Below are 72,089 nucleotides of genomic sequence, written 5' to 3' on the forward strand. Positions count from 1 at the left end.
ACATGTAATATAATACAAGCACTTATATATAGGAAGTACCAGCGGCGTATCCACCATGCTTGTATCACATTACACACGTCTCGTTACTTAAGTCACTTACCCAAACAAACCACCAATGTAAATTGCCCATATCTAAACCAATTGTCAAATGTCATTGTGAAAACCATGTCAAAATGTCTATGTCAAATGTCAATCATGTAATGTGTAAACAAAATGTCATGTATGGCAAGTGAAATATGTATCCACTAAACCATGTGTAAAAATGCACAAAACAATGTATTGAAGAAAAACGTGGTTTAAATCAATGTTATGTGTTGTGGAAATGCATGCTATACTGAATACAAACATTTATGCGGTATTGTGAAAATGCATACATTCAAGCCTTGCGACTGTGGTGATAAACCCCTAAACGAATTTAAAGGTCTATCTGTCTAAATGTTTTAATCGAATTCGGTCATTCCTTCCATCCAAACATACCCAGGATGTCAGGAACGGGAGTTGTCAATTCCTATGGTACCATTATCTACTAACGAGCGGCGTGATCAAAGTTAATGAATGTATATGGTCCCACTTAAACAAACCAAATGTCATACCCAAAATGTAAGCATGTGATCTAAAACAAATGCACAAAGTATGATGAACATACATAGCGTGAAAAGGTAATATAAAACAATGTACTAAGTATGCGCTAAATGAACATACGTAGCATAAAATGTCATGTAAAACGATGTACTAAGTATGCACACAATGGGCATACATAGCAAAAACATAATGAAATCATGTACTAATAGTGTACTAATGAACATAGCAATTATATGATATGAAAACATGGAAAGCACGAAAGTAACAAGTAGGCACATGTGTTTCACCCCAAAATGTTTGAAAAACAGTAAAAGAGGGGTACTATGTACTCACTTGAGGGTGCTTAGAAGTCTTGAACAACAACCAAGCATAGCTAGAGGGATCACGGAATCAAACGACACCCTATATAGATAACTACATAAATAACCGGACCTAAATCGGGGGATTGGATAGTATGAGGTTTCGTAAACCAAATGAGTATTGGAACTCATATGATATGGTTTAATAAAGCCTACATACTAAAATGAAACCTAACCTAAGTGCTCATGACCCATTACGACCCGTTTAGGTAGCTTATGCTACTTTAACGCGTCGTTCGCGTAAAACGCGTTCGGAACGCCTAACTAGTCCTATGACAAGTAAAATATGCCTTAACATGTCTATCATAGTTGCTAAATCAGTTTAGATGTCAAAAGTTATGTTGCATAGGCTTAAAATGAATTTTGGCGCAAAAAGGGTATTTTGGTAATTTACCTAAGGCATATAAACTACCTATCATACAACTACTTAAACGACGTGACCATAAGGTATAACCTTGGAAGGTTATTTCCTATAAAACTATGGTCACCTAAAGCGTTTGGTCGGATCCTAAAGATCGACCAAATGGGTCGGGTTCGAAAGTATAAGCGATTGATTAGATCGCTTACCTTTACGACCCTAAACAAGCACAAATCTAAAAGTGACGAGCTAAACATGCTAAAACATGTTTAGTTAAGTTAGAAAACAGGTTTGGTATTAAAACAAACGGTTTTAATGCCCTAGAATAGTTTGGTTACAAAATACGCGAGAAAACGCATTTTGGCCGAAACTACGACTCGTCACTGAACCTAGATAACGTGGTAATCAGTAGGTATAGTCACTAGGGACTATAACCATCGTGATTACACTCAGGTTATGAAGTTCAAACGAACTTCGTGTTGACCATAAACTGGTCAATGAAGAAAGTCAAACACAGTTTGACTTTAACGCTAAAACGAACGAACTTCGTGTTGACCATAAACTGGTCATACGGTTGCGTTGTTTGGTTAATTACGACGGAAGTCGTAACGAACGCAAAAACGATCCAAATTACGTGACGAATGGAATTTTATCAAGCCAATCACTAAAATAAAATATTTTAATGATTACATAAATTTTTGGATGTCCGGATGTATTCAGAACATAAGTTATGCGCGAAAATGCAAACTTATGCACTTTTTGACGCTTTTAGTCCCTGAATGAGCATGAAGTTTATTTTAGCACACCGAACCCCTCAAAGCCTATTTCTAAGCTATGTAAAGGATATTTAGGGTGTGTTTAACTTATAGCCATGTTCCGGAATGTTTGTTACAGTTCAGATTGACATACTTTCCCAGATTGTCGAATTTAGTCCCTGTAAGCGAATAAACTTGATTTCGGCACACCAAACCTTCCAAAACTTATTTCTAAGTTATGTAAAGGTTATTTAAGGTATGTTAAGCCTATATCACTGTTCCGGAGTGTTTGTTGCATTAAACTGGTTATATTTACGCATTAGTGCGCGTATAACCTTCCAGAAAGCGATTTGAAGCCCGAAATCGAACAAGAGTTGATATGTGCAAAAGATACACATGTTTATATAAATCCAAAGTATGAAATACAATATTTCATTGGTTTGGTATTTGTTTGATGGTTGAAGTGACAAAGGTGTCACAGTCTCCCCTACTTCCGGGAATTTCGTCCCGAAATTTATCTTAGAGGAAACTTGTGAGAGCTTGAGATATCAAGTTGAAAAGATCGAATAACTCTTGTTTGAGTCCTGAACTTCTAGTAACTTTAAATAACATCATGCTTGAAATGTGAGAGGGACACTTATATACAAGTATATAAAGTGTTATTGGTGCGTCCACCGTACCTCTATTACATTGTTCACATTTTGTTATGGTTGTCACTATCGGTTCTTACACATAATTCTTACCGTGGTTTCTGTGCACTGAATTTCATAATTATGTACGCGTCCATAATTACGTAATTCCTTGCATAGTTTGCACAATGTATTTTATAATGTGTAGGGGAAACCAAATGAACAAACCTATGATGAGTGTGACTAGACCATACTGGGGTCCTTTTTAATTGAGTCAATAAATGATCTCTAGACCACCAAGGAGTCTTTTTCAGCTTATATCATCATATGTCATTCTTAACCAGATTCTGAATCAATCTTTTGACTAGACCACTCAAAGGGTCTCTTTTGAATCATGGAATGGTACTATAAAATCCAAGGGTCTTGACTATCACGTAGAAGCCCAATAAGGATTTAAGGTAGTACCTTTTTGAATATCCTACTACGAATCCCTCATATAAAGATATGAAAGGTTCTTCGAGGATTTGGATAACGAATTATCCAGAGTTTACAAAAACACAAAATGCATAAAAGAAAACACAAAATGCATAAACACATAATCACATAATTGTTTAACTTGATTTTAAATTTGTTATCATTTTGCTAATTGCGCACAAGTATTTAAAGCACACTAGGAATCCATTCCGTGGATTTCATTTGGTACTTTAAACATTATCAAGAATCTAACTATGAAGATAGAAAGATCCTAAAGAGGAAATTCGATTTCGATTGTAAGGAACCGAAATGTTCGAATTAAGGTACACAAGGAATCCAATTAAGGATTCTAATTTGAATGACAATTATCCACAAGGATCTAATTGTTAAGATAAAAAGATCCCATATGGATTTTGGGAATTGAAGATGTTTTGAAACCTTGCACTGGATGTGCTTAAGTCAAAACATGAAGTAAAAATGCTTATGAAGTTGAGGTGCTAGATATGCCAAGGCGACATATGAAGCAGATTTTGAAGATTAAGTCAATGCATGAAGAAAATATTTTTGAAAACTATGCATGGGGTTTAAAAAAAATGTGTTCAATGTTTTTTTTGGAAACCTTATATATAATACTTTTTGAAATCATAAAGTAGGTGTATTAGGTAGGTATATTTATGAAAATGTTTTAAAATCATGCGAGATGAATTTTGAAATTATGTATAAGGTTTTTGAAAACATGAATGATGCTTTGGAAATCATGCACTTGATATAAGTAATTATACTGTATTAATAACATTTTGAAATCATGAAGGTTGTTTTTGAAAATATAGACAATGCTTTTGAAATCATGCATTTGATATGTTAGGTAAATATGCTATATTAAAAATGTTTTTGAACTATATACAAAATGTTTTTGAAATCATAAAGGTTGTTTTGAAAACTTATGTTATGCATGTTGAAAAATCAAAATGTAATGGGTATGAGATTTGAAAATACCCTTAGTTATCTAACCAAGGATTCAAAGGCACAGATGCGCAAAAAGCACGATTACTCAAAATTTCGCTTTATTTCTTGTACATTGTCTCCTAGAATGAAACGAGTACTTAAAATTTTCGAGGAAATCATGAGCGATCACTTGAAAGGGAGAATCACAAGAGTAGTTTGTAAAAAGCATAGTTCCTTGATGTAGGTATCATAGGGAAATGCCATATACACATGTAACCACATTTGTATATCAGAATTGCGAACAACGACGAATTGCGAACAACGACTTTTATTTATGAATAAAACAGATTGTTTCACAATACAAGAAAACAAAAAAAACAAAGGCATAAGACAGCAACATCTTTTGCTCGGCCAAATGCTTATCCAAGGGTTGGATTTGCATTGACAATCTTCGGGCATTTGTTCCTGAAATGGCTCGTCTCACCACAGTTGTAGCAAGTACCAGACGGGAAACGAGCTTGAGTAGGGTTGACTTGGAGTTGGGTAGCAGCAAGGTTTGCAACAGCTTTGTTTTGGATAGCAAAGCGGAATATGTTAATCAAATGTCCCAACCGTCCACAGTAGGTACATTTGGAGCAGGGTATGAGGTTTAAATGATGATGGTTGCATCGCTTGCACCATGGGGCAGCTCCCAAGTACGGCTTCCTAGCTGGTGGCGTCACTACCTGGCTAGGTCCCACTTGATTAGGTGTAACTGCTGCGGGTTTCTTTGAGGCCTTACGCTTTCTTGATTTTGGTGCAGGCCTGACTTCTGCTTCCTTCGGTGACTCTTGAGTGGCTCCATTTTTTAGACGAGACATGGCAATGCCTAGATTCACAGACTTCAGTATCACTTCGCCTATTTGTTGGGCAAATTTGGCTGTTTGCTCGGACATTTAACCGTTGTTGAGATAAAGAGACATTCTAGAAGAAAATGGAAGACATAGGGAGTAACAAATGAAATGTTATCGGATAAGCAAAACAGAAAGGCAATGCATACGAATTGCGATCATTTGTTTGTTACCTAAGGCAAACAAATGAGATGGTGACAAATCAAAGCAAGCGGGTCATAATAATGTATCGCTGAAGACATACTCGCCTATAAGTGAACACTCACCCCAAGAGTTGCCAGGTAAGAGTGACTGGTCTGATACTGCGGATTTGTACGAACACTCTAGCCTTAGACAGAAAACTCAGAGTACAGGCATTCACTCTTCCGGTTTGCACGTGTTCACATTATTTAGAACCCAAAACCTTGACGAGATTTTGAAAACTTAGAAGGCACTAGGCCAACAATCAAACTGGAAGGGTTCAAAACCATATAATAAATCATCCTAGGATAGATGATTAGTTTTCAAAGCGGTTTTGAAATTTATGTTCTTGTTGTGGTTCTCGCCTAAGGATAGGTGACGGTATTGTTTTTATGACTAAACGCAAGTAAACTCGCGTTAGGGTCCTAGGAAGGTTATAGACTAGGTCAAAGCATTACTAATAACCTAATTCCCTATAACCATGAGCTCTAATACCAACTTTTCTGTCACACCCCGACCACGTAAAACAACAAAACGTGGCGGAATCGTCGGGGAGTGTTGTAACAGAATCATTGTTTCATAACACATGGAAAATTGAAATTTTGTTTTATTGATTAAAAGAGTTACAATGTCTTAACAAACAAAGAAGTATAACAAAATTAACTAGTCTTGCATCTTTTATTGTCACTAAGGCCCAAGTCCGCCTATGTGTATCTTGATCAATCCTATGCATCATCTCCTGAAACACATGTGAAAATAGGTACGTCAGCATAAAAATGCCGGCGAGTACATAGGTTTTATTGATTTAGGATTCATGACTTATAAGTTTACAAAAAGTTGTTTAACAAAAATCAGTCATGATCCTTGTAAAATGTTTTGTTTTATAAATCGTTTGAAAAGCGATGATAGATATGTATAGTTAAAAGAATGATTGTAAGGTTAAATGAATAATCAAGTAAAATGAATTTGTATAAAACAAACTGTTTTGTAAAACAATGTCTTGTGAAAAATATGTTATTTGTGTAAAAATGTGTAAATCCAAATTGAATGATTTAAATAACGCTACAACATGTAATATAATACAAGCACTTATATATAGGAAGTACCAGCGGCGTATCCACCATGCTTGTATCACATTACACACGTCTCGTTACTTAAGTCACTTACCCAAACAAACCACCAATGTAAATTGCCCATGTCTAAACTAATTGTCAAATGTCATTGTGAAAACCATGTCAAAATGTCTATGTCAAATATCAATCATGTAATGTGTAAACAAAATGTCATGTATGGCAAGTGAAATATGTATCCACTAAACCATGTGTAAAAATGCACAAAACAATGTATTGAAGTAAAACGTGGTTTAAATCAATGTTATGTGTTGTGGAAATGCATGCTATACTGAATACAAACATTTATGCGGTATTGTGAAAATGCAAACATTCAAGCCTTGCGACTATGGTGATAAACCCCTAAACGAATTTAATGGTCTATCTGTCTAAATGTTTATAATCGAATACGGTCATTCCTTCCATCCAAACATACCCAGGATGTCAGGAACGGGAGTTGTCAATTCCTATGGTACCATTACCTACTAACGAGCGGCGTGATCAAAATTAATGAATGTATATGGTCCCACGTAAACAAACCAAATGTCATACCCAAAATGTAAGCATGTGATGTAAAACAAATGCACTAAGTATGATGAACATACATAGCGTGTGATGTAAAACAAATGCACTAAGTATGATGAACATACATAGCGTGAAAAGGTAATGTAAAACAATGTACTAAGTATGCGCTAAATGAACATACGTAGCATAAAATGTCATGTAAAACAATGTACTATGTATGCACACAATGGACATACATAGCAAAAACATAATGAAATCATGTACTAATAGTGTACTAATGAACATAGCAATTATATGATATGAAAACATGGAAAGCACGAAAGTAACAAGTAGGCACATGTGTTTCACCCCAAAATGTTTGAAAAACAGTAAAGGAGGGGTACTATGTACTCACTTGAGGGTGCTTAGAAGTCTTGAACAACAACCAAGCAAAGCTAGAGGGATCACGGAATCAAACGGCACCCTATATAGATAACTACATAAATAACAGGACCTAAATCGGGGGATTGGATAGTATGAGGTTTCGTAAACCAAATGAGTATTGGAACTCATATGATATGGTTTAATAAAGCCTACATACTAAAATGAAACCTAACCTAGGTGCTCATGACCCATTACGGCCCGTTTAGGTAGCTTATGCTACTTTAACGCGTCGTTCGCGTAAAACGCGTTCGGAATGCCTAACTAGTCCTATGACAAGTAAAATATGCATTAACATGTCTATCATAGTTGCTAAATCAGTTTAGATGTCAAAAGTTATGTTGCATAGGCTTAAAATGAATTTTGGCGCAAAAAAGGGTATTTTGGTAATTTACCTAAGGCATATAAACTACCTATCATACAACTACTTAAACGACGTGACCATAAGGTATAACCTTGGAAGGTTATTTCCTATAAAACTATGGTCACCTAAAGCGTTTGGTCGGATCCTAAAGATCGACCAAATGGGTCGGGTTCGAAAGTATAAGCGATTGATTAGATCGCTTACCTTTACGACCCTAAACAAGCATAAATCTAAAAGTGACGAGCTAAACATGCTAGAACATGTTTAGTTAAGTTAGAAAACAGGTTTGGTATTAAAACAAACGGTTTTAATGCCCTAGAGTAGTTTGGTTACAAAATACGCGAGAAAACGCATTTTGGCCGAAACTACGACTCGTCACTGAACCTAGATAACGTGGTAATCAGTAGGTATAGTCACTAGGGACTATAACCATCGTGATTACGCTCACGTTATGAAGTTCAAACGAACTTCGTGTTGACCATAAACTGGTCAATGCAGAAAGTCAAACAGAGTTTGACTTTAACGCTAAAACGAACGAAAAACGAGAAAGAATACTTACAGAAGATCCCCACAAGATTGATTTTTCCAAGTATTCTCAGGTATGAAGTGGTTAGCACTTCAACTTAGAGAAATCTCAGAAAATCATGTGGGTTTTGCAAGTAAAATGGTGGGGGTATTTATAGATTTGGCACAACCGTTAAGATCGTTCATCGAATAACGAGCTTCAATCTGGATCGTACACATGTGGCCCATGGTTTTGGGATACTAGGGGTGCCCCAAAACCAGCTAATGGTATTGAAAATGTTACAAAATAGACCCCCAAGTTCGACCCCATTGCTGAAAAATGCAAGAAATCATGTTTCTGTCCAGATCAGGTGCTGGCACTACGCCACGGGAAAGACAGTTGGTGCTCGCGTAGCGCCACCAAGTGCCAGATTGAGAAAAGTTTCAAAAATGGCAGAAATGGTCCCTGCACATGTTTAAGGCCTTTTTTGATGCGTTTAAACCCCGTTAACCTCATTTCAAGGCTCTAAAATGAAGTTAGAGTATAGGGAACTCAAAACATGCTCAAAAGCATCTCGGATGTCAGCTCGTTTGGTCGTACGGTTGGTTGTTTGGTTAACTACGACGGAAGTCGTAACGAACGCAAAAACGATCCAAATTACGCGACAAATGGAATTTTATCAAGCCAATCACTAAAATAAAATATTTTAATGATTACATAAATTTTTGGATGTCCGGATGTATTCAGAACGTAAGTTATGCGCGAAAATGCAAACTTATGCACTTTTTTGACGCTTTTAGTCCCTGAATGAGCATGAAGTTTATTTTAGCACACCGAACCCCTCAAAGCCTATTTCTAAGCTATGTAAAGGATATTTAGGGTGTGTTTAACTTACGGCCATGTTCCGGAATGTTTGTTACAGTTCAGATTGACATACTTTCGCAGTTTGTCGAATTTAGTCCCTGTAAGCGAATAAACTTGATTTCAGCACACCAAACCTTCCAAAACTTATTTCTAAGTTATGTAAAGGTTATTTAAGGTATGTTAAGCCTATGTCACTATTCCGGAGTGTTTGTTGCATTAAACTGGTTATATTTACGCATTAGTGCGCGTATAACCTTCCAGAAAGCGATTTGAAGCCCGAAATCGAACAAGAGTTGATATGTGCAAAAGTTACACATGTTTATACAAATCCCAAGTATGAAATAAAATATTTCATTGGTTTGGTATTTGTTTGATGGTTGAAGTGACAAAGGTGTCACACTACGCGTAGATTAACCAAATAGTTTCACATAGATTAGCGTTCAACATCCACCCCACAGTCCACAAAAACAAGGAATTCCCACATGGAACGTGTTACAAAAGTTCGGAAACATGATAGAAGCACTTATATATAGGAAGTACCAGCGGCGTATCCACCATGCTTCGATCATGCCACGTCCATCTCGTCGTCGGTATCATGTTTCGCCAACCATAACATTAGACTCCTTCATTCTCAAAAAATTTTCACATAGATTAACCAAGTAGTTTCAACAACTCCACCACGAGTCTGAAAAACTACGGATTTCACTTAGCACGTTGTACGAAAGTTCAGTAACATGCTAGAAACACTTATATATAGGAAGTACCAGTGGCGTATCCACCAGGTTTCGGACATGTCACGTTCATCTCGTCTTTGGTGCTAGGCTACGTTTCGCATTTTGCTACTCACAACAACGTGTACACATAGATTACACATAGATTACGCAAGTAGTTTCCCATAGCTTAGTATTCAACATTTTCATCACCGGTCCGCTAGACACTAAGTTTCGCATGGCACGTGGTACGAAAGTTGGTAACATGTCGGAAACACTTATATATAGGAAGTACCAGCAGCGTATCCACCATGTTTCGTCCATGTTACTTCTGTCTCGTCTTTTTGTGCCATGTTACGTTTAGTGTTTTGCTACCACCATAACGCATAGATTCACCAGATAGTTTCACATAGTATCATAGTCAATCAAGATCCTCACATAGATTAGCACGATGAACAAGGCTTCGTATATTTAGTTTGATCCTGAGAGATTACGATTATGGTTTTAGATTGCGATCATACGTGCGATTTGCGTAAAAAGTCTCAAAATAAACGAAGAACAAAGTTTAAAAACCACACATACAAATCGAGATAACATAAAAGATAGGCTTATAAAACATAGGATTGTTCCGGGTAGAGGAACGGTGACTAACCAAACTGAATCGAACCCCTCTCGAATTGAGGCAATGATGACTGTCGTTAGAGTCAATCAAAAACCTAATTAAACTACGTAGATAGCGTAAGTAGGGTATCGCATCCACGGGGAATTTGTGGTTAGTGTTTAGCTAAATTAATTAATTAACTACTACTAATCTAAAATTGGAGTCTTGATTAATTCGAAGAATACTTTAAATTAATTAAAAGAAAAGATATCAGATTTATAGAACGTAACTTCCTCCAAACTTCAGGTTCTAGGTTTCACAAAACTCAGTCTACTCAGTTAATTGGCCATCACATAGACATGATGTTGGAAAGTTGGTTAATTTAATATGGTAATCAAAAATAGGTCTTTGTTATCAGATCTTTTATAATTTGATTAACCCTATTTACTAGCGTGAGTCAACCTACTCTATGTCACCCAACAAGTTACTAGGTTTTGTCATCAACCGAACAAGTTGTAAAGCAAGAACTCAAAACACAAGCAAATAGTTCAAAGAAACCAACACATCAATGTATTCATACAACGTTGTCAAGGTCAAAATACATCCAAACCAGAGTATAAACTAAATAAAGTAAAAACCTAACTGAACCGTCCGCCTGAGGAAGCCACGAGAGAGCCTAGCTGCTCATGATGATCTTCACCGCATCAGTTGTCATCCCGAGTTGGTTGGACACCATCGATAAAGTAGCTTCAAAGATGTGAAAATAATACTGAAATTCGTCCCTATTTGTGACTCTCGTATCACGGCTGCCGATGATGATTCCCCCCTCTCTATTTTTCGTTGAATATGGCCTAGTAATTTTTCAATTGTGGGCCTGGCCTTCTTTTAATTCCCGTTTCCAACGACCACATGCTTTCAAGTTGAAGCCCAAATACCATATTAATCCCACTAGCCTCTAATTGCTTCCTGTAACTGCACAGCAACGAAAACATATAATACTTTCATCTTACCTACCTTCCTATATTCTCATGACTATTTTATTTCAAACCACTTATGTTGCAAATGTATGCACGAGATTTTATATAACAACCATTATTGTTTTTATTTTAATCTTATATTGTAAATTAATTACATCGTTTTAGCATGTTTTCATCGTAGCCCGTATGATAATAAAACCACATCAAAAGACCGTATTTTATATAATGTAATCGATGCATTTATAACATAATTAATATAGAATATAGTGTACCTAAATGCACCGATCAGGCAACATATCTTGACTTACTTAGACAAATACGTCATCGATGTTAGGCCTACGATATTCGTCCATTTGGTCATTTCACGTTCCTAATTGATTGGGAATTTCGAGACTTTGGCGAGACAGAAAAATCAAAGAGTGGGACTAGTTATCAAGATGCGAGTGTCACCTCTAACTTGACAACATCGTACCCTAATAGCGTCGGTTCTTATCAAAAGATAAGACCTACTAGAATATAATATGGAAATTTTCCATCAAGGTTCGGATATCACTCCTGACTTGAGCGCAAATCTCGTGCAAAATATAAATACTGCATAGCAGCGTTTTCAAAGTATCCAAGTGTATATTGTGTCAGCCTTAGGAAAGGCAAGTAAGTTTATCAAGGAAATGTGCTGCTAGGAAGCAGATACGGTAGAATGCATAAGTCTTAAACAACAGATAAGAGTCAAGATTCCTAGAAATATAGACTAGGCAAAGTATTCCTACTTTTCCTAAATCCATATAGTTATGGCTCTGATACCAATCTGTCACACTCCAACTTGATGGCGGGAACATCGGGGTGCAGCACTAAGCGTCCAGATTGCTCAAAAGTTTCCATAACACTATAGTTTCAATATAGATTAGATAAATTCAATCATTTTCTAAATCCAACCAAAATCAACCATCACAACAAGTATCACGAATTACATCAAGTTTCAAATATTGTTCATAACTTCTTTAACTTAACTAGGTGAGTTTCTAAGCATCATCCTAGCTTGATTCCAGAATCCAGCATCCTATCAGCCTGTAACATGTATTAAAATAATGTCAATACAATGATGTACTGGCGAGTATACAAGTTTGAGTATGTAGAGTAATAGTTTAAAAGACTCATATCCATCATGTAAACATGTAAAATAGTTTCAGCGATGCTAGTGTACGTAGTCCAAGTGATAGCCCAAGTGTCCCAATGCATTTACCACTTTCCCAAGTCTCAAGGAAAGCAAATAGAATCCTCCTAACAATACCCCTGAGAATAATGGGGATGTGCATTCTCCTATAGCGCTACTATTGTTAATGCGGAACTACACACAAGGATTAAACGTTCATGATGTGTGTAAAATGCAACATATAAATTACATCAAATGAGGCATAAAACTAACCCTTTTTAAGTACTAATGTTGGAAAAAGAGTGTTTTTGTCTTCCTTTTGTATTTTCAGGATGAAATGAGCTCAAATTCACAAAAGAAGCAAAAAGACAGCTAAATCTAACATAAATACAAGAAAAGGAATAAAAGTGGATTGCCCGACCCCTCACGGCATCCTCCCAAGCAGAAAAGAGAAGTCAGAAGACTGAACACGCCCCGTGCTCAGCCAGCACGGGGCCATGCCCAAGAAGCAGCAGAAAAGACAAACCTATAGAAGCTTCTATTGCCCACCACGGGGCCGTGTCCAGTGAGCACGGGGGCGTGGCGAAAGTACAGCAGGCGCATTAATTGTAATTGCGAATTACAATTAATGAAGAGAGATAGTGTCAGACGGGCACGGGGGCGTGTCCAGCGGACACGGGGCCGTGCCCAGCCTTCTATTCAGCCTATAAATAGGAGTGCTTGGCTTCATTTCAACTCATCCCTTGGCACACCACCTCTCTCACACTTCATCCACCACCCACCACCATCACAACACCATCATCCACCACCATCATCCATTGTCCATCATAGAGTGTGTGAGTCGTCTCGGGATCCAAGATTGATCGAAAGAGTTCTTGACAATCAAGGCCATGTTTGCCTAAGTCTCTTACATCACTTGGTGAAGACAAGTGTTTAGTATGATACTTTTTATTTTTAGTATTTTGCACTTTTTATTTGGTTTTGTATTAATGACTTTAATAACTAGTTACTCATGTTGAAGGTGATCTTTCCTTATCGTTTGTCCGTGGTGTCTTGGCATTATTTTACTGTCTATATAAAATAAAAGATTTTCACCATTCATATCTCCACGGTCTATATGGAGGTATGTTGGCTACCTGGTCGGGGGTTAAGGGAACGGTTTGGTAAGGGTCTTGCCCTTGTTCAGCGTTTAGAGGTCCTGCAAGGGACCTGGGTCAAATTTAGTAGGATCTCCTTCAATGCCCATAGGTATTGGATGGCGGGGATCCAAACTCTTTGACCCCCTCATAAGTTAACTACTATTAATACTATAACCCGGCTATTTAGGACTGTATCCCTGCTGACTCAGACTACTTAGCCGAGGGTAACGTCACCGCCAAAAGCGGGGCCTACCATAATTTGCATTAATAACTTAATTCATTATCTTTCAATAATCCGACCCTTTAGGATTGTATCCTTGCTGACTCAAACTACTGGGTTGAGGGTAACGTCGCCTTCAAAAGAGGGGCCTACTACAATAACTAAGATAATCTCTTAAACAAGTGCAAAAGTGCGAAAATAATCAAAGGTTATACTAATACACGAGTCGGATCCAAGTGATTCATCTTGTCTATCTGTTTTTATTTTTATTTTATTTTTCAGCATTTAGTTAGTTTTTATTTTCTTAGTTTAAAAACCTTTTCTAACTTTTTGATTTGATTAGACGTTGAGGATAAACCGGTACTAAAAGCTCTTGTGTCCTTGGACGACCTCGGTATCTTACCAACACTATACTACGTCCACGATGGGTGCACTTGCCCATATGTGTGTTTAGTGTTAGTAAATATCGTGTTTTATAAATTTAAAACTTGGCTAAAAGTGTAAAAAGGGCTTAAATATATATCTAAAATTATATTACACTACACACGCATCAAGTTTTTGGCGCCGTTGCCGGGGACACAAGGATTTTAAGAAAGCTTAAAATCAACGGCCTAATCAGTTTTTCAAAACCTTTTTAAAACGCGCGCACATTTTTCTGCATTTTAGATTAGTTTGCATTCACAGTAGCCTGAACACGGGGCCGTGCTCACTGAACACGCCCCCGTGTTGCATATTTTTAGTTAGATACCCAAATACAGAGTCTGAACACGGGGCCGTGCTCACTGAACACGCCCCCGTGTCCAACGTGACCAGTAACTTTAATTAAAAACGCCCAGATACAGACCCTGAACACGGGGCCGTGTCCACCCAACACGGGGCCGTGTCCAGCTTCTGTCTCCGTCTTTGTTTTTGTTTTCTGGTCCCGAGACTCAGTTGTGGTCTGTTGAGTGGTTCTTATGGATCCATACTCAAGAGGTTACAACTACACCTGTGATGAGGATGATTATAGGGGTAATTATTGCACTAATTGTCGTAACACACACTCGGTTCAATATAGTAACTCATATCAACCATCCAATTCATACAACCATTATGAGGAGCCCAGGTACGAGCCATCAACTTCATACACATCATATGAAGACCAAAGGTATGAACCTCCTCCCTCATACTCATATTTTGATGAACCAAGGTATGAACCTTCATACTCATACTTTGAAGACTCAAGATATGAGCCACCACCTTCATACACTTACTATGAGGAACCATGGCGTGAACAACCCACCTCATATGAGTACTATGAAGAACAAAGTTTTGACCCTTATCCATCATATGCTTACAATGAAGAACAATGGTGTGAACCATCTACTTCATATGAGTACTATGAGGAGCCAAGGATCGAACAACCGGATTCAAGCTTTGAGGATCCCAATTCTTTTTCTCTCACCGAAGTGACCAATAGGATATTAGAACACATTAAAACTATCGAACGTTGCATAAAAGAATCTCGCGCAAGGGAAGAGGAATCCTGCGCAAGAGAAGAACTAAATTGTAACAATAACGTAGAGATAGTTGAAAATGTAAAAATGGAAGAACAAGAAAGTGAAAAACCGACACAAGAGTTAAACAACGAAAAAGTGAGGTCGCTAATGTTAAAATACAAGAAGAGTCTAATTTTGAAGAAATTAATCTCTTGTCACCTACTTTCGAAAATCATTGTTTAGTAACCCCTCATGCCAAGTTTTTAAAAGAGTTAAACACTAATGCTAAAATCAAAGAAATGGTAAGTGTTAAGTTAACTAATGATCAAACCTCGCTAATAAAAGAAGATCCTTTTGAAATTAACATTACACGAGTTCCATGTTTCTTTCAAAATTCATTTATTAGTAATATCACCATTGATAAAGATCTTTGTGTTAACATATGCCTAACTACATTTTTGAAAAGTTAAGTATTAGTGATTTTTCTCCACTTCAAATACCCATTTTTCTATCCGATCGAAAAGTGATAAAATCAATCGGTGTAGTTGAGGATGTTTTGGTTCAAACAAATCAAATGGTAATCCCAACCGACTTTGTCATCCTTGATGACGCCCCTCTAGTCTTGGGAAAACCTTTTGTACAAACTCATAAAGCTTTGAAAAACCGGAAAATCAACAATCTACCTCTTCAATTAGGGGCATTCAAAAGGGGCATAGATCTTGAGCGTTCAATGAAATATCCTTTTGGCAATAATGACCCCCTAATTGAAGATGAAGATGAACCACCCGATACGATTGAAGAAGATGACCACTTTGTTGAAGAAGAGATCACCATAGAACAAACCTTTAAGGTTCTTGATCTAAACGAGCCACAAAATAAGGTGTCTTCTAAAGACCCACCCATTCAGCTCAAAGAACTTCCTAAAGGTTTGGAATATGCTTTTCTAGACAAAGATGGTAGTTTACCTGTAATTATTTCTTCTAAATTAAGTAGCGTAGAAAAAGAGAAATTAGTTAGTCTCCTTAAAAAACACAAAAACGCGATCGCTTGGAAGCTTGTAGATATTAAGGGAATAAGTCCTTCCATGTGCACGCACAAAATTTTAATGAACGATGATTACAAAACAGTAATTCAACCACAACGAAGAGTAAATCCCAATGTACAAGAAGTGGTTAAAAAAGAAGTCATCAAACTACTTGACGCCGGACTAATCTATCCTATCTCTGATAGCCCATGGGTAAGTCCCGTCCAAGTAGTCCCAAAGAAAGGAGGTATGACGGTAATAACTAACGAGAAAAATGAATTAATACCAACAAGAACCGTCACAGGATGGAGAGTTTGTATAGACTATAGGCGATTAAATAAAGCAACAAGGAAAGACCACTTTCCTTTGCCCTTCATTGATCAAATGTTAGAACGACTATCTGGTCATAAATTTTATTGTTTCTTGGATGGTTTTTCAGGTTACTTTCAAATACCAATAGCACCAGAAGACCAAGAGAAAACAACTTTCACATGCCCCTACGGAACTTTCGCATATCGACGCATGCCATTCGGTCTATGTAATGCACTGCAACATTCCAACGTTGTATGGTAGCCATTTTCCATGACATGATAGAAAAGACAATGGAAGTCTTCATGGACGACTTTTCTATCTTTGGAGACTCATATGACCAATGCCTCGATAACCTCGAACGAATGCTATCCCGATGTGAGGAAACTAACCTCGCCCTTAACTGGGAAAAATGCCATTTCATGGTAACGGAGGGAATAGTACTCGGTCACAAAATCTCAAGCGAAGGTATGGAAGTTGATCGAGCAAAAATAGAAACTATTTCTCGATTACCTCCACCATCCTCCGTTAGAGCAATCAGAAGTTTCTTAGGGCATGCCGGATTTTATAGAAGGTTTATCAAAGACTTTTCAAAAATTTCAAGACCTCTAACAAAATTACTTGAAAAAGATGCGCCTTTCATCTTTGACAAGGAATGCAATCAAGCATTTCTAACCCTCAAGGAAATGCTAGTCAATGCACCTATCATGATAGCGCCCGATTGGAGATTTCCTTTCGAAATCATGTGTGATGCAAGTGACTTTGCCGTTGGAGCAGTCTTGGGACAAAGAAAAGAAAAGCATTTCCACCCAATTTATTACGCTAGTAAAACGCTTAACGATGCACAAGAAAATTACACAACTACAGAAAAAGAATTACTAGCTGTGGTATTTGCTTTTGATAAATTCCGTTCTTACCTTGTTCTTTCTAAAACTGTAGTCTATACAGATCATGCAGCTATCAGATACCTCTTCAAGAAACAAGACGCAAAACCCCGTTTGATCAGATGGATTCTACTCCTCCAAGAATTCGACATCGAAATCAAGGATAAACGAGGAGCAGAAAACACTGCTGCAGATCACCTTTCACGCCTAGAAGACCCAGCTTTGGAGGCGACCAGGGACGAGCAAATCAACGAAAAATTTCCCACAGAGTCCTTGGAAATGATGGAGAGTAGACAAGAACCATGGTATGCCGACTACGCTAATTATCTAGCTAGCGGTATAGTCACCAAAGGATGGCCGCATCACCAAAGAAAGAAATTCTTTGCTGATGTAAAGCATTAGTTTTGGGAAGACCCTTATCTTTTCAAAATGTGTGCCGACCAGCTCATCCGAAGGTGCGTCCATGGTAATGAAGCACGAAGGATTCTCCGTCATTGTCATGAAGTTCCATACGGAGGACATCATGGTGCCGCTAGTACCGCACGAAAGGTATTTATTCAGGATTTTATTGGCCAACCATTTACAAGGATGCACAAAACCTTGTAAAGGCATGTGATGCTTGCCAAAGATCAAGTAATATTTCTTCCAAAAACGAAATGCCTCAAAACGGCATTCTCGTTTGTGAAATTTTTGATGTGTGGGGACTCGATTTTATGGGACCTTTCCCACCATCAAAAGGAAACAAATATATACTTGTGGCAGTCGATTACTTGTCTAAATGGGCGGAGGCCGAAGCTCTTCCAACAAATGATGGAAGAGTAGTGGTAAAATTTCTGAAAAAATTATTTTCTCGTTTTGGAACACCAAAAGCTTTGATAAGTGATAGAGGTACCCATTTTTGCAATCATCAACTCGAAAAAATATTAACAAGGTATGGGGTCTATCACCGGGTCTCAACAGCGTATCACCCTCAAACAACTGGGCAAGCCGAAGTGACTAACCGAGGTTTAAAACGAATACTTGAAAAAACCGTAGGATTAAATAAAAAGGAATGGGCTGACAAATTGGACGATGCTTTATGGGTCTTTCGAACTGCTTATAAAACCACTATAGGCACAACCCCGTATAAGCTCGTCTATGGAAAAAGCTGTTACTTGCCGGTGGAAATAGCTCACAGAGCCTACTGGGCAATGAAAAATGTAAACTTAGACTTAGAAACTGCGGGTAAAAATCGATTTTTTCAAATAAATGAATTAGACGAATTAAGGAACTATGCATATTCTAACTCCGAAATTTATAAAGAAAGAATGAAAAATTTACATGATAAATATATTAAGTCTAATGAATTTCAGGTGGGAGATCAAGTTCTATTGTTTAATTCACGACTTCGATTATTTCCTGGTAAACTAAAATCTAGGTGGTCAGGACCTTTTTCCGTCACCCATGTTTTTCCTCACGGTGCGGTAGAAATTAAAGCTCGAAATGGGATTCCATTTAAAGTCAATGGCCAACGGCTGAAACTCTACCGAGGATCCATTGAGGATGAAGAAGAGGAGATCTCGCTTCAAACGGTTAACGAATGAAAAGCATCCACATCATACCCGACATGTTACAAACAAGCGAGTGTACATCAAAAACCGGTAAGTCTTCTAACCATTTTTCGGAAAAAAAGGGGCATGCACACGAGCACGAAAAAAAAATATTTTTAAAATTTGCTCAGCACGAGGCCGTGTCCGCTGGACACGGGGCCGTGTCGAGGCAACTGTCGGGATAAAACCCCTTTTTCATAACAGTTACCTCATTCCACACGCCCCGTTTTGCCGAAAACGCTCTGGTTCCAGGCGATTTTCCGCATATTTTCGACGTTACCTCCACGTTTAACAACATCAAGGTATGATTCTATCATCATTAGTAGTTAGATTAGTTACTTGCATGTAGTTAAACATCAAAAATTTGGGAAAAATCTAGGGTTCTTCAAGTTCATCCGGATCGAACTTCAAATTTTTGATGCAATCTGTTAGTAGTAGTTTAGATTAGTGTAATAGGAAGTAAATACACTTGAATTCTTGATAGATTTGTCCGATTTCTCGCTAAAACCTTAAACCCTTGTTTTTGAACCGAAAAAGATGAAATTGGAAGGGTAAACGGGTTGTTTTGGGAAAAACGACACTTAGGGTTTCATTTTCGGGGGAAACCGCAACTACTTGGCTAAAAATTTTCAGATTTTCGGGACCGGGACGAAAAATGAAGTTTTTGGGTTACAGATGCCTAGACACGGGGCCGTGCCCAATGAACACGGGGCCGTGTCCAGCCTACTGTTTGCAGTTTCTTTAAAAATCTCATTGTTTCGTGCTAATTCTTTTGGTGTATTCTTTCAGATGGCAAAGTTCACAAGGTTCAATACAAGCGAACTCGATGCTCGGGCAAGATACGAAGTACTTCAAACAAGACCCGAGGAGTACCCCAGGCGAGCATGCACGGACCTGTTAACCATGGTGAACCAGCTGGACCGATTCAACAACATCGTTACAGGACCACTAGCAGTTGCATTGAACACTCGGCTTCGGTCGGTGCATCAATGCACCATGGAGTTCTACAGTACTTTCACTTTCACCTCGAGGTGTGACCCGTTTGACAATGAAGGGGTTGCATTTCGGTGTGGCGGGACAAGGTACTCGATCTCCATGGCACAGTTTGGAGCTATAATAGGACTGTACGGGGAAGAGGAATCGGGGAATGAGGAAAATACCGTGGGATTACGAGACTTGGATGAAAATGAACGTCAAGCCGCATGGGCTCAAATCGGTGAAGGAATCTACAACCCTAGCAGCACCAAGAGTACTAAGCTGAGGGACCCGCTATACCGCTACATTCACAGGCTCCTCTCCTACTCTCTTAACCAACGTCACGACAGTAGTGGCGTTGTAGGGTTGAAAGATTTGGTTGTCTTTCACTGTATCCACAACCAGAAGCCTCTCGATGTTCCGTATCTCCTGTTACGAAACATGCATCTCAATCGCCTTGCTCGCGCTCTGACACCTATCTTCTTCGGGGGGTGGGTGTACCGTCTTTTCAAGCATTTCACGAGAATTCCGAGGTCCTTTGAAAGAAGTCCATGGTCGGGACGAGTTGACTACCACATTTGCCGAGCCATGAACTTACTTTATGAGGCGGAAGACGGAACGGTGACCTTCCAAAGGGCACAAGGCTATGCATGGAACCCACAGGAGGCCCTAGTTCTTCACGCACCACCTCCCCACTACCAATACCAACCCCATGGTGATTCGGGTCAATCCTCCTCACAAGGAGGCAGTTTTCCTAACTTCCAAAGCTTACATGATCTTTTGCAGGAAAACCTCATGTGTACCAGGAACACCTACAACCTCGCCAACAACACATACCACCGGGTTGGAGCTATTGAACGCAACATCAACGATATAAAAGACGATATCGGTAGCATCCGGGAGTATATGGCGGGGCATGGGGATGGAGGTGATGATAGCGATGAAGACATGGAGTAGGAGGTTTGAAGGAACAGAAGCGGGTTGATGGCAAGCCCACAGGTTTAAGTCCCTTTTTCTATCGAACAGTTTATGGCCTGCGTGCCAAATGTTGAACAAGTTACTTTCCTTGACTACTTTTATTTTCCGACTTATTTTTCTTTTACTTTATGTTTGAGACAATTAACTATGGTAATGTAGGATGTTTATGTTGTTTGGTGTGGTATTAAGTGATGAAACAGGTACAAACCGAGGCTTGGAGTGCTAAACCTTAGCACTTATAGTCCCAGAATGGAGAAACCGGGGGAAGAAACCTGTTTTTCAGGCTTACAGACTGTCCACACGGGGACGTGTCCAGCCGACACGCCCCCGTGCTCACCTCCTAGACCTGCTGATTGGTTACTGTCCTGAAAATTTTCGCCAGACACGGGGCCGTGTCTAACCAACACGCCCCCGTGTTCACCTTCTATAAGTTTTCGTTACTGGCAGTTCACCACGGGGTCGTGTCCAGTGGACACGGGGCCGTGTCCAGACTGCCAGTAACATAAATCTTTGCTTTTTAACACCTTATTACACATCCAATCAACCTAAAAATTTATTTTTGGGACACATTGAGGACAATGTGTAATTTAAGTGTGGGGGGGAAGCTAAAACCTTGAAATTTTGCAAGTCCTATTAACAAGCCTTACACAAAACTCTATTGGAACCGCTAAACACCCCAAATTTTTCAAAAAAAAAATTCATTTTTTTTATTTGTCTAAAGTTTAAGTTGGAATCCTAAGATTAATAAGGTTATATTTTTACAAATTTACAACTGAGAGCGTCGTGATAACAAGAACCAACATAAGAAAATTATGAAACGGCATGACAAGCTTAGTTAAAATTTGATTATATATACTTGATCACATAAAAATCCATTCCCACAAAAGTGAGTTTTGAGCCTTTATTGAGCATACAAAATTTATATCTTTTGACTAAATGCTCATTTTTCGTTTCTTGTGTGAATAGCCGCTTGGTTCTTACGACTCTAGAACTTGCCACGACGATTCATTCCCGGTCCTTACCAACTTAAACCCAAGTAAGTAAATGATGGAGGCATTAGGACTAACCCATTTTTTTTCTACACCGTTATTTTTCAATTTTTTTACCACCTACCCAAAATCCCCCTAGCTAACCCCCTTTGAGCCTAAACCTTTCATTTCTTTACCCTAAAAACCCTTTTTACCCACCAAAAACCCTTTTTATTTTCACCCTTTATTTTAGTAACAAGCTCGATCTTTCCTTAAAAAAAATGATGATGAAGTTAGAAATACACAAACAAAGCTATCAAAACAAAAAGCTTGTTTGGAGAAATACTTCGAAATAAAAAGTCAATAAAACAAAGTGTTTTACGAAAACCGACGCTTTTTACGCCTTTTCGCCCTTTTACTAACCACTAACCCAACCACCCACCCACCTTTAGCCCAAGCCTAACCCTTCACCCAAAAAGCCCTCTTGATATTTACAAAAGTATAAAGTTAAAAAGGAGGAGGATTGATTGCTAGGCAAGCTTATGGTAGGAATAAGTTCCATACCGCTCTCGAGTGATTCACTAAAAATACACCTTCGGCCGAGTGTTGAGTGATTCCCCGTGAGGTATGTGAACTTGTATATAAATGAAATTTTAAAAAGGCATGCTATGCCCAAATAAGTAATTTCTCTTATGAAACGTTCTAAATAAATCATAACGCGTAGGATTGTAAATAAATAAAATAAAACCCAAAAAGATCTTGGATTCCCGACACTCTATGACAAGCCAAAAACCTTCTCTTCTAGCCATTCCATTTGGGAGTGTAAGCCACATATTAAAGAGTTTTGCTTGAGGACAAGCAAAAGTTTAAGTGTGGGGGTATTTGATGTGTGTAAAATGCAACATATAAATTACATCAAATGAGGCATAAAACTAACCCTTTTTAAGTACTAATGTTGGAAAAAGAGTGTTTTTGTCTTCCTTTTGTATTTTCAGGATGAAATGAGCTCAAGTTCACAAAAGAAGCAAAAAGACAGCTAAATCTAACATAAATACAAGAAAAGGAATAAAAGTGGATTGCCCGACCCCTCACGGCATCCTCCCAAGCAGAAAAGAGAAGTCAGAAGACTGAACACGCCCCGTGCTCAGCCAGCACGGGGCCGTGCCCAAGAAGCAGCAGAAAAGACAAACCTATAGAAGCTTCTATTGCCCACCACGGGGCCGTGTCCAGTGAGCACGGGGGCGTGGCGAAAGTACAGCAGGCGCATTAATTGTAATTGCGAATTACAGTTAATGAAGAGAGATAGTGTCAGACGGGCACGGGGGCGTGTCCAGCGGACACGGGGCCGTGCCCAGCCTTCTGTTCAGCCTATAAATAGGAATGCTTGGCTTCATTTCAACTCATCCCTTGGCACACCACCTCTCTCACACTTCATCCACCACCCACCACCATCACAACACCATCATCCACCACCATCATCCATTGTCCATCATAGAGTGTGTGAGTCATCTCGGGATCCAAGATTGATCGTAAGATTTCTTGACAATCAAGGCCATGTTTGCCTAAGTCTCTTACATCACTTGGTGAAGACAAGTGTTTAGTATAATACTTTTTATTTTTAATCTTTTTCACTTTTTATTTGGTTTTGTATTAATGACTTTAATAACTAGTTACTCATGTTGAAGGTGATCTTTCCTTATCGTTTGTCCGTGGTGTCTTGGCATTATTTTATTGTCTATATAAAATAAAAGATTTTCACCATTCATATCTCCACGGTCTATATGGAGGTATGTTGGCTACCTGGTCGGGGGTTAAGGGAACGGTTTGGTAAGGGTCTTGCCCTTGTTCAGCGTTTAGAGGTCCTGCAAGGGACCTGGGTCAAATTTAGTAGGATCTCCTTCAATGCCCATAGGTATTGGATGGCGGGGATCCAAACTCTTTGACCCCCTCATAAGTTAACTACTATTAATACTATAACCCGACTATTTAGGACTGTATCCCTGCTGACTCAGACTACTTAGCCGAGGGTAACGTCACCGCCAAAAGCGGGGCCTACCATAATTTGCATTAATAACTTAATTCATTATCTTTCAATAATCCGACCCTTTAGGATTGTATCCTTGCTGACTCAAACTACTGGGTTGAGGGTAACGGGCCTACTACAATAACTAAGATAATCTCTTAAACAAGTGCAAAAGTGAGAAAATAATCAAAGGTTATACTAATACACGAGTCGGATCCAAGTGATTCATCTTGTCTATCTGTTTTTATTTTTATTTTATTTTTCAGCATTTAGTTAGTTTTTATTTTCTTAGTTTAAAAACCTTTTCTAACTTTTTGATTTGATTAGACGTTGAGGATAAACCGGTACTAAAAGCTCTTGTGTCCTTGGACGACCTTGGTATCTTACCAACACTATACTACGTCCACGATGGGTGCACTTGCCCATATGTGTGTTTAGTGTTAGTAAATATCGTGTTTTATAAATTTAAAACTTGGCTAAAAGTGTAAAAAGGGCTTAAATATATATCTAACATTATATTATACTACACACGCATCAGTTCACATAGCATAAGAATCAAGAATCCAAAAGTATCAAGTTTCACATTTACAGAGGATAGAGTTAGATTCCAAATAGGTTTCAAGTTTCAAGTTTCATAGAATACATGTTGCAACCCAAAAGTTTAAAACAAAAAGGGATCGAGTATACTCACAGCGGGTGCTAAGTATCGATACCTACTGCTTGGATTAAAAGGAGCTCTGAGATTAGCCTGATTATAGTTTAACATATAAGCATCGGACAGAATAACGAGAATCATGCAAAGTGTCGAAAAAGTCACCTACTCGAACGGCCATCCGGACAGATGGTCATCCGGTCGGATGACTTGTGAGATGGGACGGATCACCATCCGACGGATGGTCATCCGGACGGATGGCCATTCGATCGAATGGTAATTCGATCCTAAGGGTGAGTTTTCAAGATGTTTATCTTTAAAAAATTTATTGTAGCATGATACCAAGTCGTTTGATCGGATGACCGTTCGGTCAAATGACTCTTCGAATGTAAGTTTCAAAGTTCAAAGTTCTTATTTGAAATAGTTCAAGGGTTGAAGTTCATTGAGATAACCCTCCTGGTCGGACGGTCATTCGATCGGACAACAGTCCGATCGGATGGTCGTTCGTACTTGGTGTTCCGTTTCTTTGAAATGTTTGCAAAATTTCCGAGTTTGAGTTTAACGAAAATGCCATGGTAACGTATCAAGACAAAGGGAACTCTCCAAAGTTCAGCTCGCCTGATCGGATGGGAATCACCCTATTCGATCGGACGGCTGTTATTGGCTGCGTTTCATGCCTGACCCGTACTTCAGTCATCTTCTCCTGTGATAATCCATTTCCATGCCGACTCCAGACTAATCATCAAGTCTATAGTCCGTTTGGGTCCGGATTTCACCGTCTTAGGTAAAGAGTTAAGAAAGTTTGAAGAATAACATGAAATTAACTGAAAAACTTAGATTTTTGAAAAGATTTGGTGTAAACATATTGAAATCTCTTAGATTTGAGCTAGAGCTTGCCGGAAATTGACATCACATAGTCGGTTGTACAACCGCCATGATGACGTCACCCTCAAGAGCTCGAATCTTAGTGATTTCATGGTGAAAAGTGTGATTTTGATGAAGAATCATGTGAAGAATCGCGTATAGATCGAAGTTGTACAAGATTTAAGTTGAAAACTTACAAGAATCTGCCTAGAATGGAAGAAAAGTGTAGTGCGTGCGCCTGGATCAGAGGGGACTGTCACATCAAGGAAGAATGATGTGACAGGTCCTATTTATAGTGTCAATGTGGGAAGGGCGGTGCAAGGAGCTGGATCGGATGGTTGTTCGGTCGAATGGCCCTCCGATCGGATGGCCATCCGATCGGATGTCCATTCGGACAGTCAATCCATTCAGCAACTTTTCCGATTTGCGAGTTAGATTAAGCGTTGCGTAGCGTATTATTGTACAAGATTACTTAGTTATACAAAAGTTTCCAAGTTTCCAAGTTTACATAAGTGTCAAGTCTCTAGTCTCTCGTTTAACCAAGTCTCAAGTTTCATGAGTCTCAAGAGTCAAGAGTCAAGTATCGAGAATCAAGCATCAAGTATCAAGTATCTAGAATTTAGTATCAAGAATAAGTCTAAAGAATCAAGTATCAAGAATCTAGCATCAGGAATCAAGTCTCAAGAATCATTAAGAATCAAGTATCATAGTATTAAGATTCACAACGTTTCAAGTATAATCAGAGTTTCAGGATTCAAGTACCAAAGAGTCAAATCTCACATAGTATAAGGACTAAAACTTGACAAAAGCTAAAAATTCAGGGACGCAGGGCATTACAAAGGTTAACCAACGCACCCATACTCGCGTTACCAGAAGGAACTGAAGAATTACTAGTCGATTGTGATGCGTCTAAGTAAGGTTATGGATGTGTGTTGATGCAACGTCAAAAGGTTATAGCTTATGCCTCTAGACAACTTAAGAAACATGAAGAGAATTATACAACCCATGATCTAGAGTTAGGAGCCATAGTTTTTGCCATTAAGATTTGGAGACACTATCTTTATGGTAGCAAGTTTGTTGTCTTCACAGATCATAAGAGTTTAAGGTATGTTTTTAGGCAAAAAGAATTAAATATGAGATAGAGACGTTGGATGAAAATTCTTAGTGATTATGATTGTGATATCCAGTATCGTGCAGGAAAAGCCAATGTAGTAGCTGATGCTTTAAGTCGAAAGTACCATGAAAAGCAAAACGAGTACGTTCTCTCAGATTAAATCTGCAGATAGATTTAAATGAACAAATTAGAGAGATGCAGGAAACAACAATCAAGGACGATGCTGAAAAATTAAAAGGAATGATTAAAGAACTAGACCAAGGATCAGATGGAATTTGGAAATTCCATAAGAAAATAATATGGATACCTAAACAAGGAAGCCTACGCCACAAGATTTTAGAAGAAGCCCATAAGTCTAAGTATACAATACACCCAGTTAATGATAAGATGTATCAAGATTTAAGGAAGAATTTCTGCTGGATAGGAATGAAAAAGGATATAGCAAACTATGTTGCTAAATGTCTAACCTATTCACAGGTTAAAGCTGAACATCAGAAACCCTCAGGATTATTGCAACAATTAGAAATGCCAATATGGAAATAGGAATTGATAACAGTGGACTTTGTTACTAAATTACCCAAGACACGAAAAGGTAATGATACAATCTGGGTGATTGTAGACAGATTAACCAAATCTACTCATTTCTTACCAATGGAGGAAACTTTCAGTATGGAACAGTTAGCCAAGTTATATGTAAACGAAATAGTTTCATTACATGGAATTCCTTTATCTATTGTATCTGATAGAGATAGCCATTTTACGTCTCATTTTTGGACAAGTTTCCAAAAAGCAATGGGAACCAGGTTAAATCTAAGCACTGCTTATCATCCTCAAACGGACGGACAAAGCGAAAGGACAATTCAGACAATGGAAGATATGCTTGGAGCCTGTGTAATTGATTTCGGAGGAAATTGGGACGATTATTTACCATTAATAGAATTTTCCTATAATAACAGCTATCATACCAGTATCAATGCTGCATCATTTGAAGCACTTTATGGACGAAAATGTCGAACTCTAGTCTGTTGGGCAGAGATTGGAGAAAAGAAACTATCTGGACCAGAGATAGTGCAAGAAACAAGGGACAAGATTATTAAACAGCACGAGATCGTCAAAAGAGTTATGCAGATAACAGAAGAAAACCCTTGGAATTTCAAGTTGGAGATAAGGTATTATTAAAAGTTTCTCCATGAAAAGGAGTGGTCAGATTCGTTAAAAGAGGAAAGCTAAGCCCCAGGTATGTTGGACCTTTTGAGATTATCAAAAGAATAGGACCAGTAGCTTATCAACTACAACTGCCAGAGGAAATGGCAGGAATACATGATGTATTTCATGCATGTAATCTCAAAAAGTGCTTAGCAGACGAATCATTAGTGATACCTCTTCACGACATAGAAGTAAATGAGAAACTTAAGTTTGTAGAGAAACCACTACAGATTGAAGATAGAAATATCAATAATCTCAAACACAAGAGACTATTTCTGGTCAAAGTAAAATGGGATTCCAAGAGAGGACCAGAATACACTTGGGAGCTCAAGTCAGAAATGCAACGGAAATATCCACACCTGTTCCAGTAGATCTTGAGGACGAGATTTAAATCAAGGTGGGGAGGATATAATAACCCTCCTACAACACCCTAGACGCCTTAAAGTATACTTCGTATAAGAGAAACGACCCTAATAACATTTATATTAATAAAAATCAACTAAAAACAATAATACAGTGCCCTCGCGGGCCGCAACCCGGTTCCCCAGGTCTGTCTCGGGGCGCGACGGAAGCCCTTAGGCCGCCACGTTTCTAGTTGCATGTTGGGTCTAGGGGACTGACTCGACCAAGCTAGGCCCTAGCCTAGTGGTCTCGCGGGCTATGATGGGTGAGGGTGTGGGGCGTCGCGGGCCGCGAGCCGCCCTTTGACCAGCCCTATAAAAGGGGCCTCAGGCCTCAGTTGTTCAATATTAAATTTCTTTTTCTCTCTCAAATTCTCTGATAGGCAAAACTCTCTGGAATAATACCCCTAAAAAGCGAACTCTGCCTCGTTGTAAGTATTATAACCCTGATCAATTATTTATTACCCTACCCGATTGATCTAGGGCTCCGTAACGCATGTCAAGGCTCTGCCTGACTCAGTTCGTTGGAGTTCTGTCTCGGTAGTATGGCTAATGTGAATTGGGTTATCTTACTAACACGTGTGCATTGTTTAATTTTAATAGATAATAACCAGGAAAAGTAGCAGGAAGCTATAGTAACACCTAAGTCAACGAAGTGAGTACATCCTCTTTTTGTAAACCCTTTTTGCGAGTCATTGTCTCAAATATTTTACAAAACCCTAAAATGTTTATCAAGATATTTACAGTGATTAAATTTTTGTGATTCTACAATTATCATCAGTATGTGGGGTTTTGTATACATTACTTGGCACTCGTTACTATTGCGAATAGTAGCATGACCGCATGCACGGGGGACAAAGGTTGCCCAGTAGCAATGCTGTATTGAAAAATTGGATAGATATAAACAATTGTAAATCTTAATACTGTAAAGTTATAAACACTTGTTTTGATTAAACTGGGATGCACTCGCCAGTATTTCTTGCTGATAAAATCTTTTTAAAACGCGTTTCAAGTAACTTAATGTGAAGCTAATAGAAGCCAGCTGGAGAGCACTCAAGGCTTAAAGAAATGGCTATAAAAGTTACCTAAATAAAATAGAGTTTATGTTTTCAATAATTAGGGTTTTTATCCCTACAAATGTATTGAAATTGAAACTTGGGTTTTATCCCATTTATTATTTATAGAAGTTTGGTGTTTAAAGTCTGATAAAATATTTCCTAACTACGGTCCTGATGTCTCATTTCCGCTGCCAAATTAATAAACACCGATACCACTTGACTGGCCCACGGCTTCCGCTCCCGGGGCAAGGGTCGGGGGCTGCGACATTGAGTCCGAGTTTATATACATAACCATATATCCAAATTTGTTTAAAAGAAAGGGTAATTAGAGTTTACTAATATAAAATGGCCCGGGTTCCTTATATGCTTCCGAATTTATGTGAGTATAAAAGTTAATCCGAGTTTGGATATGTTAGATTATCAGAGTTTAATATCTATTGATGATGGGGTCCGAATATGGGTAAGTGTATTGTCCGAACTTGTTAATTGAGAGGGTCCGGATTTGTTTTAAGCATATGGGTCCGGGTATATAATATTCTAGATGTGTCCAAAGTTGTATTAAAATTTGCTAGTTTGCTTAGAATGATGAAGTTCCAAACTTGTATGACTAGTATGAGATGCTCCGAGTTTTAATGTGAATAGAGGGGTCCAGATTTCCTTTTCTTTGTGTCCGAGATAATGAAGTGTCAGGTTATATATATACAATTATTTTCTCTTTCGAATTTAGTAATATAAAGAAGCCTCCGGATTTGTGGTTTGTGTAACAACTCGACTTTTCGGATCGTTACCTGTCACACCCCGGTATTTCCACATAATCGGGTGGGCTCGATGGGGAGTATCGTGACGTAGTTGATATCATCATAGTCAATTAAACACAGTTATAGCACAGCGGAAGGCTTGGAAGGTAAATTACTAGTACAACCCAATGTTCAAAGTACGAATGAAATAATACACAGACGGTTGTAAGAAAAGATCCACAGGCAGATCATTAAATAAAAACATAAAACAGAGTTTGACAGACTTTAGGCATCTAGGGATTTGCAAGATCCTCTTATCTAATGCCATGTAGTTCCAGCCTATTTCGCGAGGTACCTGTCACTTAGTCTTTGGAAAATGCGTCAGTTTACACTGGTAAATACAATTAACTGACTCATTTGAAAACATTTATGAAAATTGGTTTATGTGCTTGAAGCACAAAAATTATTTTATAACTTGGGACAATTACATTTATAATCTTGTATACAGTTTTACATGTTTGTCATACATTTGGGGCCGGTTTGGAAACCGGACTCACCACTTATAAAACCCGCAAAGGAGTTATCCCCAACTTGTGGGTAATTTATATTTTAGCATTTGCATCTGTCGGGTGTATGTCTACACCCCATGCATAGGTCGTGGCTATTAATAACTTAAATGAGCCGAGGATATCTAGGACACGGTCGTTAACCCCCAAACTTTATGTTATCAAACAAAACAGATTAAAACGGGTTATGCGGATTTATTAATCACAGTCCGACCAAATGATCCCATACCCGACCAAGCGGTAATAATTTACAGTGTCCCAAGCTCGTATAGGGGAAAATAAGTTAAAAGTATTTACCTGAGTTAAAAATGCAAGAAATTCTACTCAGCCGTATGTTACTAAGACATTATGAATGTATCTTCTACTGAGGCTACCTAATCTGAAATGAAGGTTTTATTAACCTATTAGGATACTAACGGGTCTTATTTAAGTCAAGGACTTAGACCGGTTAGTTTTAAGGATGCTTTACGGTACGAAACGTTAGATTAAACAGTGACCGGAATGGAATGTAATTTAGACCCAACAAGTATGAAGACTTGTATAATATGGGTAAACTAATTACATTCTGGATTTTGAAGTTTAGATGACAAGGTTAGACCCATTTCGGTTCGGTTAATTCATGCAAACTAGTACATAAACCGAACCGAACGCGTTTAAGCGTAAACGGGTAACCGAACGAGTCATATACAAGTCCCATGTGTTATTATGCTTAAAACATGTTATTATATCAGTAGGATATCAACATGTATGCCCATAAAAGTTTTAAAACCGAATTAGGCCCCATAAGGGCATTTTGGTCATTTTAAGGTTTATAAAAGGGGTTTATAGGTAAACTGAAGTTCTGGTCACAAACATTCTGTAAAAATATTTAATTTATGATATTATAATAGTAGGATATCATACATATGTGTGGTTGATGATTTTTGACCAAACTATGCCCGAAAGGCATTTTGGTCATTTCACATATGATTTTAGGGATTTATTTGGTATTCTGAGTTCGTGACTTTTACCTACTGTAAAAACATTTAAAATCATTTATAAAGTCAATAGGTAACAAGTCTTGGGTGCTAAATATGGTTTAAAATCATACTATGCACTTAATTAGCATAAAAGTCGATATATGACGATAATCTCGAAGTTTAAACGATTATGAGATTTTGACCAGCTTTGAGTGGTCAAAATATTTTATTTTTCATAATATATCAGTAGCAAAAGGTTTTGCATGTTAATTATATTTAAAACTCATTTTATTTGCAAAAAGGGTATTATCGTCATTCATAGGCTTTATACAAGAACTCATGGTTAGGGTCAGTATATAATCTGACCTAACATCCCAATAAATCCTAAATATGATATCACAACAGTAGGTAAAGAGTTTCATGTTAAAATTATGTTTAAAACTTGATTCATGCTAAAGGGCATTTTAGTCCTTGTAAAAGCATAAATTTCGATTCATTACATAACCTCAGAGGGTTTACTAATCAGTACCTAATCCATTTGCATGTTCATTTATGTTAAAAATCTCATTTTTAGACAAAAGGGCATACTAGTCTACATAATGCTTAATAACGGAAACATGCATATAAACTCAGATTACTAAGTGACCATGTAATATAACCTCAGAGGGTTATATTACAACATATAATGGTCAGAAAGGAACCTTAATGCATAAAGGAATTAAGCTAATTCGGGTCAGAACTGAAAGTCAAAGAAAAAGTCAAGCTTTTGTGACTTTCGGTTGCGAACCGAGCTTAAACTTAGAATTGTCGGGTTGAACATGCTTAGACATGTTCTAATAATGTTTATCAAGTTATTAAAGTGGTAAAACATGTTTCATAACCCCTACATTATCAGATTTGATTTTATTTAAAATCTGACTAGTTTGACTTTTTTTTTAATTAATTTGACCCGACAATTAACTAAGTAAACGTGGTAATTAGGAGGTGCCCTGTTGAGGGATTAATACCTACCTAATTACAATCACGTAGCCATATTCGCCTCGAACAATGGCTGGACCGTTTAGGTCTAAACCGAAAGTCAAAGCCGATTAGCGGCAACTTTGACTTTCGGCTTTTAAATGCATAAAAACCGGACTGGAGTGGCTATGACACTTACAACAGGTCCTAGCTCGAAGATTAGACTAAGAGGAGCTTCCTTTTTGATCAGGAACCTCAGAGATTGAGAAGAGACGTAATTTTGAAAGGTGCAAGTTCAAATGACCATCCAAGGCACCTATATATACTAATTCAAGGTGTTTTATGATCAAGCCAGGTGTTTAGGATCATCCTCAGATCATTCCAGGTGTCTAGTGTCAGTAAAAACCATCTAACAATCCCTGGTTTTGAGTTTGAGCATGCAATGTCGGTTTGTGTGGGCAACAAGGCTGATTACATGCAGCTGTCCATTTTTTCGTTACTGGGCATTCTCTCGCGGGCAACGAAAGATAAGGCCTTCTTCTTTGCGGGCCGCAACTCTCCTATTGTTCCGGTAAATCAAGTTTCGAAAATGGCAGTTTCAGTCCCTGGCCCTTATAACCTTTATATATGTTCTATTTTAAGCACTTTTAGTCCCTATAGTTAGTTTTTGATGATCTTGAAGGTTATATAAAACACCGTTAGGCTCCCGTGTGGTCAAAAGATGATCCGATGGTACTAGTTTCGCTCGTTGATGCTTTTAACCCTTCTTTTTGAATTCATCCACATTTTATCATATAACGATTCCGAACTTCATAAAATTAATATCAAACATTCTCGGGAGTATAGTTGAACATTACGAAGCCCCGGGTTCGTAAAAAGGTCACTCAGAGGTATGAATTTACATGTTGACACATATAACCCCTTTGTCTTATAAACTTTCGATTGTTTTCACAGATGGCTTCTCATGCCCCTCGCTTGAGAGTACGAACATCGTGTAAGATCATTCAGAGGCACAAGTTTAGCATGTTGACACTTTTAGTCCCTCCGCATACATCTTTTCTCTGTTTGTCAACTTTAGTCCTTTAAAGTCAACTTTCTACACATTTAGGGTTTAGGACACGTGTCTTCACATTATTGGTCATGATTTTACGAGGTGTTACATTGCCCGATTGCTTTTGCTTCGATTTGTAACCGTCTTGTATTCTGGGATTCGATATAAATAATGGGTTATGTTATACTAAATACATTTTCATCGCACCGCACCGCTATACTTTTAAACGCTTTATATTTGCAATCCTTACGAAACACGAATTACAGAGAATTATGCTACTTTATTTGCCAAGTGTGTTTGTATGGATGTCACGCCTCCGCATACGCTTATCACGACTAACACGCTAAATCGCAAACGCTGTTATTAGTAGTAGTAATGTTCTGATGTGTGTTCTTATGTGCTTTACTTATGTGTGTTATTATGCGTATTGTTTACTCACAAACGCTATCGCAACGCAAACTCAACGCTACTCGCACAACTCGATTTATCACTCTAAAATGCAACGCGACTCGAAACTCGGTGTTATGCTAAAATACTTAAAGTACCAATGCTAACTAACGCAACAAAACGCATTAAACGAGCATCCTATACGCGAAAACGAGAATTGCCCGCACAAAATAGGCCCTTCGAACGAAGCCAGCTTGCCTCGTACGAGGGCACTACCTTCGTACGAAGGTAGCTGCTTCGAACAAGGCCCTTCTATGCGAACCCACTCTCTCTATAAATACTCCCTCACCCCTCATTCATTCTCACTTGCTGATTTTCATACCGAACCTCTGCCGAATTGCTGTCTGACCATTTTCAAGTAAGATTTAAAAGTTTTATTCAATTATACAACGTTTTCCACTTTGATTTTCACAAGAATCACTTCGTTTTCATCTAAACTCTTACGTTTTCACTTAAAAACATTCATCTTTTCACTTAACTTCTTCTTTTCTTCATAAATTCCTACTTTTACAGAAACTCTTCATCTTTTTCAACTAAATTTCTTCTTTTTACAAAGAACCTTGTCCTTTCAAGCCAACCTTCATCAAACCTTCTTGTTTTACAATGGATTTACACTTAACCGAGTGTATTGGGCCTAGCTACGGCTTCCCAAGTTAGAAATCTACAGATTTCACACTCACCAAGTGTTAGATCTAAGTGAAAACCCTTTTAAAACCACTTTCAAACTTGATTTTTACAAAAACGGACCAAACCGACACATATTTCGTTCACTGGATAGTGGGACGAAGTGGTGTCGAAACCGCCTCGAATAGGACTCGGAAACACATCCGGTTAAGGCGGAAACACAACACCGGATGCCAAAAACAGCCATGTTTGTGAACTGGACTGTTCTGTGCGAAGCCAGCTTTGTACGAAGGCACTACCTTCATAAGAAGGCACCTGGCCTCGTACGAAGGCGATGCCTTCGTACGAAGGCACTGGTTTTACACCTAACAGCCCAATTCCCACTCGTGACGTAATGAAAGACCTCTCCAACTTTAAGTTTAATCAATAGCTTAAGGTTGGAGGGATGAACACTTGATTTTGGACAACGGAAGCAACACGTGTACGAAGACCCACCTTCGTACGAAGGCACCAACTTCGTACAAAGCTTCTGTTTCCCACCGACACTCCTATTTTCGACCGTTTCAGCACTTTAGAGGACTTATGCTTCTGTTCCCGTACGCAGGCTAACCCAGCGCTCCCTTCAATCCACTAAGGATCGTGTTTCTTGATTAGTACACGCTCTGTGAGTATACTCGAACCCATTTTCGTTTAACGCACTTTTGGGTGTTACATACGTTCTCTATCAAAACACACCACACAACGCAAACACTTTATAAACGCTAACCGCTCCTGCATGCTATACATAATTTGTTGAATGCTTATTACTATGCTTACACAGTGTTATACCAGACCGCCTTTAGCAACGATAGAACTATAGTTTAGACTCAGCACCTGTGTGACAGGGGTTGCTAAGGATCACATTACTCTACTTCACGTGTTCGCTTCAGTAAACATATGTCGCGCATACTCTATATCGCAGTCACGTGGTTAGGTTATATCATTGTTGGTAGTTACATGCTTCGCCCATTACGTGTTACATGCTGGTTATGCGTAAAATCTTTTATACTATATCTATGAAAACTTGTGTACTCACCTTTACTTTATGTATTGACTTTTATTTTAACGTATGTAACAGGTTGATGGTCTGTTTGCTGCAATGGATTAGGAAGTTTAGAAACCCGCAAATAAAATCTAGGTTGTCGGACTTGTGTTTGTTTAAGAGATGTGAACTCTGTTATGACTGTTTTTGAAATATTTTTTTATTGATATGGAACAATGAACCTTTAAAATATTGTTATTTAATAGTTGTTATGGATTCTCATGAGCAATCTGATTCGCCTAGTGTCGCGCCTCGATGTTTCCGCCATCGGTTGGGGTGTGACAGTTTGTCACTAACTTCCGAGTTTACATCTATGGTGGGCCGGGTTTGTTTTATCAATATAGAGGTCTGGATTTTCTTACATTTTCCAAATGTATGAGGGATTCCAATGGAGTCAGAACTTGTGAGTATTGCTTTGCACATGTCCGAGTTTCACACTTAATGATTTGGCTAAGTTTAGATATTATATATATATACATTCTGAATTTGGTATAAAGTGTTCGAGTTTTTAATTTGTGCACTTGATCTCGGAGTTCATTGAATATTATGAATTTATATATGGATTTCGAATGAAATATATAAGGGTTCCGAGTTATGTGCTGTCCGTATCTCTTAATAACACACTGCATGATATCAATAATGCTGCCAACTAGAGAATCCACCGTTACTTATAATAAACCTGAAAACCTAAGCACAGTAAACACTGGTTGTTTGGATAATTAGGGTATTGCAAACCCTACTCGACATATACTTACACTCGTTGTATAGTAGGTTGCGTGTAACGGACCTAACACTTATTTGACGCGTCGAAGCACGTTAATACATACCGAGCAAACAAAGGTGAGTTCACTACTCTTTCTTAAGCATGCGTCCCAGTGGGGATAAACTATTATTATTCCTAGGAGGAATACTGTTAAAAACGTTGTAGTTTAAATTCGATGTTGGTTAATAAACTCAAACTCTATCACGAAAGTCCCTACTTACTACTGAGCTAGTTGTCTGGGAGGCAACGGGGTATTAGTTGATAGCGCTATTAGGCTTGACAAACCTCACACCGTGCTGGGAGCCGAGCATGAACTAATGACCTTAAACACTTGTATCAATGCTGACAGACATTGATGAGGGCACAACAAACATGACAGTCATTCGGTATCGAGTTTATTATTCATGACATGTTTTTTAAACTAAACACTTACATGATTTACGTTAAAAAACTGTGAACTCGCCTACGTTATATTGACACAATTTTCTGCATGCTTGCAGGTCGTTAGATACATCATGCTTTGGAACTTGCAGTCTGAGGAGCGAGGAGTGTCATGGGACATGTTGCTTAGGGATGGCAATGGGTCGGGTTCGGGTCACGTATTGGTAATCCCATACCCATATCCAGTTATAAAATCATGTACCATACCCGACCCAATACTCGTTGGGTATTTGTCGGGTAATTACCCGTAGGGTATCGGGTATACCCATTAATTTGTTAAAAGATATACGTTAGGATTTCCAAATCCATTTTTTTACTATTATAATTATTATATAATTTTATTTATGCAATAACTATTATAAATTTAATGTACATTACATACGTATAAGTTTTACCATAAATTAATAATAACTTTATAATACTTATAACTTATATGTATGTACTTCACAATATACAAAATATAAATCTTATTATCAAATATATATACTAAAAGAAAATTTATTTTTTCACACTATCAACATACTAACTTAAATCACTAATTGACAAGGGTTAATGAAATAAAAAGCACAAATTAAAAAATTCGGGTATAAGATCAGGTATATAGTTTGGGTAAACGGGTATGTGGTTTCGCATAATTGGCTATCATGACCCTTAAATCTCTGCAACTACGAGTTGAATGAGACCATTAAGAAGTTGTTACGTCGTGTTTTTGAAGGTATGGAGTCGGGTCGCGTAGGTTGGGTTTGGGTAGAGAAGAAGACTAACGAGTTCCGTTTTAGATTAAGTATCATTTGAATCGTGATTCTTAACAAATAAAGATATGGTGTAGTGGCAGGCATGTCGCTTGTGAAAGCATGGCGTGCCTGCTTCGATCCCTATCTCCTGCGATTCCTGTTCTTTTTTTTAAACTTATTTCAGGTTTCAGCTTTTGTTTATAAGAAACACAAACAGAGATTCAGCACTACTCAAGGGAAGGTGCAGATTAGCTGGTTTGGTAGTGGCTTTTTGAGCGCGGGTACCCGGGTTCGAATCCCACCGAACTCGGTTTTTTCTTTGTTTTTAGTTTATTGTGAGCCAACTCGGTTGACGCGCACAACAATTAAAGGCATGCATATCACACACGATTATGGCGTTGGTATCAGCCTTCAATTTCGCGACCGCGAGGGTGCCATCTTTGTCCTCACCCCCTGCCACTCGAGTTACCAGAGGAGGAGCTTGAGCTGTCACGGCAGCAGGTGATGGTGATGGTGATGGTGATGGTGATGGTGATGGTGATGGTGATGGTGATGGTGATGGTGATGATGATGACAATGCTGATGCTGGCGATCACGCCAAGCCTGTGGTCGCTCTGGTCGACCGATAGCTCTCTCCGCCACCACTAGTGCCGTCGCCGCAGGGGGTGCCTTAGAACCCTCAACACGTCCTGTATAACCAGTTGCCTCTGGCTGTCGCGCTTGCGTTACATCAGATGGAGCATCAGTTACAGGAGCGGATTGGCGGCCACCACGCCCATACTAAAGCCCTTTTGTTGCGGGCCATACAGGGCGATATTCAGGCATCTCGGGATCATGGTTGGAGCCCCCTACCGATGTCGACGTTGCCATCACGACCGGGTCAAGAGCGCACCACTCAGGACCCGGGGCCGTCGGGCACCACTTAGGATCCTTTGGGTCCTGATCCGGCGCTTTAGTGTAGTGTGTTATGTTTTTTTTTTTGTATTTTGACTTTTTATGTATTTTATATTATGTCACGTATTAACAAACGAATTATATAGTTAAATTTGCAGCTTTCAGTGTATTTATATTTGTGATGCTTATTTACAATGTTTAGATCAGATGGTTTGGTTATGTATAATGTATAAAACAGTTATGACGCATCACGGTACGATACGACACAAAATGATACAATACGACATGCTAAAAATATAATACAAAATACATATACGATACGATACAGAGCGATAGATTATCATACAAAATACAAATACGAATAATAAGACATGTCATGAATAAAATTATCATAGAAAATACAAATACGATACGATACGGAGCGATAAATTATCATACAAATAAGATACATCACATAACAATATAAATATATAACAAATTACAAAACATATAAAAACATAAAAATAAACAACAACACACACGGATAAACACACCCAAAAGACCAACTTTCATCTAAAAAAAGCTAGGGTATAATACGGATCGTATAGACCTATACGATCCGTATTATGCCCAGACAAAAGGTAGACAAAGGCTGACTCTGTCAGTCTGTCATGTTCCAAAACCCTAACCTATACGGATCGATAGAGCTATACAATTCGTATTGAAATATCAGAGTGTGACAATAGATTGGCCAATGTACGAATAGAATCCCCTTAATATGTTTTTTAGCGGCTCTATAAGTATATTGTGAGAATTTTATTGTGATTTAAACTCTGATAGAGATAATTATATTTTAGTGTACAGTTAAACTAGTTTAATTGTTTTCACTCTTAGATTAAAATAATCAACTTAGGTTGAAGATATGTTCAAAATTTCCGAACAAATGTGCATGTACAAGATTATTAACTAAATGAGTATTTTGTTGTTTGTTTCTTAATTGATATTTTTTTGAAGTATACTATTTTGAAAGAAAAAGAAACATCTAATCAAATTTATGGTTGGAGTTAGGAATTTAGAATACAATGTGCGTGTTTGACTAATATTAAACTTCAAGTTGTTCTTTTAACGAATTATCAAAATGTAGAGACTAGGGTAAGATTAATATATAACCTAGTATGATAGACAAGACATAGATGTGATCTAAATCAACTCTTAATGAAATATATAACATATACAAAGGGATTATTATATTTATATAATACTTTTAATAACAGCGGTTTTAAAAGCCAGGTTTAGGATGGACATGACATTGGCACTGGTTAGGTTTGCGGGTTTCAACCCTTGCGGTAACACCGTCGCCACCCTCTAGGGTAGGCGTTGAGAGTACTTTGTCCGGGTCACCTTTGTCACATGGTTCTAGGCTGGGGCTGTGTGTCATTGGTGGGTGGAGTAAAAGGCTGGAGTCAATGGTTCTAGGGTACTTGTGGGTAGTTCCTACTAGTGTTTTGTGGATCTTGGGTGCTTCGGTGTATAATCAATATGCAGGGGCGTCCCGGAGGGGGTGCCGGGTGGGTACTTTGGTGTATAATCAATAAGACAATGCGGAATTGCAGAGGCGGACTTATAGTATTATTAGGGGTAACACGGGCTACCCCTCAACCTCGTCTACGTAGTGTAAAAATACCCCTTAACTCTATTTCCGTAGTGTAAAAATACCCCTCAACTCCGTTTTCGTTATATAAAGGATACCTCTGATCCTAAAAAAAATTAGGATACCTCTAACTTTTTGGTCTAGTTCCGCCACTGCAGAATTGGTCAAGGCTAAAATAGTACCCTTGAATGTACCTTCCCCTTAAAGGTAAGTCGTCGTCATCATTATTATCATTATCGTCATTTTTAATTGGTTATCGTTTTCATCTTACTATAATCATTCATTCAGTAATTACAATTTTTTTGGTGTATATTATTTAATCATAAATCATTTGATGATTAACATTTAGATTTATGTCTTTGAGTTTAACTACACCCTCTCGAAACATCATAACGGGTGCTTGTGAATGACACGTATATTAATTAGATTGTGTTTTAGATTTTTTGAATGTAATTTTTTTAAATTGCATTCAAACTAGAACTAGAATTTTAAAAGCCGATTTAAATTCGAAGATTTGAATAATCTGTAAAAAATAAACTGAAATTATATATACGATGAATGAATATTATGTATTATCTTATAAAAAAGTATATCAGTCGAATACAAATAAATTAGTTCGGTTTGGTACAACAATTACAAATTCAAGTTTGAGTCGAAACTAAATTCGAATTCAATTCAAATAAGAACCCGATTCAAATATTTGAACCCCAAATTCATTTTTATAAATGGGGTTCAAGTTGACTTTAAGATACTTGGAGTTGACTCATTATTATGAGTGTAGATGTTTAGGATAGTTATCAATTTTGTCTAGTGTTTTTTTCTTAACGGCAAATGTTACTACTATATCACATCAATTATTCTGAACTACTGGGTTACAACAGTGCTACATGGCGGGGGTACCGATGTTCGGTCGGTACCAGTCCTATTCCTTTCGTCACCTGCAAAATAACGGTTGAAACTTATAAAAAAACACGTTACATCAGCGTTACACATTGGCGGTACCACACAAAATAGTTACATACTGCGTTGCACGGCTACGATCCCGTTTCGTTACCTATACAATAACGGTTGAAACTTAAAAAAACACGTTACACCCGCATTACGCGGCGGCAGTACTAATGTTTGGTCGACGTCGGTCCGATTCGTTACTTTTATAAAACCAATTAAAACTTTAAAGAAAAAAAACACAAACAACCCACAAAAAGACAAATAAACAGCACTATCCATTTCGATGTTACAAATATATATATATATATATATATATATATATATATATATATATATATATATATATAAAATAAGAATTACTTGGCAAGTCGTCTTTGCTGGATATGGTTTTAATCATTTCGTCGTTTTTAACAGCCCTGACGAAATGAGCGCCTGCAAGCGCATTTAGTACCTCACCAATGTCGAGGCACTCTTTATTGAAGCGGGTAACAAAGGCTTCTAAGCCTTCATTATTCCGGTGCCAGATATTCATGACGTCGGAGGTATTGCGAGCGTGACGTCGCTGCTGACTAAAGTGTGCAAGAAATTTTTCTTGCAAGTCTCCGAATGATGCCAATGAGCCCACTGGCAAAGAATCAAACCAGGCCCTTGCAATTCCTGTAAGGATCTGGACAAACAAATGGCACCACAAGGGGTGCGACCAGTTGCCGACAAGACCAGCGCTGGTGAAAAAAGCCATATGGTCGTCGGGATCTGACGACCCAGCGTACTTACCCAAACTAGGCGGAAGTTTGGCCCTCGCGAGTGGGGCCAAGGCAATCTCCTTAATAAATTTGGAGTTTCCAGCTACTGACTTCGGTCTGTAGACCGCCTGGTGATCTTGCTTTGCAGCGCGATCGTATGTTGTGCGGGGTTGCACAGGGGTGTAGTAGTCTTGGTCCCTAGACTGGTTGTAAGCCGTCTGGGAATCCCCGCAGTATGTATAGTCTTCAGGGTCGGTTCTAGCGTATGCGCCGTCGTTGGGATGCGGCCCAAGGCGGCTTAAGATTCCGGACCCTCGGCGAGTAATTGATTCTCGCCTATGTTCTCTGGGTGGACCAAGGCACTGTTGCGCTGAGGCCCTGGCCCAGGATCCGTAAGTGGAATCCCCTTCTTGCAGCGTATGGACACTCACATAAGAGGGTCCATGCGGCCCGCGCCTATCCCTAGATGCGGGATGTGTTGGGGCCAGCTCCTCGTATTGGATAATACGCGATGCTGGGGTAAATGGGGCCGGTGTAGGCCCTCCGGGCTGTTGCAAGCTCGCGCATGCCTGGGCGTAGGCTGTGTTTAAGAGAGCCTCCTATTGCACTTACCAGGAGTGAAGATCGGCTCCTGGTGGCAAAATTTGTGTAAAAGGTGGGGCCTCCGGCATATTCGCCGAAAGGTTACCCATGTGTGCAGAAGTGCCGAAGTGGCCTGTTGGTTGGCTTGGGGGAGTGTTCACTGTCTGCCGTGCGCTTGGTGGGATAAAGGGAGGTTCCCCAATATTTGGTTATCGGACATGATCTCTGAAAAGAAGAGAGAAAAGTGTTAAGAGGACTAGCAGTGGGCGCCAATGGTGAAATAGTGGTTAACCAGGGGGTTATCCACTGTCTCGTCGAGTAGGGTTAATCCCTTCTTTCCTCAATCAATGGCCGGGTCGTCCTCTAATATGTCCTCTGCACAAGGAAACACACCGTGACTCGTAACAAGAAGGATGGGGTGGGGTTTGCTCCTTGTTACCACTCTTCGGCATGAGAATAAGTAGTTGCTTTGAGAGCAAAGTGTGTGTTTAAGTAGTATGTGAGAGCAGATTAGCGTTACCTCACACCTGGTTCGGGATGGGTATTTATCGCCAAAGAGCGAAGGAGGATAGCCAAGAAGCCTGACTGACAACGCGTAGCCTTTTTGTAGGTGTGTCAAGAGCGTAGGTCTCATGGGTGTTGGACGCATGCGGAGGTGCTGCCACGTCCTGCTGTGGTCGTCAGTCTGTCTACCAGCTTTATGAATGTGGGCTGGGCAGCTGACCGATGTCAGTGCCAGGGTGTGTCACTGGTTGGTTCAGTCACTAAAGTCAAAGTGTCAGTTCCACTTGTATCGACAATAGGATGCGGTTCTGTACCGCATCCCTTGTGGTGACGAAAACAACCATTTTCATACATAAGGTGAGTCTTCTCTTCTTTCCCCGAGTGGGGAAGCAAACCGGGTTCGCGCGTGCCCGCGTGAACGTATTTAAGCCCTTGTCGGTAGGGTTAATGAGGTAGGTGATGGTCACTCCCGCCCAAGCCTGGTGGGGGATTTGGGACCATACCCCTTCAGTTGGTATATGACAAACGGATGATTTTTTTTTTGTCAATAATCTAATAAGGTCCGTACTTAATCCAAATGGGAATTACGTCAAGATAGAAAGCAACGGGCAACAAGCAGCACCGCTACCACTTTTGAATAGGATAACTAAGTTTTTTAAAAACTACATTAAAAGATCTCTCAGGGTCATAACATTACTGTACCACTACCCTTTTTCCACGTATTTTTTTACAAATACAATTTTATTTCAAGTGTACGAAAAAGATCAAATGGGCAAATAGGGTAATAGATTCTAGAATCATGAAATTAGAATAGTTTTATATGAAGATAACATAAATTTAATATTCATAGATGTGGAAGGTTAAAGAAGTTGTTATTTTCGTGAGACATAGCTAATAAATCCAGATGAATGTATACAAAGTTGCATGATGTACAAGATTTAGTAGTCGTTACCCGTTAGTGTAGTGTGTTATGTTTTTTGTGTTATATATTTTGTATTTTGACTTTTTATATATTTTGTATTATGCCATGTATAAATAATCGAATTATATAGTTAAATTTGCAGCTTTCAGTTTATTTATATTTGTGATGTTTATTTACTATGTTTAGATAAGATGGTTTGGTTATGTATAAGGTATAAAACAGTTATGACGCATCATGATACGATACGACACAATACGATACGATACAACACGAATACAAAATACATATACGATACGATACAGAGCGATAAATTATCATACAAAATACAAATACGAATAATAAGACATGTCATGAATAAAATTATAATATAAGATACAAATACGATACGATACGAAGCGATAAATTATCATACAAATAACATACATCACATAACGATATAAATATATAACAAATTACAAAACATATAAAAACAAAAAATAAACAACACACACTAATAAACACACCCAAAAGACCAACTTTCACCTAAAAAAATTGGGACGTAATACAGATCGTATAGATTAACCACTGTGCGAATAGAATCCCCTTAATATGTTTTTTAGCTGCTGTACAGGTATCTTGTGAGAATTTTATTGTGATTTAAACTTTGATAGAGATAATTATTTTTTAGTGTACAGTTAAACGACTTTAACTGTTTTCACTCTTAGATTAAAATAATCAACTTAGGTTGAAAATCTGTTCAAATTTTAGAACAGATGTGCATGTACAAGATTATTAACTAAATGAGTATTTTGTTGTTTGTTTATTAATTGATATTTTTTTCGAAGTATACTATTTTGAAAGAAAAAGAAACATCTAATCAAATTTATGGTTGTAGTAAGGAATTTAGGATACAATGTGCTTGTTTGACTAATATTAAACTTTCAAGTTGTTCTTTTAACGAATTGTCAAAATGTAGAGTCTAGGTTAAGATTAATATATAACCTAGTATGATAGATAAGAAATAGATGTGATCTAAACCAAATTTTAATGAAATATATAACGTATACAAAAACCAAATTTTAATGAAATATAACATATACAAAGGGATTATTAAATACTTTTAATGACAGTGGTTTTAAAAGCCCGGTTTAGTGTAGACAGGACATTGGCACGGGTGGGTTTGCAGGTTCCAACCCTTGCGGTAACACTATCGCCGCCCTTAGGGTAGGCGTTGAGTGTAATTTGTTCGGGTCACCTTTGCCACATGGTAAAGGTTTGGAAATGTTACTTTTGGGACTTAAAGATGGGGTGGGGTTGTGTGTGTGATTGGTGGGTGGAGTAAAAGGGTGGAGTCCATGGTTCTAGGATACTTATGGACAAGTAGTTGCTGCTAGTGTTTTGTGGATCAAGGGTACTTTGGTGTATAATCAATATGTAGGGGCGTCCCAGAGGGGGTGCCAGGTGGGCGACGGCTCAGGGCTCAAACCCTCCGGAGCCCAAATTTTTTTCTTTATTTTAAAGTTACGCTGTAAAACTTAGAATATATAAGTGCTGCATTGGAAAATGACAAGATGAGGCCCATGGTCTGGTGGTTTCAATGTCACTTTATTCGCAAATAGGTGTTGAGTTTTAATCTTGATAGCTTCATTTTTAGTTGACTTTTTTTCTTTATATTTGTTACCTATGCATTAAATGCAAATGACATCAATTGACTAATTTTGTGTTATATTAAATCAAAATGGGAATCCTAATTATTTCTCAAATTTAGTTTAAAAATGTTTATTTATGTTAATTTCTTAAAATATTATTTAATCTACAATTAGTTTTGTGTGTTCTATTTTTATATGAAAAAGTTTTATTTTGTTTTTTTTTCCTCTTTCAACTTTGTGTATTTTCTAAATAATTTTGAATAGGTTACGATGGTTTTACATGATCGTAAATAACGATTTTTAAAGTTACGAAGTAACTATTCCACATTTTCTTAATTTACCCTTACAACGCGTTTTCTTTCTACATTTTGTTGTCCAAATGCACATGTGATGTGCATTTTATCTACATTTCCATGTAAAAAAGCAGCCCGCCGCAACATGCGTATGATTCCACAAATTTTTAATTCATTTCATATATTTAAAACTTTTTTTGTATATTCTTTTTAAGAAGTTTATATTTTAGGGGGCCGTATTTTATCTTCGCATATGGCCTACATATTTTCGAAGACGAACCTGTCAATATGATAATGCGGAATTGATCAAGGCTAAGGTAGTACCCTTAAATATCCCTTCTCCTTAAAGGTAAGTCGTCATCGTCATCGTCATCATCATCATTTTTGGTTGGTTATCGTTTTCATCTTACTATAATCATTCATTCAGTAATTAAAATTTTTTTAGTGTATATAGTTTAATCATAAATCATTTGATGATTAACATTTAAATTTATAGCTTTGAGTTTAACTACACCCTCTGGAAACATCATAACGGGTGCTCGTAAATGAGATGTATATAGAGGTGTTAATCAGATCGTGTTTTAGAATTTTTGAATGTAAATTTTTTAAATTGCATTCAAACTAGAACTAGAATTTTAAAAGCCGATTTAAATTCGAAGATTTGAATAACCTGTGAAACATAAACTAAAATTATATATACTATGAATGAATATTATGTATTATTTTATAAACAAGTATATCAGTCGAATACAAATAAATAAGTTCGGTTCGGTACGACAGTTACAAATTCAAGTTTAAGTCGAAACTAAATTCGAATTCAATTCAAATAAGAACCCGATTCAAATATTTGAACCCCAAATTCATTTTTATAAATCGGGTTCAAGTTGACTTTAAGATATTTTGAGTTGACTCAAATAATGAGTGTAGATGTTTAGGATAGTTATCAATTTTGTAATGTTACTACTACTATATCACATCAATAATTCTAAACTATTGGGTTACATCAGTGCTACACAGTGGTACCACCGACGTTCGGTCGGTACCAGTCCTGTTCCTTTCGTCACCTGCATAATAATGGTTGAAACTTATAAAAAACACGTTACATCAGCGTTACACATCGGCGGTACCGTTTCGTGACCTGTACAATCCCAGTTAAAACTTAAATAAAAACATGTTACACACGCTACGCGGCTGCGGTACTGACGTTTGGTCGGTGTGGATTCAGTTTGTTTCATGTATATTACAAGTTAAAACTTAAAAAAAACACCATAAAAAACAAAAAAAAACACACAAAATAGTTACATACTACATTACGCGGCGACGATACCGTTTCGTTACCTACACAATAACGGTTGAAACTTAAAAAAATCACGTTACACCCGCGTTATGCGGCGGCAGTACTAACGTTTGGTCGACGTCTGTCCGATTCGTTACGTTTACAAAACCAGTTGAAACTTTAAAGAAAAAAACACAAAAAGACCTACAAAAAGACAAATAAACAACACTATCCATTTCAATGTTACAAATTAATGTATATAAGAATAAGAATTAGTTGGTAAATGATAAACGAATGTCTTTTTTTGTCAATAATCTAAAAAAGTCCGTACTTAATCCAAATGGGAATTACGTCGAGATAGAAAGCAAACGGGCAACAAGCAGCACCGCTACCGCTTTTGAATAGCATAACTAAGTTTTTTTAAAACTACATTAATAGATCTCAGGGTCATAACATTACTGCACCACTACTCCTTTTTTTCACGTATTTTTTTACAAATACAATTTTTTTTTTCGAAAAATAGGGTTTTCATTTAAACACAGACGATTACAGACTAATGGCAGGTAGACGGGCAACAAGCTGCATCACTACTCTTTTTTTCTCACCTATTTTTTTAAAAATACAATTGAAAGTGTAAGAATAAAATCAAATGGGCAAATAGTGTAATAGATTCTTTTTTTGACGTCAAATTTCTTTACTTCTGTCGTCTGTAAAATTTGAACTCAAAATCTCTCTTTCAAGGTGTTTAAAGGCATTGTCTTTGCCAATAAACCACCGTCTATTTGGAGTGTAATAGATTCTAGAATGGTTTGATATGAAGATAACATAAATTTAATATTCATGGATGTGGAAGGTTAAAGAAGTTGGTATTTTTCCAGAGCCATAACTAATAAAATCCAGATGAATGTATATAGAGATGCATGATGTACAACATTTAGTAGTCGTTACTCGTAATTGTTTAGAAATAGAGATTGGAAGAACACGTGAGTCAAATGACGCAAGGTGGCGGTCAGACCAAGATTTTGACGGCTTTTATTTATCACTCCATGTTGTGCCAAGTTCTTCTCCCCTGGACTTAAGGATAAACGTATATTACGTTTCAACGTAAGCATATGATAGGAAGATGTATTCGTGTAGAAATGATATGAAATAATCTTTAAGGGTTTGGATCAAATGAGTTAAATTGAACAAAAATTGAAGGCTTATAAGATTGTTTAAGGGTATTATAGTCCATGCAACTCAATAGTTTATCCCTGCTCTAATTCTCTCCCGTTTTTTAAACATTGATACCTTTTTCATACGACACTATTTTTTATAAAAATTGCAACATAAAAACGAGCGTTTTTATCTTTAAAACGATCACACTATTGTAATACTTTTGAAAAAAAGTTTTCGATAATCCAGATGCATAAAACACAATGGACAAAAAACAGAAACAATTTTTTTAAACGCAATAGACTAAAAACATAAAAGAAATTTTTTTTTATAAAACGCAATGGACAAAACACACAAAAGAAAAGTGTTTTTTTTTCTAAAACGAGATGGATCAAAAATAGGAAACAAAGTGTTCTTTCTAAAACGCAATGCACTAAAAACATTAAAAAATGTTTTTGTAAAACACAATTGACTAAAAACACAAAAAAAATATGTTTTTTTTCTAAAACTCAATGGACCAAAAACACAAAAAAAAAAGTTTTTTTTCTCTAAAACGCAATAGACAAAAAACACAAAAAAATGTGTTTTTTCTAAAACGCAATAGACAAAAAACACAAAAAATGTGCCTTTTTCTAAAGCGCAATGGAAAAAAACACAAAAAAATGTGTTTTTTTCTAAAACGCAATAGACTAAAAACACATAAAAATGTGTCTTTTTCTAAAACGCAATAGGAAAAAAACACAAAAAATGTGTTTTTGCATTGTATTATAAAACGTAATGGCTAGAAAACACAATAAAAATGTGTTTTTGTCATTGTGTTATAAAACGTAATGAACTAAAATACAATAATATACCCTACTTGTCTAGATTTTATCATTGTGTTATAAAACGTAATGACTTGATTCTATAACGAAATTCTAAGATAAAACACAATTCATTATGTTTTCCGTTGTGTTTTTTAAAAGGCATATCCACTCATTGTGTTTTCCATAGTCAACTTATGTTTTTAAAACATGTTAATTGTGTTTTAAAAATTACATAACTCATTGCGTTTTATGAAACTCATACTCAAATACAAAACTCAACAAATAATATAAAATGCACTTCATGTATGGACAAATCAACTTTACCAAACACAACACATAACAAAGAAAACTACTTCTGCATTAAATTGCCTTTTGACTTTCAATTACCTTGCGCATTCACATACATGCTTGTCTTCTACTCAAGCCAAGAAATACAAACCGCAACACTTTATTTTCTTTGTTTTCACAAGAAATACAACTTGCAACATTTTCGTTCACAACCGAAACGTCACCAACAAATCAAACTTTCGTCTCAAGATCAATCGTTACGTGATGGATTTTGTGGCTGCTTGAGAATAATTGAGATGGTGGTTATGTAATATTAAATATATTATGTTTTAATATTTAATCTAGTAGCCATTATAATCATTTACATTATATAGATTAAAATATATAATAACCTATTAAATAATTAGTTGGTAATTGTTTATGGATCATATTACCCTTATTAACTAATTAGGTTTCCTCTTGGGTGCTTATATAAGGAGAATTATGTAGAGTACACACTTAGACAGATAACCTAATAAGCATAACATCAATATCGACCTCTTCTCCATAGCCGATACCCTTTTCGGTTTTCATAAACACCATCATCAGTCAGCACCCTAAGTAGGAACCAGATCACCTTGACAAAGATGTCGAACTCCATGTCTTTTTCCCTCACTGGATTCTCCACTGCACTGTCTGCAGTGACAGGTATGTTTTCATGTTTTCCATATGTGGTATCAGAGCATATGTTGATTAGTCAGTTCTGTTTTCGTATCCATCAATTCTGGGATAGAAATCTGGAAACCGGAATTTTGCTAACTTAATAAACCTAACAGCCGGTTTCGAGTCATAAAGGTCCACTCGAGATCACTGTTTTCGGAAAAGATTAATCCTATGTTCACTCGAAATCAAATGGGTTGTGTTTTTATGACCGAAATCTGTTTAAAAGCCTTAAAAATTCAGGTTTCGGGTTCCAGAATTATGTTTTATTTTTTAGGGTTCATCACATGTTCTTAGGAAAATTCGAAATTCCTTTATGTTTTGGAATATGATTCGGATTATTGAGTGTTTTTTCCTGTTTTGATCTGATTTTGTCCTCTAAAGATTTTCGAAAACTGTTATTAGGTAAACAGATTATAATTTTTTGAAATATTTGATAAGATTAGATCAGCACTAAAATAGGAAATTACATCTCAAAATCCCTAAGAATTCGAATTTTAAGTTATGTTTTCACATTAACAGCTGTAACAGAAATTTCGAGATCAATTTTAACGACCCGAGACCAAGATCTCGACTCGAGATCATAAATGTTCTCAAATCTTTACAACTCGAGACAACGATTTCGACTCGAGACCATAAGGTTTTGACTCGAGACCACTAAGGTTTCGACTAAGGGCTTCAATCTTCACAACTCGAGACCATGGTTGCGACTCGAGACCTCATCAAGGAGTCGAGATCTCATAAAACACAGTAGTCGAGACCATGATTATGACTCGAGACACAGTGTGGCTACTCGAGACTGTAACAACTGCCACTAAAATCAATAATTAGGACAATAATTAGTCAATAAGAAAACCCTAGTTGAGACACCCAAGTAATTCTGCACTAACCCTAAAATTTTTAGAATGATCAGAATCAGGATTAGGGCCCCTAAAACTCGAGGGGGGCAAACCCTAGCTGATAATTATCTAAATTAAAACTTTGCACAGTTCTGATTGGTTAAATTCTTGAGTCACCAAGGCTAGTCCCGAGTCTAGGCAGCCTATGAATTAGACTGCTTAGCTTACGGACCGTAAGGGGTCACGCATACGGTCCGTAAGGGAGACCCAAAAATTACTATAAATAGCCGACATTGGCACTTAGCTTCTGTTGTTCAAACGTCGCACAGATTCCGTCTGTACGTCGAGTTATAGTTGTTACACTACAATTAAACACACACACGATCACGAGGTGCTGCCGCAATCAGGGTAATAACTCGATCGCTATTACGATTCAACATCCGATCGATTATAACTATCCAACGGTTATCCGAGTGCTGCTCAAATTAAGCTTGTACTTTGTTATTCATTGTGATTTCAACTTGAATGTTTGAGCGCTGTTCGAATTCGGACTATGCTCTGTCATTCGTTGTGAATCCATTGAATTGTTAAGTATCGCACTTGATAATAGTTGTGAGGGTTTAATCTCGTGAATTGACGTAACTGCTGAATTAGTTACTAATCCCGTTTGTGTGTGCATTGTTATTTAAATTAGGTTAGAAGGCTAATCAGTAAAGCTTATACTCTGCTCGTAAATCTGCAATGTGAGTCATTCTCTTTTTATCAAACTGTTTTACAAAACTCCAGGTTATTTTTAAAGTTATAGTTACAGTGATTAAGTCTATGTAATCACCAAGTTACAGCCGGTATGTGGGGTTTTGTATACATTACTTATTTCCCGTCACACTTGGACAACGAGTTAGCCAAGGGGTGATCTGACCACAGTCACAGACACCATTTGGACAACGAGATAGCCAATGGGTAATCGAGTGACAAATACTGTGGGTAGTTGGTTTGATATCAGAAACATTGTAATTCCCCTTAATACTGTAGATTATAACAAATGTGTCGTTTTCAGTAAAATGAATGATTCACTCAGTATTTCCCCGCTGACAAAACCTTTTTCAAACATGTTTCAGGTGATCTGGTATGAGCAAAGAAAAGTGCTGCGGAGCACTCCCAGCTTAGAAAATTGGCTCAATGTAAATAAATAAAGGAACATGTTTTGAAAATAAAGATTTCCCTGAGAAATCACATTATTGTAAATTTCGGGAATTTATCCCTAAGTTATGAAACGAGCAGTTTAAATTATTAAAAGATCCTGTTTTTAAAAGACTTCCGCTGTCGCCTAAATTAAATACCACGGGATTCCTGTCCCGCGGCTCCTGAAACGGGTCAAACCGGGTCGGGGGCCGTGACAGGAAAAGGTGGTATCAGAGCCACTGTTTTAAGCTTACTGATGAAGCTCACTATTTTAATTTAAGTATTTAGGAAAATTTTATTTGTCATTCTGTGAATATATGCTTATTAACTGATTAATTATTAAAATTACAGTATGGGTAAACAAAAGATTTCTGCTATCTACCGCAAATTAGATAGTACACCTAAAGAACAGGGAACCTCTTCCTCCAAATCTTCCGTCAAGTTAGAGGAAGGAATCTTTGTCCGTAAGGCAAATTATGAAAACCCACTTACACCGGAGAAAAGGAATTTGATTATTAGGAAAGGTCAAGAGAAAAAGAAACCCCAAACCAAGAGAGTGAGGTTTAACCCGGAAATTCAGGAAATTAACAGTAATCCACTAGGGGAAAATAACTTAGAAGAAAAATGGGCAAATCTGTATCTGCTCGCTACGGTAGCAGAAAATGCAAATCTTTAAAACTCTAAATCTAGAAATAAGTACTTCCCAGTAAATAAATAAATAAATCTGAGGGTGTTCTGTTTGCTGTTATATTGTACAAATTGGTGTGCAATAAAAAATGTTTATTTGTTAAACTTTGTTCCAAAGTTTTAACTTTTTGTGCATTTTGCATATATACTACACAACATGAGTGAGCTATCCGAGGCGTTTCAGAACCTGAACCTCTATCCTGTGCCAATTGAAGTCTCCCACAACTTCACTGGTTACATTGCTGACATAGAGGAACCTCTGGAATTCCAAGCTCCACCGCTGGAAAAAGCAAAACCTAAAAAGAGGAGAAGATATGTAGGGTGGCGAAAAGTGCGCAGAAGGAAACTTAGGAGACTCCCTAAAATAGAAAATCCTGTGAGTGTAAGCAAAGAAAAAGAAATAGAAACCGGAGAAAGTTCTAAACCAGGAGAAATAGGGATAGACCTAAAACAAAAGGGAATAGAAATCGGAGAAAGCTCTAAACAGCCTGAAGAAATCACATTCCAGGACGAAATAGACCGCCTACTGGATAATTGTGATGTACTAGAGCCTATCAACGATAATCTCTTCTCTTATCCTGCTACAACCCAATTCCCAATAAACCTAAGACCAGCTATTCCAGACCCACTAGTTCACACCCGACCATTAGGCCAAATGGAGGAATGGTGGACCAATGACTGGCAATTCCAAAATATAGTCAATAGTCCCTATAGTTTTCTCCCACAGTTTGATCCAGAACCTATCCCTAATCCGCCAATGAGCTATGAAAATTTAGCTGAACTACGTCAGTTTGGTGAAGAACTGATAGGCATCGGGAATAGGATCCGGGAAATGGGGAAGCAGATCTCTTGGAAGTACGACGAGAGGGAGCGTTGTTACTGAAATTGCCAGTGAACCAAAAGATAGGAGGGGTTTGGAGAAGTTTGTTTGTATTATAACTAATATAGTAAAACTAACTTTGTAAAATGGGCAATAAAACAATGTAAGATAAAAAAGTGTGTATTGAAGCAGGTATAATATATAAAACAAAACAGAAGTCAAGGTATCGACAATTTTGGCTATGCTTGCATGTTATACTGATCTATGTGTTTATCTGTGATTTTGGTATCAATAATTAGACACTAATAATTCCTATTAATGCTAATTAGCAGATGGAAAACGCTAATAGTGAACCAATTAATGAAGTAAATCAGTCTGAGCAAAATCAGGAAGATCAATATATAACTAGACAAGATATTGAGCACTTTATTGCTCAAGGGATAGCCAATGTTATTCCAGAAATTGTGGCTGCTGTTCACAAACCTGTCGAACCACAACCATTAATTTTTAGTAAACGTACTCCGGAAGATAACGGCAGTAACAACATAAATGGAGGCGGCAATCATGACGATCATGATCCGCAACAGGCCCCACCCCCTAAGAAAATGAAAGCTGCAACGCCTGGTTGCACTTACAAAGAATTTCTTGCCTGTAAACCCGCATAATTTGCAGGTAATGAAGGGGCAACTGCAACACTGCGTTGGTTAGAGAAAACCGAAGCAGTTTTTGCAATAAGTAAATGTGCTGAAGAAGATCAAGTGATGTATGCGTCAAACTTGTTCAAAGAAGGGGCGCTAGAATGGTGGAACACGGTGCTACAAGCAAAAGGAAGAAGGATGGCCTATGCGATGAATTGGGAAGAATTTAAGAGTCTTGTAGAAAGAAAATTCTGTCCCGAATACGAGAAGGAACAAATGGCAAACAAGTTCCTGAGCCATCGTATGATAGGTGTAGACTGTCGAGGATATACTTCGACATTCTTCGAATATGCGAGAGTGGTACCTTCCCTGGCTTCGCCAGAACCGGTACTTATTTCCCGTTATATTTGGGGATTAATTGGTCCGTAACATCGTTAAAGCTGCGAGACCACGCACGATTGACGATGCTGTGGAATTAGCTAATACCTTAACCGATTAACTAGTCCGCACCAGAAAGGAAGATCGCAAGAAGGAATTGGCTCAGAAGATTACCCAAGGATTTCGCGTGGGTAATAGTAATAATAAGTTCAAAAAGAGGGGAACAGGGCAATCCTCATCACCTCCTTTCTGCAGAAATTGCAAGAAGAAACACTATGGACAATGCAATATAATTTGCAACTTTTGCAAGGCAAGAGGACATCGGGAAGAAGACTGTAGAAGAAAAACAAGAATTTGTTATAACTGCAGAGAAACGGGACATTTCCAATCTGAATGTCCTGAGTTAGCTAAACCAGCAGACAGTAGAGCTAAAACGACCGAAGGAACTACTAAGAAAAATGCATGAGCATTCCAGCTAACCACTCAAGAAGCCGAACTCATTCCAGACGTGATAGCGGGTACGTTCTTAGTGCATAACGTCTATGCAAAAGTATTATTTGATTCTGGTGCAAACCAAAGTTTCATTAATACTGCATTCTGCCAAGCTCTTAACTTACCTCTAACTACCCTTAGGCAGATCTTTACTGTTGAAACGGCAGATGGAAATTCTGTCAACATAGACAAGGTTTTGCAAGAAGGAAAGATAGAATTGTTAGGTCATAAGTTTTCTGCAAACCTGTTACCTATGAAATTAGCCGGATTCGATGTAGTGTTAGGAATGGATTGGTTAATAGCCAACCATGCTCGAATCCTGTGTGATAAGAATTCCGTAGAAATCCGTACCCCCACAGGAGAAGTAATTCTAATTTCAGGAAATAGACCTCGAAAGCCACTGAAATTCATTTCAGTAATGAAATTGGCTAGTTATTCAAGGAAACAAGAAATGGTGTATATGATTTCTGTAATCATCAACACTAAAAATAAGGAACTCCAGGACATCCCTATAGTTTCAGAATACCCAGATGTTTTTCCAGAAGAATTACCTGGTTTACCACCGAATAGGGAAGTAGAGTTTAGAATTCATCTAATTCCAGGTACTACACCAATAGCTAAAGCACCTTATCGATCAGCACCTACTGAAATGCTAGAATTGAAAAAGCAGTTAGATGAATTACTAAGCAAAGGATTCATACAACCTAGTTCATCCCCTTGGGGTGCACCAGTGTTGTTTGTGAAAAAGAAAGATGGATCAATGAGGATGTGTATCGATTATAGGGAATTGAATAAAGTCACAATTAAGAACCGATACCCATTACCTAGGATTGATGATCTTTTTGATCAATTGCAAGGAGCTAGGTATTTCTCTAAGATAGACTTAAGATCTGGATATCACTAGCTGAAAGTGCAAGAAGAGGACATACCTAAAACTGCTTTCAGAACTAGGTATGGCCATTATGAGTTTACAGTCATGCCCTTTGGATTAACAAATGCTCCAGCCGCATTTATGGACATGATGAATAGGATCTGTAAACCATACTTGGATAAATTTGTAATCGTGTTCATTGACGATATACTCATTTATTCCAAAAGTCAGGAGGAACATTGTGAGCACTTACATGCACTCTTAACATTGTTAAGAAAGGAAAAGCTTTATGCCAAATTCTCGAAGTGTGAATTCTGGCTACAAGAAGTGCAATTTTTAGGTCATATGGTGAATCGCGAAGGAATTCACGTAGATCCTTCTAAAATAGAAGCAATCACAAATTGGAAAGTTCCACGAACGGCTATGGAAGTTAGAAGTTTTCTAGGATTAGCTGGATATTATAGACGATTTATTAAAGATTTCTCTAAGATAGCTGTACCTTTAACTAAGCTAACCTGTAGAGCCGTTAAGTTTGAATGGGGATCTAGACAAGAGGAAGCTTTTAGGATTCTAAAGCACAAATTGACAAATGCTCCAATTTTAGCTTTACCTGAAGGAACCGAGGATTTTGAAGTATACTGTGATGCTTCAAAAAATTAGGATATGGATGTGTGCTGATGCAACGCAAAAAGGTAATTGCGTATACCTCTAGGCAATTGAAAAAGCACGAAGAAAATTACACGACTCATGACCTAGAATTAGGAGCCATAATTTTCGCCCTTAAAATTTGGAGACATTATCTGTATGGAAGTAAGTTTACTATCTATACGGACCATAAGAGTTTAAGACACATATTTGGGCAAAAAGAGTTAAACATGAGGCAAAGAAGGTGGATGGAAATCCTAAGTGATTACGACTGTGATATTCAATATCACGAAGGAAAGGCAAACGTAGTCGCAGACGCCTTAAGTCGTAAGTATCATGAAAAGCAAAAGCGAGTCTGTGCTCTTAGGTTAAATCTACAATTAGATTTAATGGAACAATTGAAGAAAATTCAGGGAACGGCAATCAAGGACGATGCCGAAGGAATGAAAGGTTACCTAAAGGAATTAGAACAAGGAAAATATGGAATTTGGAGATTCCACAAGAAACGAATTTGGGTACCAAAACAAGGAGAATTAAGAAATAAGATTTTAGAAGAATCTCATAAATCAAGGTATACTGTACATCCAGGGAATAATAAGATGTACCAAGATTTAAGAAATAATTTTTGGTGGATAGGTATGAAAAAGGATATAGCCGAATACGTATCTAAGTGTCTAACCTGTTCACAAGTTAAAGCCGAACATCAGAAACCTTCAGGACTACTACAACAGTTAGAAATGCCTGTATGGAAATGGGAACTCATAACAATGGATTTTGTTACTAAGTTACCCAAAACCAGAAAAGGCAATGATGCTATTTGGGTAATTGTGGATCGATTAACCAAATCAGCTCATTTTCTACCAATGAAGGAAACCTTTAGCATGGAAAGGTTAGCCAAGTTGTATGTAGATGAAGTAGTATCCTTACATGGAGTCCCACTCTCCATTGTATCGGATAGAGATAGTCGTTTCACTTCCCGTTTCTGGACAAGTTTCCAGGAGGCAATGGGAACCCGACTTAATTTAAGTACTGCATATCATCCTCAAACAGACGGACAAAGTGAAAGGACGAAACAAACCCTGGAAGACATGCTCCGAGCATGTGTAATTGATTTTGGTGGTAATTGGGATAGCCATTTACCATTAATTGAATTCTCCTATAACAATAGTTATCATTCGAGCATCGAATCTGCTCCATTCGAAGCACTGTATGGACGCAAGTGCAGAACTCCCGTTTGCTGGGCAGAAATAGGAGAAAGTCAGTTATCAGGTCCAGAGATTGTACAAGAGACTACAGACAAAATAACTCAAATCAAGGAAAGATTGAAGACAGCTAGAGATCGTCAGAAGAGCTATGCAGACAATCGCCGTAAGCCATTAGAATTTCAAGTCGGAGACAAAGTACTTTTGAAAGTATCTCCTTGGAAAGGAGTAGTACGATTTGGTAAGAAAGGAAAACTGAGTCCAAGATATGTCGGACCATTCCTAGTGATCCAACGAATAGGACCAGTAGCTTATCGTTTACAACTACCAGAAGAATTAGCTGGAGTACATGATGTGTTTCATGTATCCAATCTTAAGAAATGTTTATCAGACGAATCCCTGGTAGTACCTCTTCAAGATATAGAGGTAAATGAAAAGCTGAAATTCGTAGAGAAACCCTTACAAATAGAAGACCGGAAGATCAAGTTTCTCAAACACAAACGACTAGTACTAGTAAAAGTCAAATGGGAATCCAAGAGAGGACCAGAGTATACTTGGGAACTGGAATCAGAAATGAAGCGAAAGTACCCTCATCTATTTCAGTAAATCTCGAGGACGAGATTTTTCTTAAGGTGAGGAGGATGTAACAACTGCCACTAAAATCAATAATTAGGACGATAATTAGTCAATAAGAAAACCCTAATTGAGACACCCAAGTAATTCTGCACTAACCCTAAAATTTTTAGAATGATCAGAATCAGGATTAGGGCCCCTAAAACTCGAGAGGGGCAAACCCTAGCTGATAATTATCTAAATTAAAACGTTGCACAGTTCTGATTGGTTAAATTCTTGAGTCACCAAAGCTAGTCCCGAGTCTAGGCAGCCTATGAATTAGACTGCTTAGCTTACGAACCGTAAGGGGTCAGGCATACGGTCCGTAAGGGAGACCCAAAAATTACTATAAATAGCCGACATTGGCACTTAGCTTCTGTTGTTCAAACGTCGCACAGATTCCGTCTGTACGTCGAGTTATAGCTGTTACACTACAATTAAACACACACACGATCACGAGGTGCTGCCGCAATCAGGGTAATAACTCGATCGCTATTACGATTCAACATCCGATCGATTATAACTATCCAACGGTTATCCGAGTGCTGCTCAAATTGAGCTTGTACTTTGTTATTCATTGTGATTTCAACTTGAATGTTTGAGCGCTGTTCGAATTCGGACTATGCTCTGTCATTCGTTGTGAATCCATTGAATTGTTAAGTATCGCACTTGATAATAGTTGTGAGGGTTTAATCTCGTGAATTGACGTAACTGCTGAATTAGTTACTAATCTTGTTTGTGTTTGCATTGTTATTTAAATTAGGTTAGAAGGCTAATCAGTAAAGCTTATACTCTGCTGGTAAATCTGCAATGTGAGTCATTCTCTTTTTATCAAACTATTTTACAAAACTCCAGGTTATTTTTAAAGTTATAGTTACAGTGATTAAGTCTATGTAATCACCAAGTTACAGCCGGTATGTGGGGTTTTGTATACATTACTTATTTCCCGTCACACTTGGACAACGAGTTAGCCAAGGGGTGATCTGACCACAGTCACAGACACCATTTGGACAACGAGATAGCCAATGGGTAGTCGAGTGACAAATACTGTGGGTAGTTGGTTTGATATCAGAAACATTGTAATTCCCCTTAATACTGTAGATTATAACAAATGTGTCGTTTTCAGTAAAATGAATGATTCACTCAGTATTTCCCCGCTGACAAAACCTTTTTCAAACATGTTTCAGGTGATCTGGTATGAGCAAAGAAAAGTGCCGCGGAGCACTCCCAGCTTAGAAAAGTGGCTCAATGTAAATAAATAAAGGAACATGTTTTGAAAATAAAGATTTCCCTGAGAAATCACATTATTGTAAATTTCGGGAATTTATCCCTAAGTTATGAAACGAGCAGTTTAAATTATTAAAAGATCCTGTTTTTAAAAGACTTCCGCTGTCGCCTAAATTAAATACCACGGGATTCCTGTCCCGCGGCTCCTGAAACGGGTCAAACCGGGTCGGGGGCCGTGTGACAGAGACCTTAATGAGTCGAGACCTCATGATGTTAAAAGATGAGTCGAGACTTGACTCGAGATCTCACTCGAGACCTCATAACTGAGTCGAGATCTCACTCGAAACCTCATTATTTTAGGTTGTTTGATGTGAATTAAAATTTAGCTCGGGGCTCCGCCCGAACCCCGTGCGGGGGCACGCTGCCCCCCTGCACCCCCCAGCGAACTCACGGTTCGATCCGCGCTAACAGGTGGTTTGCTATTAAATAATTGATTTTTGTAATTACTTAGTTAATTAATCAGATAATGTTTTACAAAACCAAAATGGCTTAACTTGAATGAGCTTTTGATGTATTATTTCTGGCCAAAGCTAATTTGATACATCTACTTATCATTCAAGTATTACGAAAGCTATGTTAAGTGTGCATCATAAACATGAATGTCTTAATATCTGGCCAAAGCTTATTTAATTCCTTCATAGATGGCATACTTAACGAGTGCATAACTAAAGTGATTGTTTCATTTCTGGCCAAAGCTGATTTATCACAACCACTTTGCACACATGCTTAAATGATTACACTTCTGGCCAAAGCTGATTTGTCTTCGTTTAAGTAGAATTTTAACTAAGTCTATTATTTTGATGTTAGTAATAGACAATATCACAGCTTCATAATGTAAAATGGTCATTATTTATGCCCGCCTTAGTTTAACGTGCCCTTAGATCACATTAGGACTTCTTCCTTAGTATCATAACTTGATCATCTTATTTCCACTATCAGCGCCCAATTGCGGGATTCCACCTTTGACTGGTGATAACTTTGCTGCATGGAAGGATGCTCTCATGCTTATACTTGGATTGCTTGATTTTGACTATGCTTTAAGAGAGAATAAGCCAGTGGACCTTACTCCTCAAAGTACTGCTGCTGAGCAGTTGACTCATGAAAATTGGACTAGGTGTAACCGCATGTCTCTCATGTTCATGAAGCAGTCCATAAGCAATGCAATCAGAGGAGCCATTCCTGATTCTGAAGATGCTAAAACCTACTTGGCTTCTGTGGAGGCGCAGTTTAAGGGGACGTCTAAAGCACACGCTAGTACCCTTATCCTCAAGCTGGTGACAACTAAGTATGATGGGAGGAGCGGCATTCGCGAGCACATCATGATGATGAATGACATGGCCAATAAGCTGAAAGGGCTGGAAATGGAAATCAGTGATGGTTTCCTCGTTCATTTCATCAATACTTCGCTTCCTTCGTCCTTTGAAGCATTCAAGATCAATTACAACACTCAGAAGGACAAATGGACGATGAGTGAGCTGGTCGCTATGTGCGTACAGGAGGAAGAGCGTATGAGGATGGATTGCACTACTGATGTTGCTAACTTCACCACCTCCAACTCTAAGAAAAGAACAATCATCAGAGGAAGGATACTTCAAAAGTCCAAAGTCCTAATCCTAATACAAGTGCACCTTCCAGCTCTAAGAACTCCTTAGGCAGAATCCACTGCAAGTTCTGTAAAAAGGCAGGACATATGTAGAAGGAATGCCCTGACTTTAAGGAGTGGTTGGCTAAGAAAGGTAACGATTATTTTATGATACTTGAGTCCTATAATTTAAATGTTCCTGCTAATTCTTGGTGGTTTGATTCTGGGTCTATGGTTCATGTTACCAATTCAACTCAGGGATTCCTTACAATCCGAAAGCTGGAAAGAAACCAAAGAACGCTTAAGGTTGGGGATGATTGAGAATTAGAAGTGAAGGCCATTGGAACATTACAATTATTTATGAAAACTGATTTATGTATTAAACTTTATGATACCTTATATGTTCCTGAGTAACTCAGAACCTTGTATCAGGACCAAAGTTAGACATGGACGGTTTAATTGTTTCCCATGGTCATCGCAAACTCTCTATCCTCTATGAGTCTGTTCTTTATGGTACTGGTATTCTGGATGGTGGTCTCTATAGATTAGAACTAGATGATAATTTTTCCAAATCTTTGTTGTCATATAACATTAATGAATCACTGACAAAGATGAAAGAGAAACGAGACTTAGAGACTTCGTCCATGTTGTGGCATCAACGTTTAGGCCACATCTCAAGAGAACAATTAAATCTTCTAGTAAAGGATGAAGTCTTACCTCCTCTCGATTTCTCTTATTTGGAACATGTGTCAAATGTCTTAAAGGTAAAATGACATTAGCGAATAATAAAGGTGCCACTAGGAGCTCTAATTTATTAGAACTCATTCATACTGACATTAGTGGTCCCTACCAAATCGCTGGCATAACAGGACATACTTCATTTATCACTTTTATTGATGATTATTCTCGTTACATGTACTTGTATCTTATTAAGGAAAAATCTGAATCTCTAACAACTTTTAAAGATTATAAGGCTGAAGTTGAAAAGCAATTAGATCGTCAGATTAAAGTTGTGAGATCAGATAGAGGCGGTGAATATTATGGAAGACATACTGATGTGGGTCAAGCTCCTGGTCCATTTTATGAGTTTTGTAAGGGCCAGGGGATTGTGAACCAATACACCATGCCTGGTACACCTCAGTAGAATGGTGTCGCTGAAAGAAGAAACCGTACCCTTACGAACGTGGTGCACAGTATGTTAGCCAACACTAATTTACCATTATTCCTCTGGACTGAAGCGTTAAAAGCAGTTGTTCATATACTCAATAGAGTTCCTTCTAAGTTTGTCCCTAAAACTCCTTATGAACTTTGGACAAGAAGGAAACCGAGTCTTAAATATATGACAGTATGGGGCTGCATTGCTGAAGCAAAACTTTACAATCCTTTCCTAAGGAAACTTGACCCTAAAACAGTTACCTGTTTCTTTATCGGGTATCCTGATAACTCAAAGGGTTACCGTTTCTATTGTCCTTCCCATGTCACCCGTATTGTTGAAACCAAGCGTGCTGCGTTCCTGGAGGATTTCAAGGTCAGTGGGAGCAGTACCAACCCTTACGAAGAATTGCAAGAAGTACAAGACGCGGGGGGGGGGGGCGAGATTCGTCGCTTGCTATTACTCCGATTACTCCTCTTGTACCCAATGCAACTACTGTACCTGAAACTACTGCACCAACTCCAAATTCACCTCCACAATCAGAACCCATTATACCTCATGACGAAGGCACATCAAATGCTCAAAACCAGGACAACGCTGAATCCAATAATCCACTAAGGAGGTCATCTAGGCAAAGAAGGCCTACTAATTGGGATGATTATGTCACTTACCTGACTGAAATGGATCCCGGAAAGCTCAATGATCCTATCTCTTACAATGAAGCCATAAGCAGTGATCAGTCTTCTGAACGGAATAAAGCAATGATTAATGAGCTTGAATCCATGAAGAAAAATGACGTTTGGGATTTGGTAGAATTACCCAACAGTGTCAAACCCGTAGGATGTAAATGGGTGTTCAAAACAAAACTGGATCCGAATGGGAACGTTGAACGCTTCAAAGCGAGATTGGTTGCAAAGGGCTACACTCAGAAAGAGGGAATTGATTATCAAGAGACGTTTTCACTAGTCTCTCGTAAAGATTCATTAAGGATCGTTATGGCCCTAGTAGCTCATTTTGATTTAGAGCTGCATCAGATGGACGTTAAAACTGCTTTCCTTAACGGAGACTTGGACAAAGATGTTTACATGAAACAACCTGAAGGCTTTAAACTTGAAGGTTAGGAGCATCTAGTCTGTAAGTTGAAGAAACTTGCCAATAGAATATCATCTACGTAAAGGACAAGTATAGTAAAGTTGCTCCCACTCATCTTGAGGTAGGTGCATTGATCCACTTGATTCTTCATAAAACCTTGTTTCTTCATGACTTCATCAAACTTAAGGCATCACTGACGTGATGCTCGTTTTAAACCAGTCGAAGCGGTTATTCTTGCATAACTTCGACATGAAGGATCTCAGAGATGCTTCTTACGTCATTGGCATCGAAATCCACCGAGATAGACACAAAGGGATCTTAGGATTGTCTCAGAAGGCTTACATAGATCGTGTCCTTACACGTTACAACATGCAACAATGCAAACCCTCCGCCGCTCCAGTAGTTAAGGGAGATGTTTTTGGTTCATTCCAGTGTCCGACAACAGAGGTTGAGAAGGAGCAAATGAGCCAGATACCTTACGCGTCAGTAGTCGGGAGCCTGATGTATGCTCCAGTCTCTACTCGCCCAGATATCGCTTATATTGCTGGAATACTACGCCGTTATCAGACTAAACCTGGCCTAGATCACTGGAAAGCAGCTAAGAAGGTACTTCGATATCTGCAAGGGACGAAAGACTATAAACTGACTTATAGAAGAAGTGATCATTTAGAAGTGGTGGGCAATTCTGATTCTGACTTGCCAAATGCAAAGATGACAAGAAATCCACTTCGGACTATATTTTTATGTTAGCAGGCGGCCCTATCTCATGGAAGAATCATAAACAACAGTTGACCACAACTTCCACAATGATGGCAGAGTACATTGCTGTTTATAACACAACCTGTCATGGAATGTTGCTTAGAAATCTGATCACAGGACTCAAAATCATTAATTCCATTTCTAGACCATTGAAGCTTTATTGTGATAATTCAGCTGCCGTTAGTTTCTCGAACAGTAACAGTTCGACTGGAGCTGGTTTATATCTCGATACAAAATATCTGTTCGTACGTGAACGAGTTGAGGAAAATAATCTTTGTATCGAGTATATTAGTACTAAAGATATGCTTGCGGATCCGATGACTAAAGGTCTCCCTCCTAAGGTTTACGAAGAACATGTTCGGAATATGGGATTTAGTAAAGACCTTAATTAAGCATATTGTACTAGCTTATGTTTTATGATTAATGAAATTTCCTCAGTTTGATTTTGTATGTCTGTTAGAATATGTTCAACCGGTATAATGGCATATAGACAAATAAAGTTACAAATCAAACAAAGGGCTTATGCGTATTTTGATCATGACGATTAGGTTTTAAATTAAGGCTATAGTATGACTAAAGGGGGTCCTGAGTCGCATAATGATTCAACGGCTGTATTTCTCTGTTATAGTACTTGTTTAAGGCTAAAATGAGTGTTAACTCCTGATCAGGCTTATCTAATACTCATAGTAAATGATTACTCGGCTAAGTGGGAGAATGTAAGATTAAATATATTATGTTTTAATATTTAATCTAGTAGCCATTATAATCATTTATATTATATAGATCAAAATATATAATAACCTATTAAATAATTAGTTGGTAATTGTTGATGGACCATATTACCCTTATTAACTAATTAGGTTTCCTCTTGGGTGCTTATATAAGGAGAATTATGTAGAGGTTAAAAGGTTACACACTTAGACAGCTAACCTAATAAGCATAACATCAATATCGACCTCTTCTCCATAGCCGATACCCTTTTCGGTTTTCATAATCACCATCATCTGTCAGCACCCTAAGGAGGAACCAGATCACCTTGACAAAGATGTCGAACTCCATGTATTCTTCCCTCACTGGATTCTCTACTGCACTGTCTGCGGTGACAGGTATGTTTTCATGTTTTCCATTATGTTTAAACAGAACTGATCCAACAGGTTACTCGTAGTCGGTTGGTGGTGACGTCTTCGAACCAACAATGTTGCAAGTAAGAGTGGAGAGGACGATGGGGAGGGTTGTGGAGGCGGTGGGAGGCGGTGGGAGGTGGTGGTGGTGGTGGTGGTGGTGGTGTGGGGTGAGATAAATCGTAAAAGAGAAAACTGGGTTTTTTGTTAGATCTAGGGTTTCATGAAACTAATTTGTGATTGACTAGAATACCCTTACTTATGTTTTTTGCTCTTTGCTACATGTTATAACTAGGGATGGCAATTGAACCCGAACCCGATGGGTAAACCCGAAACCTGACACATCTGGGACGTGTTTGGGGTTGGTTAATCGGGTTTGGGACGGGTTTGGGACTAGTTTTTATTTTTTTCGCGGGTTTGGGATGAGTTTGGTATTTGGTGATATACCCGTTTACCCGACCCAATTACCCGATAAAGTAAACCCGTTTACCCGATTGTATATCCGATATAATTTCTTTTATATTTCTACATATGTAAATATATAATACATCCTTTTTCTATACACATAGGTATTTTATCCCGTATACATTATAGGTATTTGATATATTTTTTAGTGATAATATACTAAATGTAACTGATTACTAGTTACCCGATGGTTTTGGTCGGGTATACCCAACGGGTAAACTTTTTAAAATTAATGGGTTACCCGAAACCCGCATGTATACCTGATACCCGATGGGTATTTACCCGCTAGAAACCCAACGGATTTGGGACAAGCTTATCTAATCGGGTTTAGGGTTGGGATTACCTAAACCCATCCCAAACCTAACCCATTGCCATCCCTAGTTATAACCTTATTACTTCCTACCCTTTTTACATAAATCATACTTCCTATTTGATTCTCACTCTACATTTCAAAATATGAAAGAGTTTTTCTTACAATTCAAAAAATAAATAAATAAATAATTCAAGTTATTACTATTTCATTAAATTCTGCCGCATTTATATCTTGAAGTATTAGTAATTAATTAGGTTTTAATCCGTTTCACAAGCAACGGCGGATCTAGAAAATATTTTTACGGGTGTGGATGAGGGGTTTAACCAATTTTTCAAGGGGTGCGGGGAGAATTTGCCCTATAAATTTTCAAGGGGTGCAGGAGACAAGAGATACAACAAGACAGTGACGTGGAACCAAATATGTTACGTCGTTCACTGCTCCATGATATCCACTCACAGCTAATGACAGACTCGACAATAAGGACAGTTGCCAGGCCACGTGGCTCCAATCCCCATGCGCCAACGTCTTCATACTCTACAAACACTGACGGTCATGTCAGATGAGACAAAGAGGATATTCCTTGCTGGAGGCGTCCGGCCCAAGGCCCGTCAACTCATCTCCTTCTCCACACTATTCGACTATAAATATCGACCTTCAACCGCAGGTTTAAGGATTGTCTCTCTCATTCTCACACTCGTTTATCTTCTTAAACGATATTATTCTCACGCTGAAGAGTGGTGAAAAGGAGAACCCCCAACATCTCCTCCTTGTAATAAGTCTCACAATGTTCTGTTTTACAGATTGCTATCACTTTATTGCCAAAGAAAGATTAAGGATTAACCATTAGTTGACGAGATCATTCCCTTAAGGATAAATCCCATGAATTTAGACTTGGTGTTTCTTCGGTTCATCATTTGTATTTAAATTGAAATACATTTGCTTCCCTTTAGTTAAACAAAAATAGTTTATGAAAGCTGAACTCCATGTTTACATCAAGTTAAACCTGATGTATGACAAAAAGTTAAAGCTTCACTTTATGGGTTTGAGTCTCGCATAAAGTTAGTGATGACAATCGAACTTGAACTCGATTGGTAAACCTAATACCTGACACATTTTGAAACGGGTTTGGTTTGGTAATCGGGTATGAGACCAGGTTTGGCATTAAAAAAATTTTCCGCACATTTGAAATTTGGTGATATACCCATTTATACATTTGGGACGGGTTTATGTCCGTTTACCATATATAATTTCTTTTATCTTTTGAAGTATGTGTATCAGTTTTTGGCATAGACTATTTTGTCATCAATGGATTTTAGTATATTTTTTATGTACATTTTGGTATTATATATATACTCACACATTATAGTTATTTGATATCTTTATAATGTTAAATTTAATTGATTAGTAGTTATTATATAGATAACCGACAGGGTTTTGGTCTGGCATACCCATACCCAACTGGTAATTTTTATTAAATTAACGGGTTTACCTAATATGTGACGGGTAATTACCTGGTAGAAACCCGATGAGATTAGGGACGGGTTAGGATAGGCTTATCTAATTGGGTTTGGGGTGGGATTAGCTAATTTCGTCCCAAATCCGATCCATTGTCATCCCTACCTAGAACAAATGTTCTAGGTTTAGCCAATGGTTTTACCGTAATGGGCCTTCAGCGGTGGATTTCCTCTAGAATGATGACCGGCCGGGTCATCAACGTCGTCTGTGTTCACAAACATGAGTGACCTTTTACCATTGAGTTTACACAGTTAATCAGACTTTAATAATCATTAAAAAAAGTAGCTTACAGGTAACCAAGTTACAACGATTACAAGTAGCCATTTGAATCTCATTGTGCTTTCATGTTACTTTTCTTTTAGATACAAACGACTTTTTTTAAATCTATCTTTTTGTTATTGTGCCTTTTCATGTTACTTTTTTATTTAAATCACAAACGTCTTTAAATCTATTTTGTTGTGCCATACTTTTTTTTCTCCAATTATTATTATTATTTTTTATTAATCGTAATCAAGGTGGACTTTATAGGCACAAGATAGAATTAGGTGAGTTGTGTTGTCGTTTAGAGGAGGCGCGAGCCTACATGGACAAGATTAGCCAGCTAGGCTGAGGGGACCGTTATGTTGCCTCTTCGTGGGTTACCTTTCTTTTGTTTTTGCAAATTGTCTAAATATATTGCCAATTGCAACAGCCTTTTAAAGTTTGAAATAGCAATTCAGCGGACGAGGAGAAACCTAGGGCTGTTTATGAGCCGAGCTGAGCTAGGGCAAGCTCGGGCTCGACTCGATTATAAATCGAGCTGGCTCGGCTCGGCTCGGATTTTAAACCGAGCTGAAAATCTAAGATCGGGTTCGGTTTAGTTTTAAACCGAGCTGGCTCAACTCGGCTTAGTTTGACTCGATTTTAAAAATAAAAATTAATGCATAGCTCTCAAAATTCAGTATTCTAAAATATTATTCAATACTTTAAAAGAACATATTCAAAATAAGTTCAAACTAACCAAAAACACGCTCAATAACACAAAATAAGTTTTATATTATAGTAAATATAACATTTGTTCATTAGCACGGCAATTAACCTTTAAATATGTCATAGATATCAAACCACAAGCATAAATACATGTAAATAATAATAACTTTTTTGTAATATATTATATGTATATAAAAATAAAATATATTATAAGTAAAATAATTAGAGCTAAGCCGAGCCGAGCTAGGCTCACTTTCTAACCGAGCCGAGCCGGCTCGGCTCACTTTGAAACCGAGCCATATCGAGCGAGCTTTTTCCGAGCTAAATCCGAGCAAGCTTCGAGCGAGCTCCGAGCCGCGGGCTTTTTGGACAGCCCTAGATAAACTACTTGTGGACCCCACCTGCTATGTGGTAGTATGCCAACACGAAGGAGATAAATGGTAAAAGAGGAAACCGAGGTGCAACCAAACACAATCCGTGATTCGCTCTACCAGGTGATGTTCATTAATGACTATCGCAGAGGAGACATGAAGTACATGTGACAACGACATCAAGCCAAACACACGTCGCGAATTCATATCACCCTAAACCTCTACTAACGGTTGATACAAATGTGACAACAAGTACATCCAGAAAGCGATGTGTGACCAATTAGAGCTTGCGGACATACTCCCACCTCTGCAAACACTAACCGTTAGAGCAGAGAGGACTAAATGGATATTACTAGCAACGTCTCATCCGATTCTTCTCCAACCTCCCGACTAAAAATACCACACCCCTTCAAGATGAAATCATTCTATTCTACATTCCTTGTTCTCACTCATACTTACGCTTTCTCTCTCTAAAGAGCAATACTAATTCTCACGTTGGAGGGTAGTTACGAGAAGAACCCCCACCTCCCCTTCTTGTAACAAGTCTCACGGTGATGTTAGTTGGTAGATTCGTTAAAGGATTAGAGCTTGTGAAGATCGGATTAGTGTACACCTGGTTGATCATTGGTTTAATCCCCTCGTTTGAGAGTTGTGTTTCTTCATTGGCGCGATCTGTATTCGGCAAGAAAAATCTTAGTTTCACTCTTTTTTAGATCATCACGAGTTCTCCTCCTTTGAATCCTTTCACATCAGCTTCACTGTCGCAACCCCCGATCCCTAGTCCCCGGGAATGGGCGGCCGCGAGCCAGTTTCGGTGGTATCGCGTTATTGTCCAATTTGGCAGCTGAAATTTCATCAGGACCGTAGTTAGGAAATATTTAATCCAAGTAAAATACCACATTTTCCATAACATTAAACACATAGGTAAAACCCAAGTTTTCAGTACACACTTTTCATAGGAATAAATCCTATTTTTATTTAAGAAAAACATCTATTTCTTTAAGGTAACTTTATTGCCACTTTTCCAAGCCTCCAGTGCTGTCCAGCTGGCTTCCATTTGGCTTTCACATTTTGTTAACTGAAACGCGTTTTAAAAACATTTTGTCAGTGGGAAATACTGGTGAGTGAATCCCAGTTTAATCAAGTTTAAGTAAACCATTTCACAGTGTACAGTATTGAGGGCGATCTCGCAATTACATTTGTTTCCAAGTTATACCAATTATCACCCGTTGGTACTGTCAGACCTGACTTGTGGAAATGTTACTCCTTGACCAAGTGGTAACAAATTTTGTATACAAAACCCCAACATACCCACGATAATTGTATTCTTACAAATACTCAATAACTGTTATTCGCATGGAAAAGTATTTAAGGTTTTGTAAAAACATTTAACAAAAGGGGGATTACTCACATTGCTGTTTTAGGGTTTTCAGTAATGATTTCCTGGGAATAATCTATAAATTACACAAATGCACGTGTGTTAGTATAATAACCCAATTTAACATTAGTAATACCCTCTCCGAGACGGCATTCCAACGACTACGTCGGGCAGAACCACGACAGCCGTTACGGAACCCTGGATCAATCGGGCAGAGTATCTAATATGTCTCCAGGGGTTATGATACTTACATCGTAGCAGAACCCCGCTATTTATGGGGTATTAGACTCGGGTATAACGCCCACTATTCAGAAATTTGCTTAAGAAAGAAAGAAATGAATGAATTCAACTAAGATCCGATGCGTTCTATTTATAGGTGCTGATCCTGACTCTCTCGCGGCCCGCGTAAGATAAGGCAAAGCCTTACGCGGCCCGCGTCAACCCTGGGTTTAGCTGGATCATCACATAGGTCTGCCGGGTGATGGGCCACGTGGCCGCACCTGGCTTTGCCACCATTTTGATCTCACGCAGCCCGCTTAAGGGTAAGCTTAAGCTTACGCGACCCGCCTAAACTAAAGAAATCAACGAAATCAAGTGTAACCTTGATACCGCCCGCGTAAGGTTGGGGTGGGGTCCTACGCGGCCCGCCTCAACTTAATATTTCTTGTTTTTTATTTATTATTAAATGTTACCTTGTTATTTCGGCTCGGTTTTCACATACAGGTTACATATTGGGACATTTTTAAAATATATTAGGGTGTCGGGAAACAATCGAGGGTGTCGGTTTAATTGAGGATTGTTACATCATCCCCACCTTGTTTTAGAGCTTGTCCTCGAGATCTACTGGAACAAGTGCGGATATTTCTTTTGCATTTCAGATTCAAGCTCCCATGTGTACTCAGGTCCTCTTTTGGAGTCCCACTTCACTTTGACCAAAACTAATCTTTTATGTTTGAGATTCTTAACCTTCATGTCTTCAATCTGTAGAGGCCTTTCTACAAATTTGAGTTGTTCATTTACCTCTATAGCCTTAAGAGGTACTACGAGTGATTCATCAGCTAGGCATTTCTTGAGATTAGATACATGAAATACATCATGTATTCCTGCCATTTCCTCTAGCAGTTGTAGCTGATAGGCTACAGGTCCTATTCTTCTAATAATCTCGAAAGGTCCAACATACATGGGACTTAGCTTTCCTCGTTTGATGAATCTTACCACTCCTTTCCAAGGAGAGACTTTTAACAATACCTTATCACCTACCTGGAATTCTAACGGCTTACGTCTGTTATCAGCGTAGCTCTTCTGTCGATCACGTGCCGCTTTCAGTCGTTCCTTGACTTGAATGATCTTATCGGTTGTCTCCTGCACTATCTCAGGTCCAGATAGTTGCTTTTCCCCAATTTCTGCCCAACAGACTGGGGTTCTTCACTTTCGTCCATAAAGTGCTTCGAATGGTGCAGCACTGATACTTGTGTGATAACTATTATTATATGAAAATTCTACTAAAGGTAAGTGATCGTCCCAGTTACCTCCGAAATCAATTACACAAGCTCTAAGCATGTCTTCCATTGTCTGAATTGTCCTTTCGCTTTGTCCGTCCGTTTGAGGATGATAAGCTGTGCTCAATTTTAACTTGGTTCCCATTGCTTTTTGGAAACTTGCAAAAAATCAGAGGTAAAATGGCTATCCCTATCAGAAACAATTGATAAAG

Source organism: Helianthus annuus, chromosome 1 (assembly GCF_002127325.2).
Source record: "Helianthus annuus cultivar XRQ/B chromosome 1, HanXRQr2.0-SUNRISE, whole genome shotgun sequence".
NCBI lineage: Eukaryota > Viridiplantae > Streptophyta > Magnoliopsida > Asterales > Asteraceae > Helianthus > Helianthus annuus.